Consider the following 68,426-nt stretch of genomic DNA (forward strand, 5'->3'; position numbering starts at 1 on the left):
TAAAGAAGCTAATGAAGAAGAATGCGGCTTTCATTTGGTGCATGATAACCAAGATAAAAGAGAAAGGTGTAGATGTTTTTAATAGTTAGCTTAGAGAGAACATTACAAATGATGTGGCAACTACATAAAGTTTGATGCAGGGCTACCAGGGTACCTTTAATGAAATTTTGGTTATTGAAAATGAATCTGGTAACATGATGGATGATAGAAAAGAGGGAAGGAGATTACTGATATTAAATAGAAAGGGTTGAACATTGGTGATGATCAATGGTTTACAAAATTTAAAGATTTTGCTAAAAGGAAAGGGAAAAACTCAGAAAGAAGAAGATGTTGTAAATAAATGCGAAGGCAAAGGGTTTATTAGGGAGCAAAGTGTTCAAGGTTGTTGATAAATCTATTTCAACAAGGAATGTTATAAACATAAGAAAAAGTGAGGAGGTTGACACCATTACATATTGGAAGAGAGACATTGTCAAAGAGGCTAAAGAAGCTTGGCTTTTAAGCAAACAATTAGGTCTTGATGTAGTTGGAATACGAGAATAGATAGTTATGGAAGTAGCAAATATTGAATTGAGAAGAAAGGCTACAAATATTTGTACTAGAATTTTTCAAAGGTGAGTAAACGATGATATGAGAAACTGCTCAATGAGGAATTTTGAGATTAATCTTAAATTTGTAAGCTTATGTCTCAAGAGGATTTTTTTTATATCTGTTAAATGGTAACATTTGACTTGTATGATAGTGTTTGGAGTTTTTCGTGGAGATTGTAACGCCGTAAATAATTTAATTCTGCTTCTATAAGTATCTGACATAAATATGTTTCTGCTTTAGTGGTTGAGTGTTCTGGGAGTGTGTGGGAGGTCTTGGGTTCAACTCTTACTTCTGTCAATTTTGTTAACTTTTGGATCTAAGCCTTATCCTTGTTCAGCAGGCTTATATTAAATTGCCTGGAAATTCATATTAGAATGAGCCTGTTGGTTCGAATGGTAATATGGTAGTGTATTAGAGGTTTAGTGTTTGAATCTCTACACAAGCATGAATGTTAATTTTTGCTCGGTTGTCTGATAGATTCTTGGTGGAGTCGGGCTCTGAGGAGTTGGTTGTTAGTGGGTTAGTGGGCAGAAATCTAATAGATTTGGGAGCTATCCTTCATTTATTTTATTTTATTTTATTATGTTTTTTTGTTTTCAAAATTTTCTCTTTCCTCCCAAAATATTCTAACGTCAATTATTCCCTATTCTCTACCATTTTCTCTACTTCTTCTTTTTCTAACGATTCTGTTATGTTCTCTATGATCGTAATTCTGTGTGGGCCCATACGAGAAATCCACATGGGTATGTGAGTTTTTAGGCCAGGCTATATGGGTCATACGGGTAAAGCCAATCTGGGCGTGTGGGCTCACACGGGCAAGCAACACGGGCATGTGGTCTAATAATTCTTTAATTTTTTCTAGGGTCGTACGGATTGTTCCAATCGACTATGGGCCTACCGTAGGGCAGGTAAGTGCTAACCAAACACTCAAAATGTAGATCTGATATTATGTTCTAAGTTTGATAATGCTATGCATGTTTGATTACTCTGATATTTGTACATAAGCATGTTGAGCATGTCTAGTATGTTATTCTGTATTTGTTTTTGTAGATGATTGTAGGGTGGGATTTGTATATGAGGAGGAAGTATTCTGTACGGCGATCATCACTTATATTTTGGCAGCTTGGCTGCATATTATCTGACATGTATCGTAATGGCACGATATAGTGTGTAGGGATGAGTAGGTGTTTTTAACCCCATATGGTGTGATGGGATGGTCGAAGTTGGTGTGTAGAGGATAGAGATAGGAATCTGTGTTTCTGGTCCATATATCCGATTTTGTGTTCTGTATCTAAAAAGGTCACAAGCCTGACTCTGTATCTATATGTTTGTATGCTTATTTCTGTTGGGTTACACACTGAGTTTACGAAAACTCACATCCATTTGTTTGTTCTGTTCAAGTAATCCACATGCTTAGGTAGATCGGTGCGGTAGAGACTCAGCGGCGACCCCTCGACCGTAAACTGTTTAATGTTATTTATATATGATTGTGGTTTTTTTTTTTTAGAGTTTTTAATTTTGGGGACTCTCTGGACTTTATGGTTTTTAACTGTTGGTTTTTGGTTTATTGATAAATTACATGATTTGATAAGATGTGTTATGAATTCGACGGTTTTAAAAAAAAATGGGTTTTTTTAAAAATAACAAATCGAGTTTTTAAAATGTAATAAATTTGTTAAACTTCCACTGTAATAAGTGTTTTGACAAACTAATTAGTTGAATAACGTTTTTAGTATATGCTTGAACGAACTAGTGGTATAAAAATTGAATAGTTTATCAAGTCGACACCATTTTCAAAACTCATTCCTTGTGACATCACCAAATTCGGCCATAATGTCTTAGCCAAGTTTGGGGTGTTACATTTAGTGGTATTAGAGTTAGGTCACGAAACTCGAGTTGTGAAATTTTGGGTTAAAAAATTGTGATTTAAAAAGAGTTGGTTATTTTCAAATGATTTGAATAATTGAGAAAGTATGTGGTTCACCGAGACTCCGTCGCCGAATCTGTAAGTATCTCTGTACTTAAATAGAACTATTCTGAAAACACTGTAGATAGTACTTACTAAAAACTATACTGAAATAGTTAAAAACTGAAAATTCTGAAAACATCTCTAAACTTCTAATAATTTATGCATAAAATATTTGTTAATAAACACTGGAATTGATGTATAAAACTTTATAATGTAGATAAATTCGAATTATACAATAAGTGCTCGTAGAACCCTTGGGCATGGTATTTGAGGCCGTGGTAGAGGCAGTAGGAGGGGTCGAGCTGAGTCCTCATCTCTAGGCAGTATACCAAACTTAGATACGAGTGAGACACCAGTTTCGCTTACTACTGAGACTGGGTCTCAAAGCCGTTCGGCTGGGACGACGCACTGTCTCAAGCCATGCTGAGGATTTTAGAGAGGGTCATTGGACCCCATTCTGGACCTGAGGGCTGAGGGTCGGTAATTGAATAATTTCGATCTGACGATGTTGAGTTGTTTAGGGGTGCCACTGAAGTTACCTTAATGTGGCCGAGTATTGGTTAGAGGCCACCGAAAGGATCATGAATGATCTAGACTATACTCTTGAGCAGATACTTTAGGGTGCAGTCTCTTTGCTTCGCGATGAGGCTTATCAGTGGTGGTTGACTGTAGAGGAGGGTACTCAGCTGATCGTCTGAATTGGGATTTCTTTAAGACTACCTTTCAATGGATGTATATGGGGGCGAGTTATGTGGATACTCGTAGGTGTGAGTTCATGAATCTCATGCAATGTGATAAATCTGTAGATGAGTATGAGACCGAATTTCTAAGGTTAAGTCGCTACGCTCGAGGCATGGTGGCATCTGAGTATGAGAAGTGTGTTCATTTTGAGGACAGTTTGAAAGATAGTTTGAGGGTTCTGATTGCTCCACAGAGGGAACATGAGTTTATAGTTTTGGTTGATAAGGCGAAGATCGCAGATGAGGTTAAGCACATGGAGCGCCAGAATAGAGACCGTGAGAATGGCAATAACAAGAGGGATTCAAAGCCCTCTAGTTCTGTATCGAGGCCTAGGAAAAAGGCCAGATCTGATGGGCTGGTTAGAGTGGGGGTTTCTGTTACTCTTATTAAGATTCAGCCTTGTGAGGATTGTGGTAGGCGCCATTCGGGCGAGTGCTGGAGAAGGATAGGGGTTTGCTTGAGGTATGTATCTTTAGAGTACCATATTAAAAAGTGTCCACAGTGAGCTGATCAGATGCAAGCTTTGGGACCGGGTTCTTTGTAGCCTCAGAGGGCAGTTCAGTAGCCACCTAAGGGTCGTGGACCGGCTAGGGGTGGTAATGGCATGGGCCAAAGATAGAGAGCACCAAACAAAGGTGATGGTCAAATTGAAGTGAGGTGGCCTATATTGATTTATGCTGCTCGAGCCAAGAGGATAAAGGCGCTCCGAATGTTATCACCGATACGTTCTTAATTTTTAATGTATATTACACTGCTTTGATAGACATAGGCTCAACACATTTCTATGTAGCTAGTTTTGTTTCTGAAAACCTAGGGATATCTTTTGAGAATATTTTTAGTGAGATTACTATATTGAATCTATTGGGGCAGTCTGTTCGGGTTAATAAGCTTTATAGGGATGTTCCTTTAGTTGTTCAAGGGGTTATTTTTTTGGCGAATCTACTGGAGCTTCCATTTGAGGAATTTGACTTGATCCTAGGTATGGATATTGGTTAACCATCAAGTTAGTTTGGATTGCGTGACTAAAAGGGTCATTCTGAGAACTAAGTATGATGAGGAAGTAGTTGTGATCGGTGAATATCAAAATTATTTATCCAATGTGATCTCCGCTCTTGTGGCTGAGAAACTGGTTCGGAAAGGGTATGAGACGTATGTGGCTTACATTAGTGTTTCTGCTTCTGGGGACTCTGGTATTGGGGATATCAGAACTGTGAAGGATTTTCCAGATGCCTTTTCTGAGGTGTTACAGGGATTACCTTCGAATCGAGAAGTTGAGTTTTGGATTTAGCTTATCGGGATAGCACCGGTGTGTATTACTCCCACCGTATGACACCGAAGGAGCTTACAGAGCTTAAGGTTTAACTTCAAGAACTACTGGCTCATGTTTTCATCCGTCCTAGTATGTCTCAGTGTGGAGCACTGATTCAATTTGTGATGAAAAATGATGGCACTATGAGGATGTGCATTAATTATCGGCAACTGAATAAACTAACTATGAAAAACAAGTATCTACTTCCGAGGATCGATGATTTGTTTGATCAGTTCCGTGGAGCTTCAGTGTTTTCGAAGATTAATCTTCGTTCTGGGTATCATCAGTTGAGAGTCAAGAAAGTGGATGTTCATAAGACTACATTTAGGACCCGTTGTGGACACTACAAATTATTAGTTATGCCTTTTGGTCTAACGACTGCTCCAGCTACATTCATGGATCTAATGAACCGAATCTTCTAGCCTTATCTGGATCAGTTCATCGTGGTCTTTATCGATGACATTCTGGTTTACTCCAAGAGCGAGGATGAGCATAATGAGAATATTAGAGTAGTGTTTTAAATTCTCCCTGAGAAACAACTCTACACTAAGTTGAGAAAATGTGAGTTCTAGTTGCTTGAAGTAACTTTTCTAGGGCATATAGTTTCTGCTGAAGGGATTTGAGTCGATCCTAGAAAGATTGAAGTTGTACTTGATTGGAAACAGCCCTAGAATGTATCGTAGATTTGTAGTTTTCTAGGCCTTGTGGGGTATTATCAGCGTTTTGTTAAGGGGTTCTCTCTAATTGTAGCTCTTTTAACTAAACTTTTACGCAAAGGAGTTTCTTTTGTTTGGACTAATGCGTAATAGTCGAGCTTCGAAAAGCTCAAGTCTATTCTGACTCAGGCTCCTGTTCTGATACAACTTGAATCTGGAAAAGAGTTTATGGTATACAGTGATGCGTCGCACGATAATTTAGGATGTGTACTGATGCAAGAGGGTAAGGTTGTGGCTTATGCATCTCGCTAGCTTAAGATACATGAGGGGAACTATCCGACGCATGATCTCGATTTAGCTGCGGTGGTTTTTGCGTTGAAAATCTAGAGGCACTATCTGTATCATGAGAGTGTATTATTTACACTTATCACAAGAGCCTCAAGTATCTTCTTATCTAGAAGAAGCTGAATCTTAGACAAGGTCGATAGATTGAGCTACTTAAAGATTATGACTGCACGATAGATTATCATCCCAGTAAGGCCAATGTGGTGGTTGATGCATTAAGTCGTAGAGCCATGTCCAATTTAAGAGTGATGTTCGCTCGACTTAGTGGGAGTCTGTTAGTTGAGATATAAGTTAAGTTGACTTGGATTGATCAGATTCGAGATAAACAGTTGAGGGATGAGTCTTTGAGTTTGCAGTTTCGTCATATGGAGAGTGGCAGTACTTTGGACTTTGGGCTGAATAGCGATGGGATTCTGTGTTTTTGGGGTCTGATTGTGTGCCAAATGATTATGATTTGAGGGAGTCAATTCTATGGGAGGTGCATAGTAACCCTTATACTATGCATCCCGGTGGTAATAAGATGTATAGCAATATTCGTAAGTTGTACTTGTGGTCGGGTTTGAAGCGTGAGGTTACAAATTTTGTTGCTCGTTGTCTGACGTGTCAACAAGTTAAGGCTGATCAACAGTTACCTTCAGAGTGATTAAGATACTGGAGGATATGCTATGGAGTTGTGTGATAGATTTCTAGGGTAGTTAGGAGGATTATCTACCGTTAGTTGAGTTCGCCTATAATAACAGTTTCCAGTCTAGCATTCAAATGGCACCTACGAGGCTTTGTATAGTTGTAAGTGTCGTACTCCACTATGTTGGACTGAGTTAGGTGAGCGATGGGTTTTAGGTCCTGAGTTGGTTTCTGAGACCGAAGATAAAGCTAGACTGATTCGGGATCGTCGAAAGGCAGCATCTGATAGACATAAATCTTATGCTAATCTGAAAAGGCGAGATATTGAGTACTATGTGGGTGTTTTGTATTTCTTAAGGTTTCTACATAGAAGAAAGTGCAGAGATTCGATCGTAAGGGCAAGTTAAGCCCTATGTTCATTGGGCCGTATCAGATTTTGAAGAGTGTAGGACCGATCGTTTATCAGTTAGAGCGACCTCCTAAGTTAGACTGTATCCATGATGTCTTTTATGTTTCGATGTTGAGGCGATATTAGTCAGATCCATCTTATGTGGTCTCTGTTGAATAAATCGAGGTTAGATCGAACTTGACTTTTGATGAAGAGCCAGTTCAGATTCTGGATTAAGATGTTAAGGTTCTGAGAAGGTAGTCCATTCCTTTAGTAAAGGTTCTGTGGCGAAATCATGGTACTGAGGAGGCCACGTGGGAACCTAAAGATTCGATGTGCTAGCAGTATCCTCATCTATTCGGATCAAGTAAATTTTGAGGTCAAAATTTTTTTTAGGGGGTAGAGTTGTAATGCCCTAAATAATTTAATTTTACTTATGTCAGTATCTGACATAAATATGTATCTGCTTCAGTGGTTGAGTGTTCTAGGAGTGTGTGGAAGGTATTGGGTTCAAGTCTCACTTTTGTCAAATTTGTTAACTTTTGGATCTAAGCCTTAAATGAGCTTATATTAAATTGCTCATAAATTCATATTAGAATGAGCCTGCTGGTTCAAGTGGTAAAGGGGTGGTGTGTTAGAGGTCTGGTGTTCGAATCTCTGCTCAAGCATGAATGTTAATTTTTGCTCGGTTGTCTGATAGAGCCTTGGTGGAGTTAGACTTTGAGGAGTTGGTTGTTAGTGGGTTAGTAGGGAGAAATTTGAGGGATTTGGGAGTTATCCTTGATTTATTTTATTTTATTATTATTCTTTTGTTTTTAAAATTTTCTCTCTCCTCCCAAAGCATTTTGACGCTAATTCTTCCCTGTTCTCTACCATTTTCTCTACGTCTTCTTTTTCTGACGGTTCTGCTCTGTTCTCTGCGATCGTAATCCTGTGTTTTGACAATTCAGTGTTCTTCGTGTGTTTTCGGTAAGTGAGGTTTCGTTTGACTGCAAGTTTTGGGTTTTGTAACAATTTGGGATTACTCAATTCGTAGGGTTTCATTAATGGAGTAATCTAAGAGGATAGTAATTTGTAAGAACGCTATTTTACAAGAGTTGATAGGAAACCTCTAGTTGGTGCTCCTACGGTTTAGTAACTTTAACGGTGGTTGTTGTGGATGGTTTCGAAGGGCTCGGAGTTGCTGTAACGTCTTAAACGTAGCAGGTGTATTCCCAAAATATGAAAAATAAGGTTTCAGCGAAGGCCAAAATTGCTTATTGTCGACGCCACATGGGCATGTGGTCACTCGTGTGTATGGCCGTATTCGAAACATGACCGTGTCTAACGAAAGTACGGCCGTGTGTAGGACACGATCGTGTGGTGGTCGGAGTATGACCGTGTAAGCCACACAGGCTAGGTCAAGTTGGGCGTGTGTGCCCACACGGGTAAGCCGCACGGGTATGTAGGCCCATAATTCTGTAATTTTCCCTAGGGTCGCACAGGTCGTTCCAATCGACTATGGGCCTATCGTAGGGCTGATAAGGGCTAACCAAACCCTCAAAATATAGATCTGATATTATGTTCTGAGTTTGATAATGCTATGCATGTTTGATTATTCTGATATTTGTACGTAAGCACGTTGAGCATGTCTAGTATGTTATTTTGTATCTGTTTCTATATATAATTGTAGGGTGGGATTTGTATATGAGGAGGAAGTATTCTGTACGGCGATCATCACTTATATTCTGGCAGCTTGGCTGCATATTATCTGACATGTATCGTAATGACACAATATAGTTATAGGGATTGGTAGGTGTTTTTAACCCCCTATGGTGTGATGGGATGGTCGGAGTTGGTGTGTAGAGGATGGGGGTAGGAATCTGTGTTTCTGATCTATATATCTGATTTTGTGTTCTGTATTTGAAAAGGTTACGAGCCTGACTCTGTATCTATATGTTTGTATGCTTATCTCCGTTGGTTACACACTGAGTTTACGAAAACTTGCATCCATTTTTCTGTTCTGTTCAAGTAATCCACATGCTTAGGCAGATCGGTGCGGTAGAGACTCAGCGATGACCACTCGACCGTAAACTGTTTAATGTTATTTATTTATGATTTTGGTTTTTTTTTAGAGTTTTTAATTTTGGGGACTCTCTGGACTTTATGGTTTTTAACTATTGGTTTTTGGTTTATTGATAATCTACATGATTTGATAAGATGTATTATGAATTCGACGGTTTTACACAAAAGGGATTTTTCTAAAAATAACAAATCGGGTTTCTAAAATGTAATGAATTTGTTAAACTTCAGCTGTAATGAGTGTTTTAACAAACTAATTAATTGAATAACATTTTCAGTATATGCGTGAACGAACTCGTGGTATAAAAATTGAATAGTTTATCAAGTCAACATCGTTTTCGAAACTCATTCCTTGTGACATCACCAGATTCGGCCATAACATTTAGGCCGGATTTGGGGTGTTACAAAGATTCATAGCTCCTAATGTTTTGTGATGCTAAGGACTGTCCTTGATTTCTAATTTTTGTTTTTACTTTCTTATTAAGCTTGGTTGCTTTTGTAGAGTATTCTTGTTATAATGTTTTGTCATTTTCAAGGGTTTTTAGGTTTTTTGTATTGAGATGTGATCTTGTATTTTTCTTTCTTGTTTAAGGGAGTGTTCTTTGGATTAAGGTGTATAGATGATTTTTTGGTAAAGAGAGGAAGTGTTGCAAACATGTGAACATGATGTACCAATAGAAGGTTGAGAGGAAGGTTGGAGCAGATCCGATAATACTAAGCAATGTGAGAAAAAATAGGTTTGAGAAACAGTTTTAGTTGCACAACAGAATTTTAAGATTTTTCATAAAATTGGACTTTAGTTGTGATTAGAAGTGTTCATGGGTTGGGTTACCCGGCCCAGCCCGAAGGCCTGCCAGAAATGTGGGAGGGTTTAGGAAAAAATATAGGCCCGAAAAATGGGCTTGGACAAAAAAATAAGGCCCGTTTAAAAAATGGGTCGGGCATTAGGCAAGGTATTTTTAGCCCAAGCCCAGCCCGGCCTAACCCGAATTCATAAAAGGACAAAAAAAATCTGTAATTTTTTATTTTTGAATGTTATTTTCTTGTTGTTTTCTCCTTATTTTGCTACCATTTTACTATTATGTTGCTACTATTTTGTTGTTATTGTTTGAATATTGTATAAAACTTATTTTATTGTTAGTTTTGTTATTATTTTAAAGGCAATTGTTAATTTTTATTATTATTTTAGAGACATTTGCTTGTTATGTTGCATCTATTTTAGTGTTATTTAAGTCTACATATTTTTAAATTTTTTTCAATTTGTTGTGAAATATTTATTTAGATGTTTTAGTATTTTGATGTATTATATATATTTAAAAATAATATAAAAAATTAATAGGGGTTGGGCCCGAGTTTTAGTATTTTTATTCGGGTCGGGTTTGGGCATGATTTTTTTATTGAACCCGGCCCGGCCCATGAACACCTCTAGTTGTGATATATATGGTAATAAAATTCACCAAATTTAGTATATGTGCTTCCAAGCTAGAAAGATTTGTTGAATCTTAAATCTAGTGTTTAAATCCTTTTAGCTTTCAACCAAATGATCTTATCCACTATTCTTGAACTCTAATATGCTCGGAGAGTGGCTCCATTTAAGAACCAATCGTAGGATGAAAATCAAGACTTTCTAGACGAGAAAGTTGACTTTCTCTAGCGAAAATCCAAAACTAAAAAATTCAATCTCACAAATTTGAATGAAAATTGCCAATGAGTATGCAATTATAATCTTACAAAGTTATACTACAAATACTCACGAAAGATGGAATTTATTTGAGTTCAAATAAAGAATCCAAAGAAAATTTTCTCTAAAATTCAGTAGAGTATAATAGTGTATTTCCTTATGATTTTCGGCAACCCCTTGTTCCTATATATAGGAAAAAAATCACAATAGTTCTACTAGAATAAGAAGAGAGAAAAATAATATTTTAATAGAAAATTGGAGTTCTAGTAGAACTCCCAATAGGGGTAGGAAGCAAGCATAGGGAGACCCGTCTTTAGAGTGTCACCTACTTGTCCATTAACTAAGCTCCTTGAGCCTTTTGTGTATTGAGTAAAATGATGTATAGTCTAATTTTAAATTAATAAATTAAAATAAATCTATATAATTATCCTACTTAATAACTAGTTTATATTCCCAAAATATAAATTTAATTAATTAATCTAATTAAATTATTTAGTTAACTCAATTTTAATTTTGTCAAAGTCACCAAAATTTTCTTGTATTAGATTCTATGGGTAAATAATTATAATTGTCCTATTTAGTAAAACTGTGGTGACTAATTAATTTAATAAAATTAGGAAAAAAAATAGGTAAACTAAATACCAAAATCTCAAAGAGTTTACAGATTGAGTGCATATTCAATAACTAACTTAATAGGTTTCAGGTCACCAGCACAAAGTCCTAATTTTTTGCATGGCTTGATCAAATGGTTATAGTCTTTTTATTTTTATCTTTTAACCACATCTATTGATTTAAAAATAGAATCTCACTATAATAAGATTTCAACTTAGATGTTACCCTAATACACATAAAAATGAATTAAGAGGGATAAATAGATTAATTAAATAGTAATAAAAATGATAAATAAGGTTAAAGATAAGAGAAAGAGAGAGAGAAAAAAAGGGTTTGAACATCCTAGTACTTCATGCTTTATATGTTATTTTCTTAGAAGGGATAAGGTGAGAGAAAAGGAAGTGGAACTAATCTTACTTGACTTCAGGCTCACTGATCTAATCACATGATATAATAGAAGATATGTTTTGGGGATTGAGACATAGATTTGCTCAAATGTTTCAAAATGATGTGCATAAATGTGTTTCCTTAAGGTATTCTTTTTTCACCTTTCTAGTGTTAGCTTATCAACAATCAACATTTCATTTCAAGACAAAAATGATAATGAGGTTCACCCTCAACATATTTTTTTGCCATCACTATTCCTACACAAACAAGTTCATTTTTGGCAAAGCAAATTATTCAGTTTAGGACAAATGAGGTTCATAAAAGTGAATTTCTTTTGGGATTTAGATTGAAAATTCAAAGTAAACCTTATCTAGTTTCACATGAACCGATTGTTGCTTTAATTCCAAATAAAGAAAGCCATTAAAAATGACCACAATTTTCAACTCTAATTCGTACGGGCTATATTGGAAAAAGAATATATATTAAAGAATGTGAGTTGAGAAACTCACTCACGCCACTCCATCTTAGAGTTCATAAGTCTAAAGTAGTTTTGTAGGCAAGGAAGCACCCATATAAAGTAATGAATAGTAAATTAAGTTTTAGCTCGATTGATATGAGTATTGTTGTTAATATAGAATTCGAGTGTGTTGAAACGAATATCTTTCTATTTATGTGTTGGGGAGGGACTATGGATAGTTCCAGTGGCGTAGCTAGAAAATTCTTTTTGGAGAGCCGAAATTAAATTGTATATTTTTACGATAGTAAAAATGTAATTTCATCATTTTAATAGTCTATATCCTTATAAATTTAAAAGGTTAAATCAAATTTTGATTATTTTTGGAGAGTCAAAGTACAATTTCACCATTACTAATTTAAAATTTTATAAATTATAAAGGGTTTAAATTGAAAATCTACCGTAGGTCTCTTAGTGGCTCTGCCATTGGATAGTTTTAAGTATTGTGTCAAAAAGATCAAATATAATTAGAACCTATAATAAAATTATAAAAAGAAAAGAAAACACAATAAAAAAAAAGAAAGAGATGAGATTAAAACCAACAACAACAAATTAAGCCAAGTTTTCTAGATTTACTTTGGTCATTTAGTTAGTTGGCTTGAGCTAAATTAAATATTGTAATGTTTAATTTTTAATGAAATGAACCCCATTATTGAGCAATTTGTTAGGGTGCTCATTTTACAACCCACGTAATGGATTTGAATCGCAAAGATTGTCTACTTGTGTTGTGTGTGCGCATAGTGACAATGATTTGCTTTTACGAGTAGTGTGTGAATTATATAAAACTATCATAGTCTTAATTTGTATTCTTCAATAAGCTAAGGCATAACTTATAAATTCATAATTTCGTTTTTAAAAAAATCAAATTTAATTAAAAATTTTAAAGCTAATTTCAAACAATGTCTTTTAAGCTAACACTCACATTTTAAATTTATCCATAAACTTTAAAATGTTGTAATTGAGTCTTCAATATTTCAATTGTCCTTCCATCAACCGAAACGTCAATTTAGGTATTAAATGATAGTTCAAATATGGCATAGTTCAAATATATATCTATAATTCTATACTATTATTTAAACTATTGATCGAGTTAGTGTCATGAGTCAATTGAGCACCTACTCAGTTAGAAAATTACGAAAATACCCTTTCATAATTAAAATAAATAATATTATTTGAAATATTTTAATCTTTTCACTTTAAAATAGACCAATAAAAATATGTATATGGTGGGATTTAAACTCATATCGGTTGCATTAGTAAAACTTTTGATTTACCATTCACTAAAGCTTTATTTTGATATTTTGATATATTTTAATTTTATTATACACACTTTATTACATTCATCAATTATGATAAACAACTTAATCTAAATTTTTATTTTAATAATGTATATATTTCATGTGTTATTTATTAATTAGTTTCAAAGAATAAGTTTCATTATTTTTGTATGTTGTTTTAAGCATACATTTGTGTTCTAAATTTTAGTTTCCACACAAATACACATGTGATATGATTTCTAGTCTCATTTATTTTTTTAAAATCTATATTATTAATAAAACTCTTGACTAAGTTGGTATCACGAGTTAATCGTGACCAAACCGTGTTTAATGAATTTATAAACAATTTTTTACCACTGCACCTATAATAATTCTTAAGTAAATTTAAAAAAAATTAATATAAAATATTTTCTCTCACATATGGATAATATCAACGATCGTGCTAGTGTCACCAATAATATTTTCTTTCACTAACTTGACAATTATTTTATTTGCTATAGAAAATAATAATTCCATGAAAAACAATTAGAGTGTATTTAATATTCTTAACATGATATATTTACTTATTTAAATTTTCTTTTACTCACAAGTTAAACAAATTTTTTTATTTTAATTTCGTACATATTGCAAACGTATTGTCATTATAATTAGTTTTAAACCATACGTTTCATTATTTATTATATTTTTAAAACACGCATCTATATGTATGTGAAAACCATGTAAAATTTGATGATATAAAATATTTTATGTTAAAATTTAATTATTTTAAAATTTACTATTAAAATTATTATTTTGTGTCGTGGTGAAAGATTTTATATAAATTCATTAAACATAACTTCAATTCCCAAACCATCAAAACAATAATAGTAATAAGTTAATAAAATGATATATTAGTCAGTTTTTAGCCGAATTGGTACCCATCAATTAAGAAGGGGATAAAAAAAAAATCTAAAACCGGTGTATGTTTTAATATTTTAAATAATATTTAGTGAATCGTGCTGTCTGCTTGGGGCTCTCATGAGCCGAGCCGATTATCCGATATCGATGGACCATGTCTGGGCCGACATAAAAAGCCTAGACCAGTGTACTTTTTTTTTTTCCTTTTATTAAAAAAAAAAATCACAGTGGACTGGGCAAAATCCAAATTCATGCAAAGGGCAATACCAGACCCGCCCATCCATGTCATGAAACAAGCATGCACGTAGTAGTGCCAATTCTAACGTTTCGCCTTCCTTAATTTTTCAGTTCTTTAGATTTGAATCTTTCTTTATAGCGATTTATAAAAAAATTTAGAAAGAAATCAAAACCGTAGCTCGATCCGCCATCGCCACTGCGATCAAAGCTCCCTCTTATTCTCTCTCTTCCAGGTATCCGATCTCACGTAATGCTCATTTCATGGATCGAAATTGGATTTTTCCAAATGATTTATGTACGCCACCTTATTTATGATTAATTGATAGATTGAATGATTTACAGAGGGGGAGGAGATTGAATGATCTATAAAAATGCAGCACATTCCGACGACGGTCGAGGAACAGTTGTTTTTTAAAGCAGTTAAGGAAGAATGCCCGTGGGAGAATTTGTCCAAACGGCTTCAAGCCATTTTTAATTCTAAAGAAGAATGGCACAGAAGGTTAGTTTTGGACTTTGCTGCTTACTCTTTATGCTTTTTACCTTTTAAACTGCTGTTGTAAGGATCATTTAGTTTGTATCTTTGAAGAACTTCATTGTTCTGTTTTAGAGAATAATATAGGATAAAATTCATCAAATGACGAAATACTTATTTCATGCTTCTAATATCATTGATAGAAACTAACTTTTTGGTGACGGAGTTCTTGAAACTAATTAGAAATTTGAATTGGCATTGCTTTTTTATAGCCATTGCAGCGCAGATTAGAATTTTAGATGCTCCTATTAATAATTGAGGTTTGTCTTTCCCAAATAAGAGCTTCTGCTTGGTTTGGCGTTAGTACAGAATCGGTATTGCAGTAGCTTTTGTTTAGGATGTTGACATTTTTGGAAGCTGTTTCATGATGATTGCTCTACAGATTATTGAATATAGTGTTGTTTTATCAGTTTTCATTTACTATTACAACGTACATTTCGTTTTCCTCTGTTAAGCAAGAACATAATGGTTTTTAGATTGTATGTTCTTATTTCCTGTTTAGTACTAAATGCTCATCTTTTAATGTGCTCTTGGGATCAGTTCTCTTTCCTATTTCTTGGATCTTACCGTCTTTTTTTTTGGTTTCTTTCTCTTTCTTTTGATAACTTCATTTAGGATTATTGAACATTGTATCAAGAAACGGCTCCAATGGGACACTTGTTTCGCCCGCAAAATATGCAAAGAAAATGAATATTATGAAGAGCTGATGCGTGTCTTGCGAAAGAGTCTAGCGGTACGTGTTAAAGAAAGTTCTTTAACCTTTTTTTTTTTTTTAAATAATTTCCTATAGTATGATTTGAGCCATGATATGTTCTTAGAAATACTTTTATTCTCATAGGATAAATATTCTTGGGTTACAATAAAGGTATATTATTTTTTTCACTGGCAACATAAATATGGTTTTTTTGTATAATAAATAAGCAGAACTATCATTCAGAAATTTCATTTAAGTGGAATTCCAGAACAAGTTTTTGTACAAGATGTTAAATGACTCTGCCCTTCAATTTTCCCCCTTATACATTTCTAGCAGTTCTTTGCAATTAACTTTTTAATATCTTGATTGCAGTTATTCCCTTACTACCTTGCGGAATATATTTGCCGTGTGATGAGGGTGTCTCCTTTCCGATATTACTGTGATATGATATTCGATCTTATGAGAAACGGTAATTGCTACCACCTACTTGGTTTTCTCCTGCAACTTCCTTTTTACGTATTTGTATGACTGCTGATTGAGACATTATTTTGACTGAAGAAAAATCTTGCTAATGGAAACAGTAGCAACTGAAATCTTGAGATCAATCCATTGCTAGACAAAAACCGGACACATCATGAAATGATTGTTGGAAGAATTGTGCAGCTAAGGATGAATAGGATTTCTTTGAATCCATCATCAATTTTTTCCTTGGTAGATAGGGTAGAGCTAAAAAAAACCAGGAAAATCAAAAACCGATTCAAATTGTAGCGTTCAGTTTGGTTTTTATTTAATTCAGTTTGGGGTAATAATTAAATTTATTTGGTTTGGTCTTGGCTCATAAGTTAACATACAGTTATTATTAAATTAGCTAAACGACTAAAAATTCTATGGAAAAGATGTTCCCTTCGATGCATCTAACCACCGTATGCTAATTGCTTTATAAATATTAATATATGACAATTTGCAGCGTAGATGTATGCAAGCTATCTAAAAGGTTTCCTTCTTTTTTTGAAATTATATTAGACACCTCAAAATCGATATCCAGCATCTCATTCTTGATTTCTCAGCGTTCGGATTCACAATAAATTTGACTTGTTCTTGTTGAGGTTTTGATTGGACTGGTTGATCAATCCCATAGTATTGAATATTTACATTTTGCTTTATAGACAAACATCTTTGCAATTATGCGGATTTAGTGCAGCAGTGACCTTTTGCAAATGTTACTGCTTTATGAATCTGTATTACTTTCTTATTTAGATAGGTACTCTGACCATTCCTAGGCATTTCTTGTTGTTGACAGAGCAACCTTATGACAGTATCCCAAATTTCAGCGCTGCTGATGCCTTGAGACTCACAGGAATTGGGAGAAATGAATTTATTGATATCATGAATAAATGCAAGTCTAAGGTACTTGATCAGATTTTTGCTTACAAATTCATGTATGCATATTTGTGTAAGGGAGCATGTTTCTGGTTGCTTCTTCTTGTCCTTGCTATAACTTGAATCGTTCTTTTGTCTTCTTTTTGTTGCCTAACAGGCAGATTTGCAATATATATATATATATATTTGGGCAGCATTGTCTAATTGCCTTGATGTTTGTAGAGCAATACTTGACAATAATAACATTAGTTTAAGCAATATACTTCCTGTCTGATCTAGTACAGGGTAGGGTTGTTTTACAAACTGGCTAAGCTCCAATAATTCCCCCTCGAGTCAGCTGGTATAGATATGTTTGACGAACTTTCATTATTTCGTTCATGTCCGGTGAAGCCATTCTAACAGGCAAAAATAATTTACCCTGTAAACTTTTGATGGCACTATTTTTCCTGCCTCATGCAAACAAGATTTTATTTATAAATCCAATATAGTACCTTTTTTATCATCTTACCTGTTGGTTACTTATCTGGAGCTATCCAGAAGATCATGTGGAAGCTGAGCAAGTCGATTGCAAAAGAGTTGTTACCTACCCAACCTGTGGACTTTCCAATTGAACCTTGGTGGGGAGTTTCTCTTGTTAACTTTACCGTAGAAGAGTTCAAGGTGATTTCTGGCTGTCCTTCCTCTTATTATCTAAAGACTGTCATCAGATTAGCTTGATATTATGCCTGTTTAGGTTCATCTAGTTGTCTTTGTTTGTCTAATCTGCATCTTCACAGTTCTGTGTTTCTTTTATAGAAACTTTCGGAGGATGAAACGGCAATGATAGATAAAATCTGCAAGGAAGAAGCTAATGCATATGTCCTTTTTGATCCTGATATTATAAAAGGTCTGTATCGACGGGGATTGGTCTATTTTGATGTTCCTGTATATCCAGATGACCGTATTAAAGGTTAGCCGTTTGCTTTCAGACTCTCTGCCAATGTAGGATCTCTACGTTTATTCATCTGTAGCTCTTCATTAAAATAATTCATGGTTGCAGGGAAACAAGGATATTCTCTTCTTTAAAACTGCACTCGTTTTAGGAAGATGCACTTAATGCTGTTACTACTTGTCTCTATACTTGGGATTGCTTTGACTACTAAATTTTTATTTTTATTTTTATTTTTTTTTGCTTAAAATTTATCTTTGGAAAAAAGATCCCTTCATGCTTGGTTTTCTGTTATGCTCCTTGGCGTAGGATCTAGTCACAGGTCTAGACAGGAAAGAATTCTTGCTTTGACCTATGGTTACTTAAAAGACAGATTCGTCATTGACTGAACCCCCTCTCAAAATAAGGTTTCTTTTGATAAAATAATTGCTTACCTCTTTATTTCATATTGGCAGCTTTTTATAAACTGTTAATAACAAAGGAAAGAGTCCTAATTGACATAAAATAGAATTCTTAACTTAGAGTTTACCAATGAAACAAAAACTTAATATAGTAAAACTAAAACTCTTAGTAAAACCGTCCATATCATTTTCATAGTGGTATCTCTGCGTGTTTAACTGGTGGTAATTTGAAAACTGAAGTATACTATTTTGGGCCAGAAAACTGAAGTATATTCAGAGCTCTGACCTTTTTGATTGATTAACCTTATTGAAGTATACCTCATAGTTAACTTTCATAGTAAGAAAATTTTCAGGTTTTTTCTGTTTTATTTGCATGCGTTGACCAATGACCTTGTCCATGGAGAAACTAATTGCACTAACAGTTTAACCAGTTGTGAGAGAAATAGAGAATCAGCAGATGCCCATCTTGGGGTGATTAATCTATCCCGAATGCATTTGAGCAGTCTGAGCATGCTTGTCCCGCCTTCCTCCTTAATTCATACCATGGCAAGTATTTTGGAGATAAAAAAGTAGTTCTAATGGAATAGATAGAAGGAAGAAGAAAAAACATGGTGTTAAGAGACTCTCTTGGTCAAACATAAACACTCGAAAATCCTTTCCCAAATCTGCTTCCGTTTAGAATCAAGAGATGATAAAAAGTTACAACCCATTGCATTTGATCAGACATGTTTCGTAGTGATGAGGGTCAAAGACAAGAAGTGAATTATTTATCATCCAAGCAATCTTCTTGGGGTCTGTGTATTTCTTTTTCCTTAAAAAAATATTTAAAATAGACATTGCCCTTTTTATTATCTCTCTTTTTTCTTTAGGATGCTTTCTGCATAGCTGTTTACTTTATTTCAAGTTCTCTACTGTTTACTTCTGTGGATCTACCCGCTGCTGCTTAGATGTGTTTTAAATTTGCTAATGGAATGGCATGGCACTTGACCACCTCTGTTTGAGTCCTTTATGGTATGTGAATCGAGTCATTAATACTGTTGTAGTTCAGTTTGTAGGCTTGAAGGTTTTATTTCAAACAAGGAGCAGTCTTATGAGGATCCTATTGAGGAGTAAGTTACTCTTTGATGTTTTGGTCATTCAATGTCATTTAGTAGCAGTGTAACTTGGATTTTTAATGCTAGTTACTGCGTTATTCAGGTTGCTATATGCAGTTTTTGTTGTTTCAAGTGAGCATGCTACTGTTGCTGAGCTGGCATCAACCTTACAAGCGGATCTTAGTATACTGCAGGCTGCTGCATCTTTCGTTTGCCGCTTGGGATGGGCAGAAAAAGTAATTGACCCGGCATCCATTCTTCAAGAAAACACAACGTTATCTCATGGTGTTGTCCTTACGGATGAAGAAGAGTCCTCTCACCGCAGTTCAACCTCTGCAAATGTGTCCACTGATGGTGACTCTGCTCATCAAGGAGATTTTTGGGGGACAGAAAACCACCGTTCTCATGATGCTCGGGTTGCTTTTGTCGTTGATGCTAATATAACATCTTATCTTATGATGGGCTCCGTTTCACCGGGTTGGTTACCTTTTCTTTGTTCCCTTTTGAATGTCTTGTTTTTATGTCCCAGTCCCAGTCATAACCATTAATGCAAAATAAGAATGCATCAAATAAGCTCATTTTTAACTTACATTGAATTTTTTTGTTCTTTCTAAAACGGTTCAACTTGAGCTTTCTAGAGTAGAGGGGGTGCTCCAAGATAGGACAAGAGGAACTATTTGTTATCCCATGGTGCTTGTTTTATGGCTTATGGGGGAGGAATAGACATATTCTGGTATTATGGGGGAGGAATAGACATATTCCGGTCATTCTAGTTTGAATGAGATGATTAGACAGGCTCCAGTATTGCGTGTTATAATTTCTCGTGGTTTGTTATCCTCAACATCTGCATCCATGTGCACTTACAGTTTCCTCTTCTCTGACATTATTTGTATTTCCTCTTACTGAAATTTTTGCAGGATTGAAGTCTCATGCTGTGACGTTATATGAAGCAGGGAAACTAGGCCATACTAGCATTGCAAACCTTTGCAAAGACCTGAGCACGTTGGAGGGAACAAAATTCGAGGGAGTGTTGCAGGAATTTGCAAATCATGCATACAGTCTCCGCTGTGTCTTGGAGTGTCTACTATCTGGTGGTGTTACCGCTGATACTAGAGCCGTGGAAGTTGCTGACAGAGCGAGAGTGTCAACTTCAGGCTGTGATGAGTCTAGTATGATAGCTGACACATCATTGACCAATTTGTCGGACCAATCTGCTGCTAAAGAAACTGAAGAAAACATTAATGATGCTAAAAATTTAGAAACGTCCCAAGAAGATTTCTTTTTGGACAACTCTGTACCTGAAACGACTGGTGATAACGGATCTGCTACCCTAGCAGAAGATGGTAAGCTCTCGAGTGAGTTTTCCAAGTCAGGTCTGAATGTCCAGAATGTTGAGAAAATGATACATATGCAAGGACCTGACCAAGGAAAAGGGACGCCAAGGAAGAGAAAGAGATATCGAGTGGATATCCTCCGCTGTGAAAGCTTGGCTTCTCTGCCAAAGGCAACCTTAGATCGGCTGTTTCTTCGTGACTATGATATCATTGTGTCTATGATACCTCTTCCACATTCATCTGTTCTTCCTGGGCCTACAGGTCCTATTCATTTTGGTCCTCCCTCTCACTCATCAATGACACCATGGATGAAATTGGTGCTATATTCAACGGTGGCCAGTGGGCCTTTGTCGATTGTACTGATGAAAGGACTATGTCTGCGCATGTTACCTGCACCTTTAGCTGGTTGTGAGAAAGCCCTTATATGGTCTTGGGATGATTCAACGACCGGAAGCTTGGGTGGAAAGTTTGAAGGAAATTTAGTCAAGGGAAGTATACTTTTACACTGTTTGAATTCGATGCTCAAACACTCTGCTGTTATAGTGCAGCCCTTTAGCATATATGATCTTGATGGCTCTGGAAAAGTTGTTACAGTTGACATACCCTTGCCCCTTAAGAACTCTGATGGCTCAGTTGCTCCCGTAGGGGACAAGCTAGGACTATGTGCAGGGGAATGTTTGAAATTGAATGATCTATTAACTGTTTTGGCTCACAAGATAGAGTTATGGACAATTGGTTACATTCGCTTACTAAAACTTTTTAAAGAAAGGGAATCGGATAATTTTGACCCCAATGGGAAGTATGAATGGGTTCCACTGACCATTGAATTTGGGATGCCACTTTTCAACCCCAAATTATGCAATAACATATGTGAAAGGATTGTCTCCTCAGAGTTGCTTCAAGTAGATTCACTTACTGAGCATCATAATTCAATGCAAAACATGCAAAGAAAGTTACGTGATTTTTGTGCAGAGTATCAAGCAACGGGTCCTGCAGCAAAACTTCTTTACCTAAAGGAGCTGCAAAAGGATGGTTCGAAGGATTCAGAGCATGACATCAACTATCCTAGTAGTGGAAAGTGGAATCCACTGGTAGACCCTTCTTCTCCCATTTCTGGGGCATCTAATGAGCATCAAAGATTCAAACTTGCTTGTCGACAGCGTAGTCGGACCGAAGTTTTGAGCTTCGATGCCAGCATTCTTAGGTCTTTGAAATCATTATACCTATTTTCTTTTTCCTCCACTTAATACTTGCTTCTCATGGTAGTATTCAGTTATGTTTATTTATTCGTAGCGATGAAATAAATTTGCAGATCATTTTCCGTAACTCCTGTATATGAAGCTGGCACAAGACCAGTTGAAGATTCCCCCTCAGCAACTGCACCCAGAGTTGATCTTGATGAAACTGACAGCGGTGAAGTTATCCTTCCTGGTCTTAACCTCATTTTTGATGGTGCAGAGTTGAATCCCTTTGATATTGCTGCTTGCCTGCAGGCTCGCCAGCCAATTTCATTAATAGCAGAGGCAGCTTCGGCCTCTACATCTTTTGCAATTAATTAAACAGGTCTTATGAGTGTGAGAAGTGTGGATTGGATATTTGTCTCCATACGCTGACAAATGGAAGTTATTGTAGCCTTCATACTGCGTTATTCTGGGTTATCTGCTTCATCTTTGAAGTCACCTCATGGATGTGAACTAGCAGTTGCATCAAAGGTAAATTATCGACACCTTTTTTTTCTCTTATAATATCATATTTGTTGCCTTTTTATATATATGGGGCTTCATTGCAATATTTTATAAATTCAGGGTTTTCTTGATATTTTAAATTTAGGATCAATTTAACCAAATGTGCCCCAAGCTACCACCTAGACTCCAAGTAATCAATATTATATCAGGTCTTTCAGTCTACCTAATAGTTAATTTAGACATTAGATACTAGTTTGGATCTAATATGAAATATATTTAAAACATGTTAATTTAATTATAAACACATGTAAGTATTGCATTAATAGCTTGGATATAACATGTTAAAAATATAGTGTTATTAAAATTTAGAAAGACTTTTTTTAACATATCAAATTTAAAGTATTCATATAATGGGTACACATGTTTACAGTTTGTCCCATGTATTTTAAATATGCTCCCATGCCATATTTGAGCTATTATGTAACACCTAAGCTAATAGCTAGACTAATGGAAATACCTAATTGATACGATATTGATACTTTGAGAACTCAATTAGAATATCTTGACCAGAACATAATCGAATACTTAGAATTTATACCAATGTTTTAGATCCTCCAACTTTAATGTTTTGAGTCTAATTATTTTAAGATCAGCAGTGAGAGTGTTTCTTGGAGTCCATATCAATCTATTTCTACATACAAGCATTCTTCCTGTTTTTATTCAAGAATTTAACATTACACTTTTACCTAAATGCAGATGCTCTTTTACCTTATTGCTTGAAGGTTGTTTTCCAGATTGTTGCGGGTTAGCATATGTCTATTGAAAGATTTTTTTTTTTTTTTTTCTGATTAGTCAGTTTATTTCTGAAATATTACCCTTTTCTTCTCGTTGCTTGGCGGCTTCAAGCAGAGGTAGAAACTTTTGACATACTACATACATATGCAAGAAAACAAAGATAGCTTTATTTATTTTTATTCTTTATTTTTGAAAAAAAAAATGTAGGGACAGTTTTAGCATTTGGACTTGGTAAGTTACATAAGAAAATTTTTCTCATGATTTTATGCTAATTCTGTGTATATAGAATAGAAACCCTTTTTGCAATTTGATTTGGTTAAATTTCATTAATCCATTTGGTTTTGGTGTTATTTAATTTAATTTGTATTATAAATTTAAAAATTAAAGTAGATAAAAGAGATTAGACTTCCTTATATACACTTAGATTACAATACCATCCTTATCCCTCTAGCGTTAACCTATTTTGTCTTCCCTATCCCTTTCCATTATATTGTATTGATATAACAAGAAAAAAAACTTTCTTTATCATTAACTTTGCCTCTACAACCATAACCTCAATAAAATTATTTACAATTTTCTATTATTTTATCAATAATTATTAGTTTTTCTTAAAAAAATCATATTTAAATACTTTTTTCAGTTAATGAATTTTTTTATTTTTAATACAATACTTAAAATTACTTATAATCTCTTCTTAATTTTTAAATAGGAAGATAATAAATATTCTTAGTATATAAAAATAATAATTGAGATTTTTCCTCCAAAACGCTTCAATTAACAAATTTAAAGAAATAAAAGATAAAGAGCAATTAAAATTAAAATTCTTTTTTTCTCTTTAATATCTCGAAATACTAATAATCTGTACTTTTGATAACAGAACTGTGATACCAAAATAATAATTAGAATATTATTAAATTAAATTATAAAAAGACAAAAAAAATAAAAAAATGAAACAATAACAAAATTTTATATGTCTGTTTTACGAGTGTTTGAAAGAAAACTATCACCCATATACTATTTTTGGATTATTATCAAATATCCTTTTAGTATTATTAAGGTATCATTCATATTCATTTTATTGTCTAAATTTTTAAGATTAATGAATTTTCCTTTTAAATCTAAAAATTTAATGAAGTTTGTGAAGAAATTGACACTTTTAAATTTATTTTATTAATTTATTTTAAAATGATCTAAGTATGTATCTTTTATTTTATTAATTTACTTGTAAATTAAAAATTCCATTAAGGACATAATAAAATTTTTTATTTAAGAAGAAAATAATTACATGGTGAACTACTTATTTACAAAGGTGCAAAGATTAAGAAAGTTTCGAAGAGAAAAGTTTCGAGTAATTTCCAAACCTATAAAATATTATTATTTCTATCTTTCATATAATATATATTATTATATCTCAATAATATATATAATAAATTTTAATTATAGGTGATCTAAAATGAAATTTTCAAATGAAGAAACTCTAAAGAATTTATAAAAATAGTGAAGAAATTGACACTTATTTAAAGTATAAACATGAGCTATGAGAGATGTTGGGGATCGACTCAATTAAGCAACGAATATATAAAAAAATAGCGGAAGAAATTAAGAAATTGAATATATAAATTTAAAGTGAAAAAATCCCTCAAAAAAGAATAAACAACTATAATAGCAAAAGAACGAATAGTATAAAAGATGGGGATAAAAACTAAACCCCGAAACTATAATCTAGACTAATCAGAGTTTGACTAAAATAAATAAACAAAGTTTAACTGGGAGATTATCTCTCAAATTTGACTGAAATATAAGTCATACTCAACAAGAGCGATTTCTAGTTGACGGAGGATTAAAATCAACTTTTAAATTTATTAAAATTTATTTATTTTACTAATTTATTTGTAAAATAAAAAATTTATTGAGGATAAATGGCATAATAAATTTTTATTTAAGAAAATAGATAATGGGGTAAAAAAATTCTTTTTTGCATCAATAATTATTTTTAAAACAAATCACAAAATTTTAAAAATAAAAATAATACACGTACAAAAAATTAGGTTGTTCATGTTAATCGGGATCGGGATCTTATAATATATAATATAGTTTAATACAAATATAAATTCTAGTTAAGTGATAGTAACCTAACACTAATAATTAAAACATTATAATTATTTTATATTAACAATTTGTTATCAAAATGTAAAACTTATGTATTGTTTTTACATTAGAAAAGCTAATAGAAACATAATTAACAAAAATAATTATTTTTATTTTATTTTATTTTATTCACTTATTAATTTTAAAAATATGAAAAACATAGCTAGCGTAAAATATTATTTCATAATTTTTTCGATTTTCTTTATTTTAAACAAATAAAATTGAGTCCTCGAGTAGAATTTGAATTATTATTAATAATCTCTTTTAAAATACATTTTTAACTAAAACAATGAAATCTAGGCTTCTGGACTAAATTGAAATTAAGCATAAACTATTGGGCCTTGACAAAGAAAATACCCTTCTCTAAGCTCAAGGCCCAACCTTTCCCTATATATAGCCCTTCACCGGTCTCCCTGCACCATACTGCTGCTTCTTTAACCCTTATTCCTCTCTGTTCAAAGTCCCGTTGAATTTTATTTTACAATGGCCAAATCTTTTGCTTGCTTCCTTCTCTTTGCCCTCATTGCCGGTTGTGCTCTCGGCCAAGCTCCCAGCTCCGCTCCAACCATGTCACCGCCGTCTTCTTCTCCAAAACCAGCTCCCAAGATCTCTCCGACCACCGCTCCCACCGTTTCTCCAACAGCTTCTCCGCCTTCAACCGCCACTCCTCCATCTTCAGCCCCTGAATCTTCTCCAACTTCCTCTCCTCCTGCTCCTCCCACCTCTCCCACTGGTTCTCCCGGCGCTACTTCTCCTACAACCTCCATAAGTCAGCCTCCGGCTTCGTCTCCAACTGCGCCAAGTGCCGCGGCTCTGAAAACAGTCACTCTCGCCGGGTCTGCATTCACAGTCATTTTGGCAGCCGCCGCTTTGTTGATCTAGATCTGCCTTTGAGGAGAATTTTAGATTTGATGATTTTTAAATTTTTAGGCCCTTTTAGTATAGTATTAGTATTTTATTTCTTCTTTATTTGATGTTTAGTTAATTTTATTTATTTATTGTTAATTTTATTTACATTATATAAGTGTCCGGCGGTATAACTCATTACTCTTAGTTATGGCTTGTTTTTTTTTTTAATTTCTCGTATTTTATTTTGCAGTTAAATTTCCTAAAATTTTGCAATCATACTCAAATAAAATTTCAATCGTGAAATATATTTACTTGAAATGAAAATATAAAATATAATTAAATTTCACATTATTTAATTTAGATTCAATTCAAAAAGAAATTAACAATTACAAAAAAATAATTTTAGCGTAATTATATTTTCAAGGAATTACGAAAGAATATAAAATTATTATATACAAACATATAAATATATATATATATATCAGCGGTTGATTTTTATAAGTGTTTGAAGGTTAAACATTGCAAGAAACACGGATTCCGTGTGGTGTCATTTTGTATTTTTAAATTTAAACCCATAATCTTGAATCGAAATATTAAGTTTAAGATTTAAAATTTAGAGTTTTTGGTTCATAGTTTAAGTTTAAATTAAAAATATCTAAATTATATATAAATGATATTGATAAATTTATTGAAATGTCAATAAATAATTAAAAATGATACGAATTTTATACGATATTTTCATATTTAATATAATTTAGCTTATAATATTTTGTAAGTCTTAAAAGTTAAAAATATTTTTTTATTTTTTAAATCTAAAAGAATTTTAGTAAAATATTATTTTCTAAAATAGCTAAAAGTAACCGAAGAGAATCATATCTAAATATAGAAAGAATAAAAATATTTAATAAGATAATGTTATCTTCTACTTTCCTTATATAAGGAATTCTAATATATATTTACTCAATTAAGAAATATATTTTTGATTTTCTTTATTTTACTCCCATTCATAGGTGTTAATATTCGAATATATTATAATAATAGGTTATTATTATTGTTAAATTTTTAAAACCTTAATTTCAAATAACTGTTTTATTGTTATTGTTATGAATAAATATAGTAAATTTTAAATTTGATTTACAATCTTATATCGAGGTCAAAAATAATTTCAAATTTTCACATATTTATGCAAATACATATATTATCAATTTTACTTAGTAACTATAATATTATGAATATGATAATGGGAGATAATTATTTTTTAGTTTAAAATAGCAAGAAAAAATTAGTGAAACGAAAAGTTGAGTGATCTATCAATATATCATAATTATTTAAAATTTATAATTAAAATATATTTAAAAGTTTCATTGTCATTAATTGGAAAGATTTTACAACCATTAATTAATTCTTTTTATTTTGTTTTAATCTGTTGCTATTTTTAAGAGAATTTTCAATTATACTTTTTGAATTGTAATAAGAGTTGAGGAAAAGTTAAATTATATTTATTTTAAATTAAATTGTGAGAAACATTATTATCTAATTTATGGATATATAAATTTTAATTTAATGTAATTATATATATAATATTTTTATTTTAGCATAATGAGTTATTTAGTATTCCAATTTTACAAAAAAAGCTTTCTATTTAATTTTATGTATTTTAGTCAAACTTGAAAAATTTAAAAATATATAAAAACTATTTTTAAGATTAAAATCATTAAAATTATTTTTTTAAAATAAATATATTTTTTATTTTTTTAAACCTAAGAGAATCTTAACGAAATATGAAAAGATATCAAAATGTTTAATAAGATAAGACTATCTTCTACTTTCCTTATATAGAAAATAACTTTAATATATATTTATTCAATTAAGAAAAATATTTTTAATTTTCCTTATTTTACTTCAATTCATATATATGGGTGTTAATATTCAAATATATTGTAATAATAGGTTATTATCATTAAATTCTTAATAGTCTTATTTTCAAATAATTAAATTTGATTATCTAAAATCTTGTTTCCATACAAAAAATTTTCATATTTATTCGAATGCATATGTTATCAATTTTACTTAGTAAATATAATATTATTTTGTAGTAAATAATATAATTTTATGAATGTGGTAACAGGAGATAATAATTTTTAGTTAAAAACAGCAAGAAAAAAATAAGTGAAACCGAAATTTCAGTGATCTATCAATATATCATAATTATTTAAAATTAAAATTTATTAAAAGCATTGTAAACCATGGCCAAGCTTGGCACAACCACCATGCATGAAACTAGCCCAAGACAGGCCATCCCACCCTTGAGCTTGCCATTTTCTTGTGAAAGAGACTAGGTGGAGAAACACTTCGAAAAGATAGAGAGGAGAATTTTGTGATAAAATTTTCTGAAATGGAGTTTCCTTTTATACTGCCATGGAAGGAATATGTTTGGTACACTTAATTCCCTGCAAAATCAATATTTTGTGAAAAGGAAAATTCATTCCAAAAGGATGACTCCTTTGTCTAACACTAAAAGACTGTTAGGTGGCGAAATTAATTTTTTTATAGAGATTGAGTTTTAATTAAAAATTATAAAGATAAAAATTTAATTTCGTCATTTTATTAACATAATTATTAAATTATATGTTGTTATCATTAAATTCTTGATAGCCTTAAATTGAAATAATTGTTTTAATATTATTATTATGGATAAATACAGTAAATTTTAAATTTAATTATCTAAAATCTTGTGTCTATACCAAAAATAAGTCTAAAATTTTACATATTTATGCAAATACATATATTATCAATTTTACTTAGTAAATATAATATTATTTTATTGTAAATAATATAATATATGAATATGATAATAGAAGATAATATTTTTTAGTTAAAAATAGCAAGGAAAAGTCGGTGAAACCCAAAGTTCAGTGAACTAACAATATATTTAAAATTAATTGAAAAGTTTTTAATAACCATTAATTAATTCCTTTTGTTTTGCTTTAATATGTTACTATTTTTAAGAGAATTTTGAACGGTAGTTTCTAGAATTATAATAAAAGTCCATAAAAATTTAAATTATATTTATTTTAAATTAAATTGTGATAAACACTATCACCTAATTTATGAATATGTGAATCTTAATTTAATGTAATTATATACTTAATATTTTTATTTTTAACATAATAAGTTATTTAGCCCTCTAATTTTATATAATAAAAAAGTAATTTTAGTTCTCTATTTAACCTTAGTGAATTTGTTTTTGTCTTTTGTTGAATATTTTTCAAGGCTCGATAGATAATTTGATAAGTCAATTATTTTTTTCTGTGTTTTAGAATACGGTTAACCAACATGTTAACTAATCGATTACGATAAATTGGATCGGATTTTGCAGTTTTTTCTTCTGCAGTACCTCGACGTGACACGAGCATGAAAGGGGTTCAAGAATTCATTTCTTTTTATAAGGGCTAAAATAATTTATTTTGGCTTTTTGACCTCATATTGTAGGGTGGATCTTGAAAGATATGAAAGATCTCCCTCCAAGCGGTATATATGACTTTTATCGAATACGATTTTCCATAGAATTCCATATGTATTTATGAGATCGAGTATACAAAAATAAATATAAAAAAATTTAAATATTAAAAATCATTAAAATTATTTTAAAAAGTTTTAATTTTATAAAAAAATTAATTTTAAAAAAAATTAATTAAATGCCAACGTGTGTCATCTACGTGATAATACATGTGTATGCCGTCATGTCAGCAAAGTTAACAAATTTTAAATTTTCTATCTATTTTGAGGTCATTTGACAAAAAAAGTAAGTTTAAGGGCTAAAAGTGGTGGAAATTTAAATAGATGGCTAAAATAAATTTTTTACAAAATTAGAAAGCCAAAAAAGTCATCATGCCTTTCTTCTTATTCTTTTTTTCAATAAATCATGATATTATTATTATTAGTTGGTGAATAAAAAAGAGAAGGGCAAAATCCTAACAATAATACAACTAGTGCGACTTGAATTCAGACCAGACTTAAAACGGTGAATACCCTAACCATCAAGTCAATACACAGGTTCATTTAAAACAAAAAAACATTAATATCAATGTCACATATTTACTATATATAAGCATATAAATTTAAATAAAATTACAGTTTCACGTATAAAATTGCACCAAATTAAAATTAATGTGTTAAATCATAGACGGATCCTTAAGGGTTAGACCGTTGAAAATTTATGAAAATTTTAATTAGGCCCTCCTAAAATTTTATAAATTCTCATTAAGCATCTTTTTTTTTTTGAAATTTTAAACAAGGACTGTCATTTTTTTTAGAAATTCCTATTAAGCCCATCAACATTTTAATCCTTACAATTAAATCCCAAATTGTTTTGGGAAATTCTCATTAAGCCCTCTAAAATTTTTAGAAATTTCAATTAAACCCTTAAATTATTTTGAAAAAATTAATTAGGCCCTCCTAAAACTTAACACTAAGATCCACCACTATATTAAATCACACATCCAAAAAAAATCTATATGTACTTTTGAAATTTTTCCATTTATTTAAATATAAGATATTTTTGGATACAAAATAAAAATCGAAAAATAAGATAAGCAAGTCATAACAAAATTAGTTATGGAAAAGGCCCCAACGGTGTGTGTGGATGATGAATGGATTAATGTCGGCCGGAGATTAAGCGGTAACATTAGCGATGAACTTCATGCCTTGGGCACAATAACCAGGTGTACCGCAGATGAAGTAATGAGGGCCGGCATTGAGGAGAGAAATGACGGTGGAGCCGCTGTTGTCGGAGGTGATCGGATGATCGATATTGCATGTGTTGTAGCCATTTTCAAAGACTTCATCTATTGCATAGGCACTTGAATAATCGAACACTGTTAGGCAACCAAATTTTCAGCTTCTAAGCTCATGGATATATTAGTAATTTTCTAATTAAATTGGTGCTAAGTTAATTTGGGACATCAACTTCACCGACAGTCTAATATTAGTATAGATAGATGCGTCAAATCGATTCTAAGGTCGAAAAAAAAATTGTTAAAAATTTGAACTCCAATAATCTAAATATAAAAATTACACGAAATGGAGGACTAACCAAGTAAATCACCAAGTTTAAAGTTCTTGGATTTAGCCCAGGCATCATAATCAACACCAACAACCCATCCACTGCTCTCACCAACGGTGAAAACTGTAGCTTCCAGCCTCTGCACCACCATACACCACCACATCACCACCACAACACCCGACATTGTCGTCCCTGCCCCTGACCTTGCCATTTTCTTATAAAACCAGATGACAATAGTATTACAAAATGGAAATTTGGCCCTTCTTTTTTGGTATTTCTGAAAATTGGGTGGACCTCTTTGTATATAAACATTAGTACATGCAATATAATTGGAAAGCCAGGTCACATGTCCTTAAATGTACATGAAAAAGGCTAAAATATAAATCTTTATTTATTACTTTTGATTAAAAGGGCAGATATTATACTATTTGTTGTTTATAATGTCCAAAAATGAATATATTACAAATATGGAAGTGGAAATAGTATGTAATTTAGAATGATAGTTGGATTAGTATGGGTATTGTTGTCAATATAAGAGAATATGGGTTCAAATACGCTGAAACGTACTATCTTCTTATTTATGGGTTGGGAATGGGCTATATAATGAGATAGTTAAAAATAATCTTCAATTGTGCTAAATTATTAAAATTTAAAATTAAATTAATTGCCAATGAGATTCTGATTTGTTGGTTAAGGTGGAGTCTTTGAAGGTTCGAGTCTTATCATGCGTAATTGCAATGTGTGAGTCCTCACCTCACTTTGTGTGTGTGTCATGTGTGTGTTTTTGATAGTTTGTTACATGAAAAAAATTCTTTACTCCAAATTTGACATCCAAGATTTATATGAATGAGACATGAAATATAACAGATAAATTATTAAAATTTTAATCACAAAAAAATTATAAAAAAAAAGTAAAATCATATTAATTTTATTTCAGAATAAGTGGATCTCTCCTCCCAACACACATGTGGGTCTCTTCACTTCCAGTGGTATAAATTTTAAGTGGTTTCTCATCATTCCGTAATTTTTTATAGAATTAGTATTTTAACAATCAAACAGTTGAATTTATAAATATAGTTATACTTGTCATGCATGTACAATTTTGAATCAATCGATATCTTTTTTATCAATCTAAAATATTATTTGTATTAATATATATTTAATGAATGATTTTTTACACAAAATGAATGGTTTGGAATTTTTAATTAAGATCGACCTTGACATACATGATCTATATGAATGAAGCATGAAATATGATGGTTGGATTATTAAAATATTAATCGTATAAAAAATTATGAAAGAGTGTAAAACCGCTTAAATTTTACATCAATGCAAATGGATCCCTCCCATATATGTAGAGAGAGGAGGGTGGATCGATATAAAACTAAAATTGTTTTACACATTTTCGTATCTTTTTGTACAATTAATATTTTAATGATCCAACGTTAAGCGTTAAATTTATCATTATGTTTTTGTTTAATAATATTTTAGATATAAAATTAATGGAAGTAATATCGTATGTATAATAATAAAATTAATATGTACAAAATAATCAAAATGAAGTTTTAATTAAGTGATAAAATTAAAGTTTTATTGAGCCAAATGATACGAGTTCAATCGTATATAAATTAAAATACTCTAAAATAATATAACTTATTTTATCTATCTAGAATTTAAATAATACAGAAATAATGTAATTAAAAAATCTAAATCTTTTGTCATTAATCCTAAAAATATTTTTCCCTAATTTGCTAATGTTGTCAAAGGGTTATGGGATAATTGAAAATTTTAACCAATATTCACAGGAAACATGAAACAACAACCCACAATTATTTCCATTACATGAGTGAAAAAAATATAAAATATATAAAATTTATTTCCAACGATTTTTAAGTTAAACCAGTTAGACACTGATTTATTAGTTCGATTAAAAATTATTAAAATTTAAAACAGTAAAAAAAATCAGTTAAAAACTATTTCAATTAGTCTTTTAGTCGATAATTAACCGATTTTGATCCGATTAAATAACATCTCCCATATATATATATATATATATATATATACTTAATACCGTAGAAAACAGAACAAGTAAGGTTCTCATTCATAAGATAAAAGCAATAATCCTCAATACAAACAAAGCACTGCCTCTATCCTGGCCAAGCCAACCACCATTTTAGCCACCAAAAGCTTATGAAACAACCATCATCACGCACAATGCGACCCAAGTTGTAGCAAAAGCCAGAACCGGTGAAAGATTCCATGAAGAAGATGAATCCGGGATCTTAGTCGTCGTAGTAGTAGATGGTGAAGTGGTTGATGGTTTATCAGTGGAAGATGAAGAAGAAGAAGACTCCACTTTGATCGCAAGCTTCATGCCGCTCTCACAATGACCAGCCACACCACAAATGAAGTAGTGAGTACCGGCGGTCTTCAGATTGATGGTGGTGGCTCCGGTGCTATCTGTCGAGATTGCTTTCCCCACCGTACATGTACTGTAATCGCTAGAACTTACCTCCTCCACTGTATGGCTTGTTGGGTAATTGAAAACTAAAGGCAACCAAACCACAAATGAAAAACGTTAAAAACCATTATGAATAGATAAAAAAGGTTAAATTCTTCTACTAGTCCCTATGCTTTACAATTTTAGTCTATAAATTTTGAAATTTTGAAATTTTAGTCCTGACCCAAATAGAAGGAGTTAAATACTTTCAGTTAAGTTCAATTACTAGTCCTTCATTATGCATATAGTTATAGATTTAGCATATATTCTCTAATTGAATCATTCTAAGTCTTTTTACTTTTCAAATTTCAAAACTTCAGTCTTGACCCAATATTTTTTAATCTATAGTTGGATTCTTAGTAGGTAATATATAAAAATAACAAGCTATCCCGACATTAAATATATGATAATATGTTTGCTGCATTAAATTTTGAAAATAAAAAACTTAATGAATTTAATAATTATTGTTTGGTGAGGACTGAAATTTTAAAATTTGAAAAGTACTACAATGACTAAAAATGACCAGATTAAAGTGTAGGTGTTAAATCCATAACTTTCGTAAAGTAAAGAGACTAATAGCAGAATTTAACCATAAAAAAAATGTAGGGGGAGTTAGTGATGGCCAAGAGATTGAGGTTTAAGAAAATCAGTAGTACCGAGGGAATCCCCAACTTTGAAGGTCTTGTCGTTAGCCCAACTACTATAATCGACACCGGTTGCCCAGCCAGAGGTGTCACCAACAGTGTAAACCGTGGCCAAGCTTGGCCCAACCACCATGCATAAAACTAGCCCAAGACAGGCCATTCCCACACTTGAGCTTGCCATTTTCTTGTGGAAGAGACTAGGTGGAGAAACACTTTGAAAACAGAGAGAGGAGAATTTTGTGATAAAAATTTCTGAAATGGAGTTTCCTTTTATAATGCCATGGAAGGAATATGTTTGGTACACTTAATTCCCATGCAAAATCAATATTTTGTAAAAAGGAAACTTCATTCCAAAAGGATGAATTATTACCTAACACTAAAAACTTTTCAAATCGAGATTAAGTCTAAGGGGCGAAGTTAGAATTTTTTTTAGAGGGATTGAATTTGAATTACAAAAATTTTAGAGTTAAAAATTTAATTTCGCCATTGTATTAACATAAATTTTAACATTTTTTCAAGGGATTAAACTATAATTGAATTTTAAATTTTAGGAGAGATTGAAATACAATTTTACAATTAAATTAATTTAAAACTTTGTAATTCCTAAAGGGACTAAAGAGGTAATTTTCATTTTGGGGCCTCTAGCTTCGCTTATATATGCGAAGATAAACACATGTGAGCTCTCTAAAGAGATAAACATTTGACTATGAAATGTGCTCATTTCTCATAAGCACGGATTGAAACAATAATCACATGCTTAAAGAACAAAATAAACTACCAACACATCACATCTTATGATTGTTTCATCTTTATTTTTTTTATTGCTGTTCACTCAAATGATAGATGAGTTTTTTTTCTTTCTTTTTGAACTACTCTAGATTATGATCATGCCTCGTCTTTTTGACACAATATTTAGAACTACACATAGTACCTCTCTAACCCATAAATCGAAGCATAATACGCTTCAGCGCACTTGAATCCACATCTTCTTGCATTGATAACAATACCCATGTCAATCGAGCTAAGACAAAATCTACAATAATAGATGAGTTAAATAATGGATAAGTAAGGTAACTTTAATGGGTGGCTATGTACTTTTTGCTACCAAGCCAGATCATAAGGAATTAATTGTGCATTCCATATCAATTAAAGGAACTCCATAATCTCCATTGATATACTTTTAGACATTATAATGGTGGATTGTTAGTGAAGAAAAAGCATGGGAATTCCTTTTATCTTGTTTTCTTCTTGATTATTTTATAAACAAGTCAGTAGTTGCCATCATGAAGATTTGCCACCATTAATATTCTGTTAGAGGTTACTTTCAAAAACAGATGAAAAAAGGTCGTACATATATATATATATATATTCACCCATCTATCTAAAAACAGAGATGTTTGGTAATGCAAAACAGAGTGGAACAGTCAATATAACATGCTTGAAGAGTACTCAAACAAGATGTGATCTTTTTTATCTAGGAAACTCTCTCTTGTACACAAAAGCTGGCATCCAACAAACAACCCTTAGAAGGGCTTTTTTTTTGTCATTGACTACATGTTATCTTAGACTTCGAAAGAACGGAAAAAAACCCTAAAATAGGAAGAAAAGTTTTGAAGCTTAGGTTTCAATTAGGCAATTTAGGTTGTGGGAAAACAATGAGGACTTTAAAAGTCTATTGCCTTGCAAAAGGAATCAAATGGGGGAGATGATTAGCTAATGATTAATATTGATAATCTTTTCTGAATATAATTGGTTCAGTTGTTTGAGTAATCGTTAGAATTTCAAAAAACTTTAGGTTTCAAGTTTTATTAACAATTTTATTTGATGGGTGATTTATAAATACCACTTTCGATCCTCTATAAGACCAGTAACATACCTTGATCTTGTATCCTTTTTTATGGAAAAAGAATTGTTGATACCTTTGATGTTTTTGTTTTGAAAAGGTTAAAATATGTTGTTAGTCACTATATTTGTATAGAATTTGAGATTTAATATTTGTACTTTAAAAGTTAAAAATCCAATCCTTCTACTTTTTTCAATTTAAAATCCCTAGTCCAATTGTTATTGTTGTTGGTAGTTTATGTCAAAATTTGTAAACTTATATTTATTTTCTAGTAATCATTGTCACGTTGTATAAGGACAACCTAACCGATATTTCAAATTGACAAAATTTGACAGAAAATACTTACAGATTTGAAATTTTAATTTTTTAAGTATAGAGCTAAATCTCAAACTTTATAAAGTAAAAGTACTAATAGCATATTTTAACCTTTTGAAAAAACTGAAACACAGAACAAAATGGGAAAGGACTTAGCTTACAAGTGTTGTCTTTGAAGTTGTCCAAAAATGGATTTGGTGAATCAGATTTTGATACAAACCTCCCACCTAACATGAGACTAAAAGTCTCCATGGCCATGATTTAAGTAACTCTCAAGTGATGTAAAAACCAAAATGGCCTCTCTTCATTCCCCTATTTACCCCAAGTAAAGAAGCCACTAAAATCATACAAAAGGCATATAAATCATATGCTCTTTTTAAGGAAGATGGGTTTGGTTTGGTTAGTTGAGTTATTGGGGTCAATTGGTTTAGGCAAACTACCCTTAGGCAATGCCACTCTAGCTTGCCTAGGCCTGGTCAATTGTTCAAGTACTGATTTGGTCACATATGAATTAAACATAAAGTGCATATACATCCCAAATTAGGTTCAAGTTTTAAATTAATGGGTAAACTTAAAATGTTTGGTTAAATCCTTATTTGTCAATTAAGTCGTTAATTTTAATGTTAAATTTTATTTTTTAATTCATAAAGTTTTTACTTTTAAGTTCTTGAGATCTAAAATTGAGTCTCATCATACATAATTACGAGTATAAATTTTCGTCTCATTTTATGCATATATATGTATAGATTTTAGTTTATTTTTTTATTCGGTCTTGTTATTACTAATTTTGCATAAAGTATTAAAAAAACCCTTGAATATTTGGATGGTTTCACCAATCACACCCTTTTGTGGACCACCTATCCCAACCTTTTTCTCGTAAGCTTAAGATTCCTTTTGCTCTTCACTTAGGTGCAATCTTCTTGCCTTCATCCCTTTTAGGCTAATGGGACCTCAGCCCCACCAAGGCGGCCAACCACCGCCACCAAAGAAGAAAGCCCATATAATATTTTTCCAGAAAAAATGCTACATGTAATAATGAGGTAATGAAAATAAATATCATTCTAATCCTTTAAAATATCAAGATAATGATAAAATTAAGTTGTTATTGATTTCTTTGACAGCTCGCTTTTTCTTCATAATTTTATATTTTTTTCTTTTTCTCGTAAATTATAATAACAGAGTGAAATCTGAATAGAAATTAATGCGTCTTTTGAAATAGTTATTCATCTATATCGAAATTTTAATACAATTTGCATACATTTCATTTTAAATCAGATAAATTGCTAACATGCCATTTTATTAGATTAAAGAATAAAAAAAATTATTTTCATCTAAGTTAAAAATATTTACGAAAAGAGTTTTCTATTTCCTCGAGAAATCCATTTTTAAAAAGTCTAAATGAACTTATTTAAATTTATTTATTTATTTTTAACCTAATAAAATGTCATTTCAACAATTTATACATGATCTAAAGGAAAACTAAACCACATAGATAACAAGATTAATAAAATGTAAAAATTAAACCTAAAAATTTAATTTATACAAATGCGCCAAATTAAAATCAATTTATAATATTGCAAATTTTATCAAGCTCATGTATAGTTTTAATATTTATCCCGATTAAAAACATTTGATAAAATTTTAGGGCAATTTTGCACCTTTTCAAACAACGAACTACAGTGTGTAACAGCGAGCAGAAAATGTACAAATGATAACAACTAGAATAGTGTATATAGTTTAACTCTTCTTCTTGTTGGCATCTCGAAAGCAACTTTAGCACACAACAAATGTGAGAATAGTGGTCCATTTTTAAATCCCAGAATTTTTACAAGGCCCAAAATGCAGTCAGTGTGAACCCACAAAAACAACAGTTTTTAATGTGAAAAGAAAGGATTAGAATTGAGCCTATAAAAGAGCTAATCACCCAACAAAACAAAGCTAAAAATCTCTGAAAAATTAGAGTAGTTAAGTAATGTGCTAAATTCACACAAATTAATCAGAGACTGCCAAAACAATATGCATCTAACAATCAATTTTAGAATTGCTAAAATTTCTCTCTACAGCACTAGCTTGAGCTATTATCCATTCTATGATATCAGATTAGTCAGGCCTAAAGAAAAGCAGAAGATGACAGAGTTACTTACACCTTTTATAAAAAAAGGGGGAGGAGGGATTTCCTTCCGGTGCTTGGGAGCTATCTCTCACAACTACAAACACCTCAGCTTCAGAAAAGCTATATGTAAATCTACTTCTAACATAATCATTGTTGCAAAGAGAATAGATCCTATCTTGCACGAGATTTAAGTATTCACTTCTAAATTCTTAAGTCAGGGAAGTTATGCCGCAAGGGTGAGAGAGGCTTCCTTGCTGAATCCGGATCAGTGAAATCAATCTTCTTCTCAATTGGACTGCATATCTTGGGACTTGATTTTCGCTTGTTTGTCTGCGAGAGAGTCAGGCAAATAATAGCACTAAATCAATGAATTTGTGTTTATGGACTAAACACATGCAGGAAGTGCACTTAGTCTTTACATGTGAGAACAAGCACTCGTGCAAGACAAAACAGATACAGAGAATCCAACATATTCCCTCCTCACCTTCGTAGATGCACTACCAGAATGCTTCCCATCAGAACCATGGAGGTTCTTTTCTTTGTGGTATTGCCTCAATAATCTTTTGTTCGCTTCATCCAATATGTTGTTTTCTTCAAACAGAACTTTGACCTACAGGGATAAAAATATCTTTTTTATGACAAGGAATATGCAAATTTCAACGAGCATGCAGTGTTTGAAGTTCTTGGTTATTACCTCATCTTCAGCTTTACAAAGGTTCATTCTGAGATGTTCTTTGTCTTTCTCAAGGGTCTTTACTTCCGCAGCCAGTGACAAAATTTTTCGAGTTGAAGGCCTCAACCTGCAAAACAAAACAAGCCAAAAATTTGATTCAGAAATATGTGAGTAGTCTAGCAGTGAAGAAAGCACATATATCTCCATTAATCAACAAAGTTGCAGATGAAAGAAATAAAAGAAGAAAACGTCACCTATTCCACATTTTAAGCATCTTTTGACATGCTTCAAGTGAATTATTTGCCTCCAAGAATGCTCGTCCACACATAACTTCATCTTTAGAAATCAACGTTGATAGAACCGACTCAAGCAAATTCTCTTCCAAAGCAGTGCCCTCAGAAGATGAATCAATCTTCAAGGAATGTATATATGCTTATCAGTAACTTCAGAGGTATCATAGTACTAAACAGAACTATATATGATGGCGGGTTTTCTAATCAAATCATATAACATTAAAAACTGAAAACAATCTACTTAAAGCAGTTCCATTGTGTTCAAGTTATGTCATCTAATGGTTTTCTCATGCATGCTCAACTAAGTTCAAATGTTTAACTAAGGATCCTCAAGTCAGCAATATCAACAATTGAAAACAAAGTAAAAGTTAATTAATTAAAGGAAAGTTTTTAATTTACCCCTTGGTTCTCATAATGGTGCTTGTAGAACCTTAATTCTTCAGTTAATTTCCTCAATTCTTCTTCCAATTCATGAGCCCTAATCTCAGATTTCTTTGCCCTCTCATCCGCTTCATTCCCAAAATCCATCAACGCTTCCCTATCACGATCATAGAGCGAACACTCTCTTTCCCATTTGTTACACTGAGTCAACAGATTCGCACACTCCGCCGCAAGCTTCTGATTCTCCTCCACGAATTTCTTCAACGCCACCGCATTCATATTCGCTTCCGCCTTAAAAAAATTCAATAAAAAATGTCAATAATTCCACATTTAAATAAATCGAAAATAATACTCAAAACTGAGTTAACGAACCTTTGAGCGCTCGATGATTTGATCTTTCTCCTTCAATTTTGAGAGAAGGAATAAGCACTGGTCACGGAGTCGACGCTGGGCTTCTTCGGTGGAGCGGAGCTTTAGTTGCAAAGATTGAGTGGAGATTTCAAGACCTAAGGAATCTTCAATTGTTTCTTTAATGTAATCATCAACTTCTTGAGGAATATCCATGTCTTCCACAATTACTCCAAAAAAAAAAATTGATTCTTGAATAATCGTAGACCTAAAAAGACCTTAAAAAAATTTCTTTAAAAAAAAGTTTTCTTTCGGAGGAAAAAAAATGTAGAATGAAAATGAAAGGAAAAAAAAAAGTTGGGAAATTAGGGATATTTAGGAAATGGAATTAGGGTTTTCTTTTTTCTGCAAGGGAAGACAAGAGAGGGAGGAATTTTCTCTCTTTTTCTTGGATTTTTTTTCTTTTTGCTGGGATTTTTTTCTTGGTGAGGAAGTTTCAAATTGAAAGAAAAATAGCCGTTAGAGTGCGATTTCGAGGATCAGATCTAAAAATTTATAATGTGGTCCCACACTTATACCTGGCAATATTTTTTTTCCTTTGTAATATTTTTGGATAAACTACCTCCAAGATTTAAATTATAATAACTTTACGATTTGGTTAATTAACTTTAAAATATTACAAAATAATTATTAAATTATTTAAAAGTTTTTATTTAAGTCATTGGGATGTTAAAATTGATTATGTATGGCCTTCTCTATTCGCATCGCCTGCACTAATCTCTAACAATGACCGTCAGAATAATTTAGATTTAAAATATATTCTTCTACTCCTCAATGGATACTAATCTACCGTACCGACTATCGAATCGTTGCATGGAACTACTAGTCAAATTTAAAAATTTAAAAAAAAAACTTAACTGTCCAATGACTTAAATAAATAAAAACTTTTGAATAGTTCAATAACTTAAATGAAAACTTTTAAATAGTTCAGTGACCATTTTATAAATTTTTAAAGTTGAATAAACAAAATGTAAATATACTGATAATTTAATGACATTGGGTATAATTTATTCAATATTTTTTCCTTTCACTTCAATGTGACATACTTATTCATGCAACAAATGGTACATTCTAAATTGAATTTATATAGTCAATTTTATAAAATTAAAATAAAAGTAATTATATATACACTAAAATAAATAAGAATATTTTTGGCGTTTTTAAAATATATATTAGAATTTTATATAATTATTAATAAGATTCATTCTATTTTACATTTTAAATTTTTTTAATTTTTTATAAAAAAATACCGACATCATCGTTCATCACATGATAACTTTTGGTGATTTCTTTCAGTCATGTAAATATAGCTAACAATCAAACTAAGTAACTAACAATTTTCATTAATAAAAGAGGTCAATTGATTTTTTTTCATTAATGACTCAATTTGATACAATTTTTTTTATAGAAACTCATTTGAATTTTATTTTTTTTAAACGAGGACTTTTGTTTAATTTTTAAACCATTTCGGAAATAAGAATAACTGAAAAAATGGAGCTTAGAATTGTAACCGATACTTTGCCAGAACTAGCCACGCCATCATCACCTCACTTTCAATCTCGCTGATTACAACATCGCTCACAAATGACGCCTCGCCAACCATAACTCTAGCTGGCGCATGCATGCTTCACACATGAAACAACTCTAACTTATCTTGCCAAAGATTGGTGTTGAGTTTTTCCTTTGCATGGAGCACACGTAGAGCTTACTTGGGCTTTTACTAAAGTCATACCAATTCCATTAAAATTTTATTTAATAAATAAATTTCAAGAAATTATTATATTTTTCATCAAATTTCGAGACTCGAGAGGGTAAGTGAATATTTTTCTACCAAACCTCACACATTAAATACTTTTCCAAATACTATTCCAAAATAAAAATCTTTTAAAACTTAAATATGAATTATAATAAATCAATTTTTTAAAATATTAATCTCGTATTCTTATCATATCTGTTTTTTTTTATATAATGCTAAAATTATCCATAACCTCTCTTTAACCCTTAAATAGGAGAATAACGTGTTTCAGCGCACTCAAACTCATATCTTCTTTTACTGACAACAATGTCAATCAAGCTAAGACGCTCAATCGGCATCAAAGATTTAATTTTAAGTGGATAAATTTATACTTTTTGAAGCAAAATGAATTTAGAGTTAAAATAGAATAATTAAGATGAATTATACAAAATTTATACTACCATAGAATTCTAAAATGATTCTTAAATTCTAAATCACTCTAGTTATATCTTTAAACTATCGATATTATATTAATCAGGTCCTTTCATTATTAAAATCGTTGATTTAACTATTAAATATTACATTAAATCTTATGTGACATAGTTTCAAACTGATATAATATTTTCTCTTTTTCTCTTTCTTTTTTTTATATTGATACTTGATTATTAGTAGACTCCTTTCTCCTTTTTCTTTTTACAGAGATCTTTCATAAACCCTAAACTTTGTATCCTATTAGCCTTTAAATCTATTTTCTACGTATATATGTGTGCACGCAACAGCCATTAGTGTCCACCTTAAGGGTAGCAACGACTGAAATAGACTAGGGTTCCAAAAACCCTAGTTTGCAAAATAAAAATGACATGGGCTTGGGCCATGAAAAATTGGACTAGAAGACATTTGGACTCTTCATTTAAAAAAAGTGGGCTACAAATTTAAAATTGGGCTCAAATTTGAAAAAGGAATTAGGCCGAAAGTGTATTTGAGCCCAATTAAGCTACTATTTCAAAACTGATTCGAGCCTTACAATCTAATATGGATTTTTCAAAAATATTTGGGCTTAATACAAAAACTGATTTGAGCTTTTAGCTGTTAAATAACTTTGATTGAAACTAATTTTCTTTTAATTTTTATTTTAAACAGAAATTTATTTATTTTTAATTAAATTATTCAAAAGCCAACATAAATGGATATCCAAATATCCACCCATGTCAAAATTTTAAAAATTGATTAGAAAAATTTAAAATTAGTTTTAACTTAATTAAAACCAAAAGTGATTTAGAAACAATTCAGAATTTATTTTAATTGAAATAAACCAACATCCAATTTAATTTAATTGATTTTTTAAAAAAATTTAAGCAAGAAAAATCAATTTAATTGATTTCATTTTAAATTAAAGCCTCGCTAAAATTTTATTAATAAATTCAAGTTCATTGCAACATAGTTAGCGTACTTTTTTTTTTGTCAAAATATTACACCCTTAATTTTAATTAAATTAAATTAAATTAGCAGTGTAAACACTTAGACTTTAACTTTTAAATTCAAAAATTAAAAGGACTAAATTATTAAAAATAAAAGTAAAGGAATGAAACTTTAAATACACGAAGAATATAGGGACTTAAAGCAGAATTTAATTTTATCTTAAATATGTTTATTTCTTATAGTTTTAATCACATGTATAAAAGGGAATGATATTGAGATTCAACACACGCAATCACAATATTCATGATAAGACTCAAAACAAACATTTGACTTCCAATAATGTTCTAAAACTTCTAAATGAATGATATTTTTCCCTAATCATTATCCTAAAGCTAAATTTGCTTAATGAAAAAGTTTTCGATTTATCCGAATTTTTTATATAATTTTGTTAATTTTTTTATAAGATTCGATTAGATAATCAATTTTATTGTTTGTTTGTGGTTGTAATTGATTCTCTGATTCTTACTTAAAAAAGTTAAATGTGATTATAGGTCCAATTATTTTATTAGAATTTTGAATATTCAAATCATTTAAATTAATTTAAAATATTTTCAAATATATAGGATAAAATACTAGTATGTGAAAAAATTCAACAAAAGAAATATTTCATAGGATGGATTAATTTCTTCGAAAATAAATAAAAGTTTATTAGAAAAAAAACATTTTTGTTGACCAAATTCTAGTAAAAAATAATTTAAGATTTTAATAAAAATTTAATAAGGGCTTAGTTTAAATATTGAGATTTTGACAATTTTGATGGCTTAATATCACTTATGTAAATCATGTGATGTATAGGTTTTATCTAAATTTATTTAGATAAGGTTATAATTATTTAAATATGTATTGTTTATATTTGTAATTGAAAATAATATTTGTAATCATTAAAAAATGTCATTTTAGTTTGTTGGTTTATTTTTTAGGCTCGAGCCTAATTTGACTTGAAAAATAGCCTTAAAAATTTGTCAAAGTCTGACCTGGATAAAAAATATTAAACCCAAGCTTGGCCCGCTTGTATTACTTTTTTTAGATTATTTTTTTATAAAAATATATAATACATCAAATAAACTAAAACATTAAGATAAATGTTTCCCAACAAATTGAAAATACATATATATAAAAAAAAGTCTTTATACTTAAATAACACTAACATGGTTGCAACTTAACAAACAAATGCCTTTAAAATAATAGAAAAATTAACAATAAAATAAGAATTATACAATATTTAAACAATAACAACAAAATAGCAGCAATATCATAGTGAAATGATAGCAAAACAACAACATAACAATAGTAAACAACAGCAAAAAGCAGTAAAATTTTTTTGTCAAATTCGGGTCGGTCCAAAAAGTCTTGCCTAAAGCCCAATTTATTTTCTAAATGAGCCTTATTTTTTTTTCCAAACCCATTGTTTGGACATATATTTTACTCAAATCCTCCTACTTTTCAAGTAGGCCTTTAAGCCTGGACGAGTGGCCCACCCCATGATCAAGTTTAGAGTCAACTGAATACTAACTCAATAATGAAATTACTAAAGTACCATCTCATATACAATTAAGTTGTATTTTTATAAGGATAATTTTATCTTTTATATAGTATATCATTGAAGATTTGAACTCAAAACATTATGCATGATAGTCAATTAACTTTATCGTTATAACCAAAACATCAATTTAATTTTTATGTAAAGTTTTAATAAATATATTTGTTATGAATTTTTTTTCACCCACATTGTGAACGTGTCATAAATCTAGTTTTTTCTCCCCACATTTTTTGAACTCTCCGCAACCCCTCCTGATTTATTAACTAATCAAATTAGAAGAAGAATATACATCTTAAACCCATACACTCCAAAAAATTACAATAAAATGACATCGATAAAATTAAAATTCAATCAACAACCTTTTAATCTAATGACAAAAAATATTAAATTATAGATATGAGCGCTTGAGTCCAATCCCGAACAATGTCAACTTGAGAATTTACGTCTTTAATCATAGACTTGGTCCTAATTGATATAGTAATTACTAGAACACACGTTTTAAGGGAAATTTCTTCTTTTATTCTCCACAATTAATTAATTATATTATATGGAATGTCATTTTCTAACACGGCCATCTCTATTACTAGTCAAATTTCTCAAAATAATCCCCGTAGCAAAAAAAAAAAAAAAAACGTGGGAAGTTGACGAAATAAACCCCCTACTTTTGTAATTTAATTAATTAATTAATTAACTTTTCAAAGAAAATTTATTTTAGCAATAAACTATCAAAATAGTCACTTTTATTTTCCTCAAATTATATTTTAGTCACTTATATTTGAAATGTTATGTTTTATTCAGTCACGTTAACATGTTGTAACATTTTAGTCACTGAATCATTAATTGTTGTTAATGGTGTAACGATAAGCTGGCATAACTCGTTAAATCATCATTTCAAGCAAAATTTTTAGGTTAAATTATATAATTGGTCCCCACATTCTTTTCGTTTTGAGCAATTTATGTTTTTTTTTCTTTTATGCTCTTTTAAATTTCCTTTTTTGAAACGATGATTTAACGTTCACGTCAACTTACCGTTACATTGTTAACGACAATTAATTCTTAGTAACTAAAATGTTACAACACGATAACGTAAGTGACTAAAATGTAACATTTCAAACATAAATGACTAAAATGTAACCCAAGAGAAACAAAAGTGACTATTTTAGTAGTTTACCCTTATTTTAATTAATCATATATTTTACCGGTTAAATTAAAATATGTTGTTATTCTTTGTACTTAAAAAAGTTAAAAAATAAGTCTTTCTATTATTTTGATTTAAAAAACTCAATCCTATTATTAAAATCGTAAATATTTTCTATCAAAATTTGTCGATTTGAAATTTTAATTAAGCTTCCACATATGACGTGGCATATGATTAATAGAAAATAAAGATGTTAAATTGATAGATTTAATTTTTAAATTGAAAAAAAATAAGAGGATTGAATTTTTAATTTTTAAAGTACATGGATCAAATTGAAAATTCTATACAAGTACAGGGTCTACCAGCAGATTTTAACTCTTTTTCTTTTGCCGTGTCTTTTTGAAGTATTTATAGCTTGTCGTAAGAAATCGACATGAACTGTGTTCTTTTCCTTTCTTCTTCCTTCAACTCTGTATATTTTCAAGTGTTGTTTCAATGGGGTATCACAAAAGGCTTAGAATCGTCTCCGGAATTTTAAAAGACAAGGGTTCATTTGTCAAAACAACTTTATCAACGAAGCGCCACAAAGCTTCCACTCGTCGCGTCATTCTACGAGCCACCACCCACGGCTCCTCTGTTCCCCCATCAGATCACCGAATCGCAGCCGTTATAGGCCTTGGTCATGGCTCACGTTTCACAGCATGCACTTGTATACAAGCCGTCATGGACCGTCTACACCGCACCAAAGATTCATCGGTCGCTCTCAAATGTCTCTACACAATCCATAACATAATAAACAAAGGTTCCTTCATCTTGAAAGATCAGCTCGCGGTTTACCCTTCTTCCGGTGGCCGGAATTTTCTCAACTTATCGACGTTCCGAGACGGTTCCGATTCAGAGACATGCGACATGTCGGCATGGGTCCGATGGTACGCCGGAATCTTGGAACAAAATATGATGGTCTCGAGGATCTTGGGTTATCACCTTAACTCACCACGATCCAAGAACGAAATCATAGGGTTTTTGAACTCGGATTTACTAAAGGAACTTGATGTTCTTGTTAATTTTGCCGATCATTTGGGTAATGTACCGGCCGATTCACTTTATCTTCAACGGAAGAGCTTGGTACACGAGATTGTGAGATTGGTTAGCGAAGATTATAGATCAGTACAACGTGAAATCTTCGTCCGAGTCACGGAACTCGGAGCGAGGATGGCGAGTTTGAGTTGGAGTGAGTGTACTGAGTTCCTGAGTTGTATAAACAGGTTCGAGGGTTGCAAGGACAGGATAGCTGTGTTGTTGGTGAACAGGAACAGGAACGATGATTTGTGGGGTTTGATAAAGGAGACGAACGCGAACCTTGTGGCGGCGATTGAAAAGAAGGAGAATAAAGGGAAAATGGTGGTGGTTGCAACGGCGGACAATGAGTCGAACAATTTGACTCGGTTTAGCCAGTTGTTTCGGTTGGCGCCTAGTGGGCGGTGGGTTGAGTTTTGACCGAGTCACTTCCTAAACTGTTTTTAGCCGTTGTTTGTAACTTTCTCTTTGAATGGTGTACATAATCATTTGAGGTTCTTTTAATTATTGTAAAGTTCTTTTTAATATCCACGTGGCCTTCCAGTTTATGAATATTCTTTTCTTACAATTAATATATTTTTGAAAATTAATATTTTCTAATAATATCATTTTAGGGTTTCAACTTGAGTGATTACAATGTTGATAAAAATATTTACTATCAGGGATGGAATAAAAAATTTAGATAGTGGGATCAATTTTTTAAAATTAAAATGTTTATAATAATCATATAAATTAATGCTTAATTTTTTTATCTTATTGTTCTTCTCCGACCACTAGTAAACTTTCTTTTAAAATAGTTTTCTGTTCTTACTCACGAAGCTAGCATACAATTAGTAATTTTATTTACACAAATAACAATCATTTAAGTATTTTTGATGACATGATAATACAATATATTAATTTTCACAATAATCACACAATAAATAACAAATTCTAAATAAAATTGTTAATTTTAATTAATATTCAAGAAATTAAAGATTATTAATACAATCGATCCCAGTTTATTTAAGGGTTTTATTAATCAACATTTAAAATTATTACCAAATTACAATATTATAAATATTATACAAAATCAATATCCTAAAATCATTTAATAAATAAAAAATTTAAATCTTGCATAAAATTTTTAATCTATCACAAGAAAAGCTACACTCTTAATTTTTAGGATTTAATCAATAAAGCTTGAAAAGAAAAAATAGTTGTTACCAAATTAGAAATACCAACTTGAAAGTAATCGAAAAATTGAATACCTATTTTTAAAAAATTCTAAAGAAAATACGAGAAAACAAGAGAAATTCGAGAGAAAAGTAATGTTTTGAATGAAAATTAAAGAATTACTAATGAAGAAAATTTAATTTATTTTTATATAAAATTTTTTTATAAAATAATTACTTTTAAAATTTTTGACAAGCATTTTCAATTTTGTGGGATGAATGTATCAATTATATAATTTTTATAAGTATTTTTAGGAAATATAATATTTTTCTTTGTGGGGTCAATTACAATGGGCTATTCGACTCCGCCATAGTCTATTATTACAGTTTTGACGTAGTTATTTGAATTAGATTAGATTAGTTGGTTAGATAAGAAATCGATTACGATATCAATTTGAAAAATAATTTTGAATCAATTAGATTGGGAATTAATATGAATTGGCTAAACTGGCAGTTAAATCAATTTTTTTTATTTTAATAATTTTTTAATAAAACTAGTTTTGATTTAAAACACATTGAGTTTTGCATTTGTAATTAATTCCAAGGTTGTGGGATTCAACGAATAGACTAGTTGAACCTAGAATTGGCTAATACACCTGTCTAGAGAAAAATGTTGAACTAGTTGACTAAAAAATTAGCACGGATCGATTGAATCAGGTCAAAAATACATTTGAATTGACAATTGTTTTAGATTTTTTTTCCGTTTACTAACATGGATTTAAGAATTAGAAGTATATAATATATATTAGAAAAGTAAAAAAAATAGTTTTTCAAATTCAAAATTATTTCAAGAATTTCAAACTCATTACTAAATAGACATATACAAATATTTAGATTAGAGAAATTATCATGAACGTAAAACATTTAAGAGAAGGCGATATGCTATGGGGAATTTATTGCACAGAAAGTTATGGGGAATTTATTGCACAGAAAGTTTTCTAATTGGAGAATTCTTCATTTTTGTCTTAGAAATAAGATCGATATTTAGTCCTAGGTCGATACTAGTACTAAAAGTAGTAAAAATATTAAGATTGTAGTTAATAATTATCAAATAATTGATAAAATGAACCCCTTTTTATTTCATAATTTATCAAAAAAAAAAAAACAACCCATCCAATAAAAAGGGAAAACATTTTGATTGGATGAGACTGAATGAAGAAATACTAAATTGTCTTATATCGAATCTAGAACTTTAGTTCTTCCCAGAATTTGTGCTGCCATATAATGCATATAAGGTTAAACCACGGATCATATGAATAAAATTACGATTCTAAACAATTTATTACTCAATTTATTCTAATTTTAAAAAGCAAATCCAAATTTTTGAATGAGTAAAATTTTGAATTTAAATTTTGTAAATTGAAAATGATATTGATGGAATTTACTACTTGTAGAAGCCCAAATTGCCCGGGCCCAATTATATGAAAACCCAACCAAACCTCTAAACCCACTAAAACCCTTAACCCATGACCCATTTACATCTACCCAAACCCAATTCAAAAGCCCATTAAGCCCCCAAAAAAACCTAACCCAAAAAAAAAACAAAGAAAAAAAAGAAAAGAAAAACTTACCCCAAAAAACCTAACCCCAAAAAAAAAGAAGAAAAAGAAAAACCTAACAAAAAAGATAAAAAAACCTAGCCACCTAACCACTTTCCCACTTGCCCCATTTTTCCTCCCATTGTCTACCACCACCACCTACAAAATAGAAAAAAAAAAAAGAAAATCATGTAAAAGATGGCTATAAAAAGCCATTCAAAAATCATGTAAAAAGGAAGAAGGGAGGATTTTACAAAGATTGAAGAAGAAAAAAAACACAAAAATCCCTTCAAATTTTGAACACAAAAGAAACATCAATAAAAAGGTTGCATTTTTTTCTTTTTTCCTCTTCTTTCGAATCTTTTTTCTTTCTTTTTTTGTGTTGTTTTTTTTTCTTTCTTTATATATACATATATTGTTAAAAAAATTATTTACCTTTTCCGCCGTAGGCGGTGGCGACGATGGTCGATGACGGCGGCGGCCGACGATCGACCGGTGACCGGCCCCCCTTGGCCGGATTCAATGTTACTTTGAACTTGCAATTTTGAAAATTAAGACAATACTTGTTTAATAAGATACCAATTTTGGGCGTCGCGAGGTGCTAATACCTTCCTCTGGCAGAATCGACTCGAACCCAACTTTACTTTGGCTTTTGACGAGACCTAAATTCGGCCTTTATTTTTGTGCAAGAATAAGTTTTCTTTTCTAAAAGGATGATTTATTAGGTGTCCGGTCACACTGAAAAAAGATCGGTGGCGACTCCTTTATTAATAAAATCGAAAGTTAGTTTTCAAATGTTTAATAAATCACCACAATTAGCGACCGAAAGAGAATTTTTTTTACGTCGCTACACTACTTATTTAAAAATTTAATTTGAATTAATTTCAAATTTAATAGAAAATCATGCAATTATGGGATGCTAAATAAGTGGAGATATTATAAAGGCTTGATGTTGTGAAGTGCTGGCTCATCAAATTGCGGAGATGACGGTCGATATGTCCAACTATGATTCCCTAAAATCCCTCAAAAGGTGTGATTGGTGGTCCTTACTGCTAAGACCCTTTCCAGTTTTGAGCTCATCTTATTGTTGGGCATTAGCCTGCATGGTCTTGGTGTTCGTTCTCATATTTATTTTATTCTCTTTTTAATGGTAATTTGTTTATGGTTAAAATTGCCACAGGTCCCTAAACTCTTCACAAAATCAGAATTTAATCTTTGTATTTTTATTTTTAGGATTTTAGTCTCTTTACTTTTCAAGTTTCAAAATGCAGATCCAATTGTTAATATGGAGTCATGTCTCGCATTTTTCGGGCCAAACAGTGTGTCACGACGAGAAAAGAGCCTTCCTTCTTACAAAGCGACGCCCCCCTCACGACGTGGCAACATGTTCCTCAATTTTTTTGGCTTTCTTCTCTCAATTAAACTCTATTTTAGTTTCCCACTTAAACTCTAATTAACTTAGAGATATTCTAGTTATACATGCTACGAATTTCAGCCTATAAATAAGCCTTAGTTACTCTAGATTTAACATAACAACAATATTGAGATCGAGAGAATTCTTTCTTTTTTGTTTTAAAGGGTTTTAATTTCGGGGGTTCGGGTTTTTCTTTTTGATTCTTTTTATCTTTTGTACTCTCCTTTATTATAGTGAAATCTCCTTTTGCCTGTGATTTTTTATCCTCATTTGACGAGTTTTTCTACATAAAATTTGCGTGTTCAATCTTGTCGATTTTATTTTATTTACTTATTCGTTGCATACACAGGTTATTTCCCTACTGTTAATAATATTATTTTTTTGTTAGATTTGTTAGTGTGACATTTTAAAATAAAAAAAAAATACTCACATTGTAGCAACGTAACTAAAAATTAACATTATAATGAACTTAAATTTAACGAAATAATTTTAATAAGGTTAACAGTTAAACCTAAATTTTAAAATATGAAAAATAAAAGAACTCATTTCCTAAAAAAATAAATAAACTAAATTTTAAATTTATAAAAAATACAGTAACGACATATTTTAACATTTTATTTATTTTAATCTTACTAAAAAAACAATACTTACATTGTATTGTATACAGCTAGAGTGGTTAGCAATTAATTGTTTGAGTTCATTTGTCCTTTTTTCTACCTTGTTTTCATCTCTTTAATTTATACTCATGTCTCTGAATCCCTAAGTACTCTTATAGTTTTTAATTGGGTAAATTGCAATAGAGGTAACTTAATTAGTAATTACTAGTACATTTTCTATTTTACGGTTAAATTCTACTATTACCTCTTGTACTTTGCAAAAGTTATAGATTTAGTCCACATACTTTAATTTAATCAAGTTTAGTCTTCGTACTTTTTGAATTGGATAGTTTTAGTTCCCATAGTTTTTAAATTTTAAAATTTTAGTCCTAGCCCAAATGGTAGTAGCTAAGTACGTTTGGTTAAATTCAATCATCAGTTCTATAGTATGCGTATAGTGGTAGATTTAGTCTATATTCTCTGATTGGATGTTTTAATTTCCAACATCATGTCTAAAATGGATATTTTAACTTTCAACCACCGTTTTTTTTTACGGCAATACTAAATACTTGAAATTAACAAACCACACTTTTTTACGGCTCTTTTCAGAAGCACTTCTTCTAACCCGAGATTTTTAAAAGCAATTCTTAATCACAACAACAATATCAAATTGGAAGTCTTAAACTAAGCTTTTCAAAAGTACTTCTTTATAACAATTTTCAAAAGCAATAAAAAATTAGCGCATATTGATATTTTGTTACTTTTAAAACTATAAAATCTCTAGAATCAACGCTCTAATGGTTGGGTGCAGTGGTAAGTCACATTACATTTTCAAGGGAAAACGCATGTTTAAACCTTGGAGGACGATATTTTTTAGAGGGACAACCCCTAACCCCGAACATGGACTATACAACATACATGAAGAATTAAAAAAAAAAAAAAAGAAGCCAGACCCATGCAAAGTAGAAGAGCCCAATTGTAATAATTTGGTCCAATAAATCCAGAAGAATTTTCAAACCCAATCAGAAACAACTCCAATGGCAGATACGCCATAGTTGGCTGAATCAATGGTTGAAGTTGCTGGCATCAATGGCGAAAAATCAAAGTGTTTGGAGTTAGAAAACAGGTGAACACTACATTTTTGCTTATGATATTTAAACAGGGATGGAAGACATTAAACATTATTTTGAAACAATTAACAGATTTTTATTGGGAGTGACAGTTTAAGGTGTCCCAAAATGGGCAAAATTCATTGGCCATTTAGTAGATCCCTTGATTATGGGTTGCTGTGGTTTGATCACTTCGCCCACCTTCTAACTCTCTGCTTAGCCTTTTCAGCCTGTAAACAAAGTGATAAATGAGACAATGTAGCTGTCTTTAAATGAACCATAATCAATGTTTGAATGTATGATGCTTCTAACCTCCTTTTTCCAATCTCTTCGAATTGTGAATATAGCCAAAATCACTGTCTGAATAGCTGTTCCTCCAAAGATCATCCCACCCCAAATTCCCTGGTTTTACCATTACAAAATGTTGTCAATTCTGATCCACACTCAAAAACATGAATCAAATAAACTCTAAACCTGTACTCAATCTTGATACCAACTCATATACACCTATCAGTTTTGATGCCAACTCTAAACCCCATAGTTGATCTAATTTAATTTGATCATAAAAAGTTAACAATTCACATCCATTTTTAAATTAACAAGAACTTCAAATAATTCAAAACTTGAAATGACTTGAACAAGTAATTTGTACCCAAAGTGACAAGAATCCTAAATGATCTAAACTCGTAATAGCTCAACATAAACCCAAAGCGACTCAAACCAAAACAAACCTTAATCTAAAATTATTCAGTTTAAAATTAATATGAACCTAAAGTTAACCCGAACAAGTAATTTAAATTTAAATTGATAATAACTTAAAATGGTCTAAACCCATGATGACTTTACCCAAAAAAAACCAAAATTATAAATCAAAATAATCCTAACTCAAAATGATCTAAACTCTAAAATAACTCAAATCCAATCTATAGGGTGTTATAAATGGTAAAAAAAGAAAGAAAGAGATTTTAAGTCGAATTGTCATTAGAACTCGGAAGGGTTAAGAGGGCCTTACCGAGACACCCAACTTGAAAACCCATCCCATCAAAATCCCAAGCGGGAGTCCAATAATATAATAGCAACCCAAGTTTATGTAAGCCACCGTTGCTTGCCACCCTGATCCAATTGCCACTCCTACAATTTACAACAACTTAAAAATTATTATCTGATTGAGTCTTAACTCAATTAGTATGAATATTATTATTAATACAGGAGGACGTGAGTTTTAATGTGCTGAAGCACATTATCCTCCTATTTATAGATTGAAGAGGGGCTATGAGTAGTTCTAAGCATTGTGTCAAAGAGAGTAAATATGATCAATATATATTTCTATTGTTAAAAATTGATGTGGTTGACAAAGAGAGTTACACATAGTACAAAGATTAGTTTTCAACAATAAAAATGTATGAAATTTTTAACAAAAAGATAAGTTTACTCTTTCATCTAACATACAAATATTATTTTGTCTATTTTTTTAGTAGAACGAATAAAATGCAATCAACTCTTAGTACAAAGACCTTATGATCAGGGGCGAAGTCAGGGAGGGCTGACATGGGCCCCTGCCCCTCTTAAAATGTAAATTTACTCTTTTGGCCCTTAAATTTTTTAAAAAATTTTAAATTAGTAAAGGTAAAATTATACTTTAGCCCCTCCTAAAATTATAAAAATTCGATTTAATCATTTACAAATTATAAAGATATAAACTATAAAAAATAAAAATTTTATCCGCCCCTAAAAATTTGTTCTGCCCCTGCTTATGATACTTTTACCTTTATATGCCCTTACAGTATGAATTTTTTTTTTTGCATAAACAACTGTAAATGTCGTTCAATTATGTTTTTTTCTCTTTTTTTTTGTCATTTAATTATGAAAAGTTACAAAATTATCATTCAAGTATTAGTAATTGTTTTGTCACCTAACTATTTAATTTTATCTTTTACTCACAACTGGCTAATCGTAAAAATAAAAATACCAAAAAATTAAAAATAATTGAGTGAGCATTTTATAACTTTTTATAATTAGATGACTAATTACTAATAATTGGATAATTAATTTCTATTTTTTCATATTTGAGTGAAAAAGAAAACACAGAAATAAATTACTAGTAACGTAAATTATCCCGTTTTCCTTTTACCTGATAAGACTGGCTGAACACTGTTGAGTAGAATGGTGACGCCTAACAGGTAAGACAGCTTATCAACTTCTTCAAGGACATCATTGCTGGATGTGAATATCAATGCCACTTTATCACGAAGTACCAACACTATTATACAGAAGAATACTCCAACGATTGTCGATTGCACGATTGACACCTTTGTAGCAAATTTCGCCCCTTTCCAATTGCCTGCTCCTAGCTCATTTGCCACCCTTACTCTGTCAACATCCGTCACCAATTTTTACTCCTTTTTTTATTATTTAAAAATAGGTTAATTAATTTACATAAGTACATATTTATGAGTCAAGTTATTCGTTTAAGTTTGAAGGATCACTCGAATTTTATAAGAGTTTAGACAAAAATATTAGACTCGAAAAATAGACTTGGGTAAAAAATTAGACTTATTTAAAATATGGGTCAATCTCAAGTTTAAACATTCAAGACCCAAATTTGGCCCGACCCATTTTTAAGTTTATCATACTTTATATTATGTAATTTAGAACACATTTTTAAAAAATAAACCTATAGTAAATATATAATACTACTCTAATATAAACAATAAAATAATGTTAAGATGACTATATAAAACTTTCAATAAATAAAAGGATATATAATTTTTTTATTAAATATTAAAATAATATAATATAAATAATTTTTAAAAAAATTAAAAATAATATGGGCAGTCCTAAAATAAATTTGGATTAGTCTTTTGCAAATATGAACAGATTTGGTTTAATTTTGGGCTTGGGCAAGCATAAAGTATGTTGATATTAAGCTTATGCTCAACTTGAATACGACTCAACCCAGCCCATGAGCACTTCTAATTAGATCAAAAAATAAATTAATTTTTTTATTAAAAATTTCTTCCAATTTTATTGTTAAAACTTTATCTCTATACATCATCATGAGATAAATGTAGCATACCACATATTATTATTTAATTATTCCGTCGATTATGCCAGTTTTCAATAGTACAAATTGATAAAAATTTAATAAAAATTTAAATTACTCTTTAATCTGATTTATAGAAACTAATTTTTTATTATTTTATTTCTAACTTTTATGTTGATATATTTGTGGATATATGCCTTTCAATTTATGAACTCATATGTGGCACTTCAACTATAAAATAAGTACATTTTGAAAAATGAAAACCAAGTGACCCTTCTTCAATCTTCTATCTTATTCTTTTCAAATAATTTGGACAAAACAATTTTGCTTTTGCTATATTTCTTTAGGATATTTTACTCAAAAAATTAATATTTATAAAATGACTTTTAAAATATTCACTAAAATGACTTGAAATGAATAATAAAATTAAATTATGGGAAATAGATGGTTGACACCACCTTTTTTATTAAAAAATAATTTTAGAATTTTAAACACTAGATGACCGATACCATGTATTTTTTCAAAAAAAATTGGGTGTTGGCACACTGATCGCCGGCACCCCTTTATCTGATTAAAAAAATATTTTTTTTTACAGAAGTGGTGCTGGCAAACAAAGGGCCAAAATCACCAACAAAAAAAATTTAGAAATATTACAACATAACCCTCCTTGAGAATTTTCATGATTGAATTTTTCAATCATATTTTATAAAATATGTAGTTCAATATATTTTAAATTAATTTTAAATTTAATAATAATGTGAGTGATGCAATAATAATTAAAAAATATGATGCAATATTCTCAATTTTTGTTGTTGGTGATTTTGGCCCTTTGTTGGCCGGCACCACTTTCTTAAAAAATATTTTTTAATGAGATAAAGGGTTGCCGGCTATCAGTGTGCCAACAGCCCAAATTTATTTTTTTGAAAAAAATACATGGTACCAATCATCTAGTGTCTAAAACTCTAAAATTATTTTTTAATAGAAAAAAGTAGTGCTGATCATTTATTTTCCATAACTTAATTTTACTGTTTATTTTAAGATATTTTGGTGAATATTTTTGAATTAATCTCATTTTATAAATATTAATTTTTAGTGAAATGAATAAAAAACCTAGAGAAATATAGCAAAAACAAAATTGCTTTTAAAAGAATAAGATAGAAGATTGAAGAAGGATCACTCGGTTTTCATTTTTCAAAATGTACTTATTTTATAGTTGAAGTGCCACATACAAGTTCAAATGGGTCAACATTTTGGCCTCTTTACTCAATTCAATAATAAAAAACAGATTTTGAGTCCTTACCCAGTAGCAGCCAGGAAAGCCAGAGGAATCATAAGCTCCCAACCATTGATACTCATACTGTCAAAATTTACCAACGGGAAATAATGTCAAGACCCCAAATCCAATTCACGAAAAACCAAGAAAAATTATGAAACAATAGACACATAATGAAATTAGTATATTTGTCGAATTTGATTCGTTTTTTCATTTTAATCACCTAAATATTAAAATATCTATTAAAGGTTAATAATACATATCACGTTATGTTCGCATTTTTATTTTAGTTACTCAATTTTAAGTTTCTTTCATTTTGATCACTTAAAAATATCGTTTTAAAGTATTGATTGAGGTAAAAAATTAAAGATTAAAGTGAAAAAAGGTAAAAACTAAAATAATACACTAAAATTGGATAACCAACTAAATAATTTATCCTAAAAAACTAATAGTCCATAAAATTAGTAAGAGTACTCATTAAAATTAACCAGCATTAAAGTTTTAAAATCTATTAACAAGTTTATTTGATGTGTGATTTATAAATACCACATGCAGTAATTTTTTAATGCATAAATAATATATAAATAAAATTTGAATATCAAAATATTATACTTTAAAATTATTTACTAAAATAACATGTTTTGAATAGCCTCCCAGTAAATTTAAGAATAAATTGTCATTACTCATGACGATTTAAAATTCCGAAGTGGTAGAAATCATCTTGAATGACTGTAATTTGATCGAAAAAATTTAAAAATTATTCAAAAACCTAAATTATTATTGAAAAGTAATACCTTGGTAGCATATTATACGATGGATGACTTCCTACCTAAAGTTATATATATTTATTTATTATATACTTATAAAAGTACGAGGAAAAATGACGTACCAAACGGATAAGGCATCCACAGCCAAAGTTGCATTTGACAAGTATCCAGTCATCAATATCAGAATCCGATAGTACCAAGTTTCCAAGCTGCAATTCCGATTGAAATTAAATACCAACAAATTATAAGATGATATATATACATACACACATATTTATATATGTATATGTTGTTTTGATGTACCATAGCATGACTCCAGAGGAAGCAGAGAGTTTAAGAAACTCCCATAAGCCATTAAATGCTTCCATCGAGTACCCGGTCCATGACAAAGGACAGCCACCAAGGACAGTGTAGCTATAAAGCCCCAAAGACCCAACCCACCACGAAATATCCAACGCCAACGAAGCACCAATCACACCCCAATCCAACACGTTTACGAACACCCAACTCGTCAACACATTCACCCCTAAAGCACCAAACGAGGCATAGGCTAACACCAGAGTCTTCGACTGGCTTTGCAAGAACCTTTGTAATGGGAACTGAAACGCAAAGTTAAAGTGCAAAGGTATCATCCAAATCGCCGCCACCCCCGACATCTCCGCCACATCGTCCGGCTGTCCTAATAGCTTTAAAACGGGGGTAGCAAATACGTAAAAGGGTAACAACAAGAAACAACAAAGGAGTAAAACGATCCATGATCTTTGCATGTAAATGCCTAACATGTCGTATTGTTTAGCACCAAAAGCTTGTCCACAAAGGGTTTCTAAAGCACTCGCCATCCCTAGCTATAGTAAAATGAAAAAAAAAAAAAAAAACCTAATGTTAAGAGACAAATATGGTAGAAAAACTAATGGAACAAAAAAGAAAGTTTGATCTAATGAAAATTTACTAGGAAGCCAAAGTTGAAGCCAACGATGACCGTATTGGCTATTGAAATAGCAGCAAGTTCAACATCACCAAGGTGACCAGCAAAAGCTTGGGTTATAATGTTCATGGAGTAACCAGCAACACGACTGATGATTGAAGGTCCTACGATGACCCATAGCTTCTTTGTTTCGATCCATAGCCTTGTACTTAAGTCCTTTCCTTCTTCACCATCTTCATCTCTCAATATAGTTGCTTCATCATTTGAACTTGGTTCTGTTAGTAAAGGTTGATGGTATTCGTCACTGTTCCTATGGGTATCATCCATTGGAGAGGCAAAAATAAAATAATAGACTATGGACTATCTTAGATTTGCTTGAGAGAATGGTAGATGGATATACTTAAGGTAATATATGAATGGTAGCAGTGTTGGACACATATACGGCACCCTTAGATTACATATATATATTTTTTTGGGGGTTAGAAGGTTACACACATTTATTCATTATACCAAACTTAGGAAATAAATAAAAGGAAACATATTTATAAATAAATAAAAGGAAACACGAAAAACAAACATGTAAAGTTTTTTCTAAAAGAACAATAGTAAATAACAATTAATTATAAAAATGAGTTGGAGAAAAATTATTTACGAAAATAGATTATTTGCTCATGTGCAAATAAGTATTGTCTGACATACTAATGACACCATCTAATTTTTCGATCAATCATCAACCAATTATTACAATTTTTTTAAAAAATTGTTTATTGGTGTCACAATTGTATCAGGCGACACCAATATATATTTATATAAAAGAAAAAGAAAATTTTAAGTGAATGCTGCTAATGTGTTAAGAAGCATCCTTTTGAATTAAAAAAAAATTCTACCATGAAAAAAATCACCATAAAAATGACAAGTGTCAAATTTTTTTAAGTCAAAAGGGTGGTGCTGGTGGCACCATTTAAAACATATTTTATTGTGTATACTTGTGAAAAACAAATATTTAAAAAATATATACGAGTATTGCCTACGCGATATTAATATTTTTTTTAAAAATCGATTAATGATTGGTCAAAAAGTTTAGTGATGTTATCGATATATCAATCAAAATCTATATGCATTGTAAAAATAATTATTTTTGTAAATAATTTTACTCTAACATATTTTTGTTATTAATTATTTTTAATAATATTTTGTAAAAATGCAGAAAACATAGAGAGTGATATATTAGTATTGTTTCAAGAAAAAAAAAGTAAATTTGTAATCTTTTGTATTTATACTTTTACCTTCTTATTTGTATATTTTATATAAAATAAAAAGGAAAATTGTTATTAAAAAATAAAATCTAAAATATAAGTATATATGCCATTTTTACTTTTACTTTTTCACCCATGTGCCAAAATCATTATATATGGAAACTTTGGTCAATTCAGGCCAGTTTTAAGCCGACCCATCAGGTAATATGTAAAGTTGAGTGGGACTGAACTTCCAAAGTGTGAATCCGAAGTCTTAGGGTGAGCTTTTAATCTCCAGCGATGAGTTTTATTTTATTATTTTAATTTAATTTAAAAATTTAAATTGATTCAGGTAAAATAAGATTTGAGCGAATCTTATTTAAATTAAATTAAAAATTAAATATGTCAAATTAAAATTTTGTTATGGTATATTGTATAACTAATTTCATGTTTAAATACATAAATTTAAAATCATATATATTGAAATTTTTTCAAAGAAAATAAAAAAAAGATATTTTAGTACTATAAACTTTTTCAAAGTCATTAATTAACTTATTTAGCTCTCAAATTTATTTTTTAGAAAAATTTTAAAATTTCTACTTTCTTTATATATTCTTTAGATTTTTAAAATAATAAATTTTGATTTTAAAAATTATATTTTTCCTTTTTTTTGTAATTTTTGTTGAGAGAGATTAATTTATTCATTTTCAAAATTGACGGAAATAAAAGGGTATTTACACCAATCTATTATTCGAATTGTAAAATTCAACTCGATTCGGACTTAAAATTCGAATTACTTATTCTAGTTGACTCGAATAACTCGATTCAATAAACTAGAAATTCAAATTTTTTCTATTTTTAGAATCTAATCGAGTTTTGCTCACTCTGTGAATTCTCATGAAACATGAGTTTGGAAAAAAAAAATTAATGAATAAATTTTAAATCACATTGATATTGACTCAAAAAATAATTAGATACGTTAAAACACATTCGAAACATACTTTTGAGTACTTTGCAAGTCTTTGAAAATGTTTTAAAGATGTTTGATAAAATTTTAAACTATATTTTTACCAAATGACTTAGGAAGCATAATATAAAATTTATCTTAAATGTTATTATATAAAAGGCTTGGAACATTAAAGTTAACAATCTCCTTTTTTTTATATGACAAAATTTAAGATAAATTTGTATTATGAAAAACTTCCTCTAAAGTGTTTGAAGAAACATACTAATTATAAAAATATTTTAAAAATTAAAGTCGGGAGAGAATAAAGATTGATGCAAGAATGCGAAATTGCATTCTCTCAAGTAAACAATGAACTTTAAGAAAGAATGATATGAAATTATGCGAAAATCTAAGGATAATATAAATGCCTGAAGAAAAATACCAACTGTTATTTAAATAAGGATACCAATAGTTAAAAAGAAATATGAACAACGTATGAATTAAGAATCAAAGAATCACATGCTAAGGATAATTCAGTAAAGTCATAAGCAATTCTTATTTTTAGTACTCCCTTTTACTATAGACAAAAATTAATATATATATTGTTATATTAAATTGGAGTTGGACCATTGCAAGAGGCGAAGTCAATACATATCTTTGGAAGGGTCGAAATTAAATTAAAATTTTTTTATGAAAGTTAAAAAGATAATTTTTTCACTGTAAACTTAATATTTTATAATTTTAAAATAATTAAATCACAATTTTATAATTTTAAAATAGATAAAATATAATTTTATTATATATTAATTTAAAATTTTAAATTTAAAAGAATTCAAATTAAATTTTACATTTTAAGAAAGTACACTAACCTATCCCTCTAGTGCCACGCCTAATGAATAGGTGTTTGACATCAACAATTTTGTTTAAATGTCTTAATTAATGCTTTATTTAGTTTATATGAATATATATACATTTAGAGTTCTCCTAATGAATTAAAAAATGAAAAAAAATGAATGGTGAAAATAACGTTTATTTGGTGTGATAGATGATATCGAAAGGTTTAAGATCCTTCTAGAAGGGTAGTGTGATTAAGTGTAGTACGTTTAGTGTTTTTTTTTCATGTTATAATATTTAATTTTATCGTCGTAATAATTAATTTCACCGTTATTACTATTTTACAATAATCACAGATAAACATATCATTTATCTAAAGACACCTTTATTTTTTAATATAGAATATACAAATACAAGAAAGAATAGTCATATTTATTTGTATTTGGTGGGAAAGTACATCAAAATAACTTATAACGACTTCGTAAGCTTTACAACTAACATACACTATGAATATTGAATGGAAGATGATACTTGCCGTCACATTAATTGGTTTAAAACAATAAATGCAAATAATATTATTTATTTATTTATGAACAGGAGTCAAATTCTCAATTGCATAATTAAAAGATAAGATAAATAATTACCGTACTATATCTTATAATTTTTATCTGTAAATATATATACTAGTTTTCTATCCGTGATACATAGGGTTGCTAGTAAATAGCAACACTAATTGAGAAAACACCTCTTACACGTAATTCTAATTACAATAATAAAGGTACAAACAAAGCCATATCAAACCTATGATATATACCAAACAATGCAAAAAGAGATGATATATAGCTCTATTAAACCATATTAAAATAGAAAGAAGGAAAGAACTCACTCTTAGTAGGAGCAAACCCCAAGTATCAAAGTAAATCCAACAGAGGAAAGAACTCACTCTTGGTGTTGGGTACTTGTGCTAGAACTCGATCTGCAATTGTTCGACTTTTTTTTTTTTTTGCCAACTAAGATGTCACCTCGGATGTTATGTGTACCATCATTATTTTTTTTGATGTGATTTTTTTTATTTGTTATTATAACTAAATTAATTTAATAATTTTATTTATAATTTCTGTAATGAATTGAAAAAAAATAAAAACCCTAGCCCTTAAACTTGCACATCACATAAGAGAAAAAAAATCACCAGAAAGTTATTTTGTTTTCAATTTGAATGGTTGTTCAAATCTCATTTGCCAATAACCTTTTTGTTTTTTTAGTTGAAATCTCATATTCAAAATTAAAATCCTTTCACTGTTAGCTTTCAAATATGAATGTAAAGAAAAATTTATCTAAAATAAAGTGGTCGATGAATTACCTATAAATTTTGACTCCTACTTGTTTACACAAAGAGCATGACATTTTAAAGCCTCTCTTACTGTCTTTTCCAAACTTGCTCTTTTTTGGTTCATCCTTAGATTTCCTTCTACTTTTCTTGGGCCTTCCAAGCATCTTTTTTTACTGGTGGAGGAAGAATTGAATCATCTCTCTTGAGCCAAAAATTTTCCCCTTAATTGGTTGTAAAACCTGACTATATGCCGCTACATATTTCTCTTTGTTGTACCATGGTGAAACATAGGCTTCTGGATTTTTCCCGTCATGGTACATGGCACATACAACATGGCAATAAGGAATCCCTGTAAGTTCCCACTCTCTACAAGTGCATTTTAACTCTTTCAAGTCAACTATATGTTGGTTGTTTTCATGGATCACTTCAAACCCTCCATCACCATTCCATGCAAGCATACATTTAGTTGAGGTTGTAGCATTCTTATCCAACTTTTCCAATGCAACAGGGGAAATGTTAGTTCTCCACTTTTCTGCCTAGGTTCTCTTCACAGGCATCCTAGTCATCACCATCACTCTGAATTTCTTCAAGCATGGTGATGATAGGTTTGCATCTTGCATCAAGTATCCATGCATTAAATGCCTCAGCCATATTATTGTCCACGGCATCACATTTGCATCTCCCTTTAAAATATGACTTTGCCCAATGATGCACATGGATCTCTAATAATTGATCAGTCGATATCTCACCCATTGCTTTTAATTTTTGTAATTGATCATCAAAGTCCTCAACAAAAGTTGACCTGACACAATTCCAAAATTGCATCTTCCTATTCAACCCTTTCCAAGTCTTCTGCCAATTGGCATAGATATGTCTTGCACACATACATTCTATACTCCAAATCTGGAAAACACTCATTTAGTACATTGATCAACCCATGCAACAATCATAAAATTCAGATTGTTAATCATACAATTAGTGTAAAATATGTATCTTAAAAAATAAATAGAATGGACATATTTATACTAATAAATTACCTTTTGTTGATCTGAAATCAATGTTAATTCAACATCCATTGGATGACATAAATCTGTAAATTATTTTCTACATAATTGTAATATGTTCACCTTTAACATATATTATCTTCTATTAATTTAAAATTATAATCCACCTTTTAAATTAATAGGATATAAATTATATATAATTCTAGAGATGAATATATATATATATATATATATATATATATATAAAGGATTTGATTATTTTCAATGAATTTTTAAAAGATTATTGTTATTAAATAATTGTTGAAGATAATATAATTTACTTAATTTGTAAAATTTTAAAAGATATTGGAAAAATATTTTTATTATATGTAAACCATTTAATAGAAAAAATGTTATTTAAAAACAATTTGAATTATTTTCTACTATTTTCAAGTCATAATTTGTATAAGGTTAAAATATGTCATAAGTTCCTATATTCTTTACAAATTTAAAATTTAGTTCCTATACTTTTATTTCCTAGAATCTAATTCCTCTAGTTTTAAATTTCAAAATTTAAACTCAATTGTTAACACTGTTAATTTTTTGTTAAATTTGTTGGTTTACATTTTGAAATTAAAATAAAAACTCATTTAGTAACAATGTAACTAAAAAATGACATAATGAACCTATATTTAACAAAATATTCTTAACAATAGTAACAGTTGGAGCTGAAATTTGAAATTTAAAATGTAGAAAGACTAAATTCTTAAAATTAAAATTATAGAGATTAAATTCCAAATTTATTTCAAGAGGTTGGGTTCTGGGTGAAAGTTGAAATCAAGTTATTTTAAGTTGAATCATAGTTTATGCACTAACTACCGATATCTAATTAGGGTTATTAATACCATCTATCATTAAATCGAGTGGCAATGGATTTGATTTCTCTTAAACAAAATTTTAAGTTTAAGTCTTGTAAATGGAGAAATCAATAATGTCTAATGTAAGATATAATGAGATTCCATGGAATCTTTTTTAAAATCAACGATTGTGGTTAAAAGACAAAAATAAAAAAATTGTAGTCATTTGATCAAATCACGTTAAAAATTAAGAAATTTTGTTGGTGACTTAGACCTTTTTAAATCAATTACTAGATACGTTGCTTTTCTCTATAAATTTATTTCTCATTCTTTAGCATTTAAATCAATTAAATTGGTCAAAAAGTAATTTTACATTTTTAAACGCAAATCCTGTTTGGCATGACTAACCATGGATTGATGTTTCTTTTTTTTTTTTAATCGTTGATTTAAAAAGATTTCACAAGATTCATCATAATAAGATTTTTAAATAAATGTGACCGAAGAAAACATTATCGAAATAACTTTACTTTTTAAAGATTTAACTTCAAATTAAATCAAAATCCAATATCACTACAAAATATAATAGGATTTCACCCCCCAAAAAAAGGAAAATTTTGGCAGGTATGCACATGTTCACTCCTAATCTTTGCTCTCAACTCTTTATTTGTTTACCTCTTTTCCGTTAATTCTCAGTTGAATAGGTTAAATTAAAAGGTTTAATTATTAATTAATTTTTAAAAATAAAAATATATTTAAAAAGAAATTAAATATGAAAATAAAAATTTAAAATTTTATTAAAAGCAATAAATTTTTACCAATTTTTAATGGTTTTCTCAATTTTCAATTTTGGTCGATTTTGAAATAATTTTTTATTTAATTTATATCAATTTTGATTTAATCAATTAAAAAAGTGTTTTTTAATTATACTAAACAATTTTTGTTAAAATAATAAATGATTTTAGAATTATATTAATAATAAGTTATGCAAATTATAGGTTAAAAAAATCATGGCACTATTTAAATGTAGGAAAATAAAATAATCCATAAACACCACTATCCTTTACACTTTACAGGACAGCAGTCATGGATATATAGTATATGATATTATGCATATGGTATACAGTTTATAATAATAGACAACAAGTTGTGCATATTGTATTTTTAATATGAAAAAATAACATAAATATAATAAATGTATTAAATATTACGTGTTTATTAATTATTATATTGAAATATTATAGGAAATTAATTAGTATTTTGAAAACTTTTATTATTATTATTATTATTATTATTATTATATCTATGTTTAAACTAATTCATTATTGTGGTACTACCAAATGCGATGATTAATCTTATTCTCGTCCTAAATGAACTGTCGTCCTTTTATCATTTATGCTTGTTTTATAATGTTTATGTTTGAAATTTTTATTGTTCCTTCTAAGAATGTTATCTTTAAGGTTCGAACATGTGTCTCTTCCTAAAAATATAATGTACCTTACCACTATATCCAATACTTATTAAATTAAATCATAAAAAATTTAATATCAAATAACTAAAATTTTAAATTCAAGTTTTGTATTATATAAAAAATTGAAAATTTTATTTAAAATCCAACCTTGAATTCAAGTTAATAAGAGATCATATAAGTAGTGGATGATTTGAAGCATTAATTCTTTCCAAGCAGAAATGGGCAAATGCTTGGTCTGGCACAGAAAAGCAAATGCTTGGTCTGGCACAGAAAAGCAGAGAAATAAAAATCACGACTTTTTTTTTTTTTTTTTTTTTACTTTAGGGAAGAAGATCCTTTTATTAATAAAGTAATTTTAATAAAATAATTAAGCCTATTATTTATAGTTAATTGAATGTAAAGGACCGATAAATAAAACTTTGTAAAAGAGTAACAATTCCTCATATTTACTCTTTTTTGACACAATGTCTAAAATTATCTATAGCCGCTCCCGATTCATAAATAAGAAGATAATATACTTCAGCGTACTTGAATCCACATCTACCTATAATGATAACAATATCCCTGTCAATCGAATTAAGACTCAATTAACTTTTCGCTTTATATTTTAGGGTTAGTATACTTTTCATTTAATTATTTTATAACATGTATACAAAACCAAGAATAATTTACTAAATTGATTTGTTCATTATTATATTAAAAGCCTTAAATATAAGGTGTAATATTTTATTTTATTTATCTTTATTTATTGGATTTTGTAAAAAATTTATTTTGAATATTATTGTTGAATATTATGGAGGTAAATTCGTAGCAAGTTATTTTTTCATCATAAATTATCGAAGATATTGCATCACCTTGTATATATACATGTGTAAGGATATTTTTTATTATCATTATTAGATTTTCTTTACGAGTACATGAGATATATGGAATAAAAAATGCGAGTAAAAACTTGATTGAACTTATGGATCAATTTTGAAAGAAGAAAATGAAAGTTTGTGTCACCACATCAACTCTATTCCCATGCAGCATAACATAATCATCTCAAAAAATACAAAATTAATTGTAATTATAGTTGTAACCATGATCATAAATGGGTTAGTGATGGGTATAACAATCTTTGGGTGATTAATTTTAATATTTTTTTTCCAAAAAAAGATAAATAAGATAATAACAAAGTTCTTAAAAAACCCTTCAAAAAGTACAGAAAAATTTATGTAATACTTAAATGTCGTTTCGATTAAACTTCAGTTAAAGAGAAAACGAAAGGAAGTAGTGCAAAGAAGCATTTGATTTATGACAATGATATTGAAGTAAATTTCCAAACAATGATAACTTTAGTGGCATCGGTAACAATTACATTATGTGTACAAAGTGAATGGAGCTTATTATTGTTATTAGCTAAGACATAGTAGGAAGATGAATGGTCCACAATGTGCTAGTTATGTTGTAGGAGATGATATTTGTATGATTTTATTGTTAAGAAATACGATGTGTAGAAAAATCATGAAAAGCAAGAAATCATTTAGGTTTTTATCATATATATTCTTTTTTATATAAT

At 30.2% G+C, this 68,426-nt stretch overlaps 7 protein-coding genes across 7 annotated transcripts; 3 read left to right on the forward strand and 4 right to left on the reverse strand.

The window, feature by feature from the left end:
- Window positions 1–14,278: 14,278 nt before the first annotated feature.
- On the forward strand, window positions 14,279–23,463 carry LOC108485841 (uncharacterized). The gene is made up of 12 exons (XM_017789689.2): window positions 14,279–14,522; window positions 14,632–14,788; window positions 15,437–15,554; window positions 15,888–15,984; window positions 16,816–16,922; window positions 17,433–17,555; window positions 17,691–17,844; window positions 19,273–19,333; window positions 19,422–19,795; window positions 20,236–21,856; window positions 21,965–22,364; window positions 23,094–23,463. Exons 2-11 carry the CDS (start codon window positions 14,661–14,663, stop codon window positions 22,209–22,211), a joined length of 3,030 nt encoding a protein of 1,009 aa, XP_017645178.1. The 5' UTR covers window positions 14,279–14,522; window positions 14,632–14,660; the 3' UTR covers window positions 22,212–22,364; window positions 23,094–23,463.
- A 2,300-nt stretch (window positions 23,464–25,763) lies between these two features.
- Window positions 25,764–26,162, forward strand: LOC108485219 (classical arabinogalactan protein 5). The gene has a single exon (XM_017789057.1). The coding sequence runs from the start codon at window positions 25,764–25,766 to the stop codon at window positions 26,160–26,162; it is 399 nt and encodes a 132-aa protein (XP_017644546.1).
- A 4,487-nt stretch (window positions 26,163–30,649) lies between these two features.
- Window positions 30,650–31,485, reverse strand: LOC108485218 (blue copper protein-like). The gene is made up of 2 exons (XM_017789056.2): window positions 31,225–31,485; window positions 30,650–31,006 (listed from the first exon to the last, which is right to left on the reverse strand). The coding sequence occupies exons 1-2, from the start codon at window positions 31,403–31,405 to the stop codon at window positions 30,804–30,806; spliced, it is 384 nt and encodes a 127-aa protein (XP_017644545.1). The 5' UTR covers window positions 31,406–31,485; the 3' UTR covers window positions 30,650–30,803.
- A 1,786-nt stretch (window positions 31,486–33,271) lies between these two features.
- On the reverse strand, window positions 33,272–34,607 carry LOC108485650 (blue copper protein-like). The gene is made up of 2 exons (XM_017789503.2): window positions 34,351–34,607; window positions 33,272–33,741 (listed from the first exon to the last, which is right to left on the reverse strand). The coding sequence occupies exons 1-2, from the start codon at window positions 34,517–34,519 to the stop codon at window positions 33,383–33,385; spliced, it is 528 nt and encodes a 175-aa protein (XP_017644992.1). The 5' UTR covers window positions 34,520–34,607; the 3' UTR covers window positions 33,272–33,382.
- Window positions 34,608–38,413: 3,806 nt separating this feature from the next.
- LOC108485498 (uncharacterized) lies at window positions 38,414–40,845 on the reverse strand. The gene is made up of 6 exons (XM_017789349.2): window positions 40,329–40,845; window positions 39,975–40,247; window positions 39,537–39,694; window positions 39,304–39,409; window positions 39,094–39,219; window positions 38,414–38,939 (listed from the first exon to the last, which is right to left on the reverse strand). Exons 1-6 carry the CDS (start codon window positions 40,518–40,520, stop codon window positions 38,811–38,813), a joined length of 984 nt encoding a protein of 327 aa, XP_017644838.1. The 5' UTR covers window positions 40,521–40,845; the 3' UTR covers window positions 38,414–38,810.
- Window positions 40,846–46,683: 5,838 nt separating this feature from the next.
- Window positions 46,684–47,885, forward strand: LOC108485876 (putative clathrin assembly protein At4g40080). The gene has a single exon (XM_017789723.2). The coding sequence runs from the start codon at window positions 46,752–46,754 to the stop codon at window positions 47,751–47,753; it is 1,002 nt and encodes a 333-aa protein (XP_017645212.1). The 5' UTR covers window positions 46,684–46,751; the 3' UTR covers window positions 47,754–47,885.
- A 5,178-nt stretch (window positions 47,886–53,063) lies between these two features.
- Window positions 53,064–59,674, reverse strand: LOC108484542 (protein DETOXIFICATION 27-like). The gene is made up of 8 exons (XM_017788362.2): window positions 59,237–59,674; window positions 58,591–59,132; window positions 58,410–58,496; window positions 57,548–57,604; window positions 55,336–55,574; window positions 54,217–54,335; window positions 53,517–53,606; window positions 53,064–53,434 (listed from the first exon to the last, which is right to left on the reverse strand). The coding sequence occupies exons 1-8, from the start codon at window positions 59,537–59,539 to the stop codon at window positions 53,393–53,395; spliced, it is 1,479 nt and encodes a 492-aa protein (XP_017643851.1). The 5' UTR covers window positions 59,540–59,674; the 3' UTR covers window positions 53,064–53,392.
- Between the last annotated feature and the right edge of the window lie 8,752 nt (window positions 59,675–68,426).

Source organism: Gossypium arboreum, chromosome 6, assembly GCF_025698485.1.
Source record: "Gossypium arboreum isolate Shixiya-1 chromosome 6, ASM2569848v2, whole genome shotgun sequence".
NCBI classification, from domain to species: Eukaryota; Viridiplantae; Streptophyta; class Magnoliopsida; order Malvales; family Malvaceae; genus Gossypium; species Gossypium arboreum.

Bases quoted from the DNA above. Each gene is read 5' to 3' on its own strand.
- LOC108485219 (XM_017789057.1), top strand. From the start codon at position 25,764: ATGGCCAAATCTTTTGCTTGCTTCCTTCTCTTTGCCCTCATTGCCGGT.
- LOC108484542 (XM_017788362.2), bottom strand. From the start codon at position 59,539: ATGGATGATACCCATAGGAACAGTGACGAATACCATCAACCTTTACTA. The intron at 59,133-59,236 runs GTAAATTTTCAT...ATTTTACTATAG, and splicing joins GCTTCAACTTTGGCTTCCTA to CTAGGGATGGCGAGTGCTTT. The intron at 57,605-58,409 runs GTACGTCATTTT...AAATTTTGACAG, and splicing joins GTGGATGCCTTATCCGTTTG to TATGAGTATCAATGGTTGGG.
- LOC108485876 (XM_017789723.2), top strand. From the start codon at position 46,752: ATGGGGTATCACAAAAGGCTTAGAATCGTCTCCGGAATTTTAAAAGAC.
- LOC108485650 (XM_017789503.2), bottom strand. From the start codon at position 34,519: ATGGCAAGCTCAAGTGTGGGAATGGCCTGTCTTGGGCTAGTTTTATGC. The intron at 33,742-34,350 runs GTACTACTGATT...GGTTGCCTTTAG, and splicing joins CAAAGTTGGGGATTCCCTCG to TTTTCAATTACCCAACAAGC.
- LOC108485218 (XM_017789056.2), bottom strand. From the start codon at position 31,405: ATGGCAAGGTCAGGGGCAGGGACGACAATGTCGGGTGTTGTGGTGGTG. The intron at 31,007-31,224 runs GTTAGTCCTCCA...GTTGCCTAACAG, and splicing joins TAAACTTGGTGATTTACTTG to TGTTCGATTATTCAAGTGCC.
- LOC108485498 (XM_017789349.2), bottom strand. From the start codon at position 40,520: ATGGATATTCCTCAAGAAGTTGATGATTACATTAAAGAAACAATTGAA. The intron at 40,248-40,328 runs GTTCGTTAACTC...AATTTTTTTAAG, and splicing joins AAATCATCGAGCGCTCAAAG to GCGGAAGCGAATATGAATGC. The intron at 39,695-39,974 runs GTAAATTAAAAA...CATTCCTTGAAG, and splicing joins ACCATTATGAGAACCAAGGG to ATTGATTCATCTTCTGAGGG.
- LOC108485841 (XM_017789689.2), top strand. From the start codon at position 14,661: ATGCAGCACATTCCGACGACGGTCGAGGAACAGTTGTTTTTTAAAGCA. The intron at 17,845-19,272 runs GTTAGCCGTTTG...GTTGTAGTTCAG, and splicing joins TCCAGATGACCGTATTAAAG to TTTGTAGGCTTGAAGGTTTT. The intron at 21,857-21,964 runs GTCTTTGAAATC...ATAAATTTGCAG, and splicing joins TTCGATGCCAGCATTCTTAG to ATCATTTTCCGTAACTCCTG.